Source organism: Epargyreus clarus, unplaced genomic scaffold (assembly GCF_041222505.1).
Source record: "Epargyreus clarus isolate Ecla_fem2 unplaced genomic scaffold, WU_Ecla_fem_2.2 ptg000024l, whole genome shotgun sequence".
Lineage (NCBI taxonomy): Eukaryota > Metazoa > Arthropoda > Insecta > Lepidoptera > Hesperiidae > Epargyreus > Epargyreus clarus.
The window spans coordinates 6,779,415-6,851,503 of record NW_027332231.1 but is presented as its reverse complement, the minus strand read 5'-3'; the positions used below and the strand labels follow the sequence as shown (position 1 = coordinate 6,851,503).

At 35.7% G+C, this 72,089-nt stretch overlaps 2 protein-coding genes across 5 annotated transcripts; both read left to right on the top strand.

The window, feature by feature from the left end:
- Positions 1–23,670: 23,670 nt before the first annotated feature.
- On the top strand, positions 23,671–31,377 carry LOC140752547 (diuretic hormone receptor-like). Its single transcript, XM_073086885.1, has 3 exons — positions 23,671–23,676; positions 24,217–24,430; positions 31,196–31,377. Exons 1-3 carry the CDS (start codon positions 23,671–23,673, stop codon positions 31,375–31,377), a joined length of 402 nt encoding a protein of 133 aa, XP_072942986.1.
- A 60-nt stretch (positions 31,378–31,437) lies between these two features.
- On the top strand, positions 31,438–71,147 carry Dh44-R2 (Diuretic hormone 44 receptor 2). Of its 4 annotated transcripts, none has more exons than XM_073086528.1 (10): positions 31,438–31,577; positions 40,594–40,687; positions 43,195–43,297; positions 45,479–45,559; positions 47,575–47,654; positions 53,472–53,597; positions 54,578–54,766; positions 64,246–64,412; positions 69,160–69,274; positions 70,969–71,147. In XM_073086528.1, the coding sequence occupies exons 2-10, from the start codon at positions 40,634–40,636 to the stop codon at positions 71,008–71,010; spliced, it is 957 nt and encodes a 318-aa protein (XP_072942629.1). In that variant the 5' UTR covers positions 31,438–31,577; positions 40,594–40,633; the 3' UTR covers positions 71,011–71,147. The 4 variants fall into 4 exon arrangements, with proteins under 4 accessions (XP_072942629.1, XP_072942627.1, XP_072942626.1 ...); XM_073086526.1 differs by lacking the exon at positions 31,438–31,577 and adding an exon at positions 31,616–31,781; XM_073086524.1 differs by lacking the exon at positions 31,438–31,577 and adding an exon at positions 36,545–36,580.
- The last annotated feature ends 942 nt before the right edge of the window (positions 71,148–72,089 follow it).

Genomic DNA, 72,089 nt, shown 5'->3' with positions numbered 1-72,089 from the left:
TTAAAGTTTTGTTTTTATAATAATATAGGAGTAGCAGACGAGCATGCAGTCCACCTGATGGTAAATAGCTACTGCTATTACATCTGTAATCAACCGCAGATAGGATTAGATATTCCTACCTAAAGTCTGCCACAGATGCGCCGCTACCCCTGAGGACTAAGCTGGAACGCCTCGGAAAAGTATATCTCTTTTACCACACCTTCAAAAGGGAACACAGCAGCGCCTAACCCTGCTGTTATTAGGCAGAAATAGTTAATACTTTAATCTTCTTTATTTGTTAAAAAGGAAGAAATCTCAAATCTTTTATCAATACTAAATTGTTAGGTCTGTTGTACACTAAAGTCAATATTTGAAATGTTAAACAGTAGAACGCAGACAAAAAACAGACCCTACCGTGGATAAAATTCAATATTCAGCCAGTAGTAGTAGTATTCAGTTAGTGGATGGATTGATTCTGTTAGCAATAGTGTTAAGTACAGTAACCATATAGAGAGCAATAAAGTCTATGATCTTGTCTTTTAACCAAACGAAGCAGGATTGCCAGAACGAATTTGCCATAATGTCAAATTCTGAAGATGGTAGAACCCTTTGTGGTTCGACTCCGGCGGCACCACCGCCACACCTGTTTCTGCCTAGTAACAGCAAGCATTTTTATTCGGCTTGAAAGGTGTGGTAAGGGAGAAATACATTCCTGAGGCGTTCCAGCATAGTCAGGGGTAGCGGCGCACCTGTGGCCGACCGCGGGTCGGAATATCTAGTCCTGTTTGATGTTTATTACAGATGTCCAGGAGCTGCAGTAGCCACTTACTATTTGGTAGACTGCATGCTCGTCTACTACTCTGCTATTAAAAAAAAGTATACTAAGCAGCAATATAAAAATCGAAATATTTTATTCAAAGTACATTCTTTACAAAACTCTTTTCAAATAACAATAACCTACCACCGTCAGGTGTCTTGCGTTATGGTGAAGAAGCAGCGAAAGAAACTCTATAACACACATTTGCTATTAGAAATTAATATACCATTATAATCTCATTCTAATTTTGCGAACTAGAGCAACGTCATCATTATCATCATCAACAACCCATTACTGTCCCTCTGCTGGGCAAGGGTCTCCTCTCATAATGAGAAGGATTAGGCCATAGTCCACCGCGCTAGCCAAGTGCGTAATAGTAGACTTCACATACCTTTGAGTTTTTTTTTTTATAAATCTCTCAGGTATGCAGGTTTCCTCACGATGTTTTCCTTCACCGTTTAGCGAGTGATAATTAATTACGCACATAACTTTAAAACCTCAGAAGTGCGTGCCTGGGATTTGAACCTCGGACCCCTCGATCGAGAGGCCGAGTTTCTTAACCACTAGGCTATCGCTGCTTCTTCATACAACACAAACGTGGGTTTTCTGATACACGTTTTTACACCACGCTAGTATAATGACCTAGTAATTTATACTGTCAACGTTGTATGAACCCTGACGAACAAAAAATCGTCAGAATAGATATTAACTTAATTTTTCGAATTGAATATCGTTCCTTAATAAAGTGTGGTTACTCTAGCCATTCTCGAAGTAAAGCTGGCGACGGCAACCTTTCTCTGAGCTATATAGCCTCAGGAGCCACACTAATGCTAAATTATCTTGTTTACTCCCGTTCTTTACAAATACAGCGTTCTTTTTACATTTTTGTACTTCCTACAGGTCATACATTTCTCGTGTTATTTCTCTTGCCTTTTGTCCCACTGTTTCAGCTTTTCAGTTAAAATAACACGACTTGTTTATTTTCCAGTAATTGTATTCTGGATTTCATGAAGCCTTAATACACTTGTAAGTGCTTTTGAAATACGCGAGTTTAAAATGTTTTTCATAGAGTTAATTGCAAATTGAGTTTGTATAGCCTTTTAAAATTTGATTTGTTGTTCACATATCGCGTTATGAATAAATTGCCAGTAAATTGTATTAAGTGAGTTTTTATGTATGAAAAAATGACACATATAGTTAGTCATCACTGCCGCCCATGGACATAGAGACTAATTCCATGTAGAGAAGAGAGAATACTACCTGAAGCTGATCATATGCGTACCAGTCCTAAGGACTAAGATAGTAGCTTCACAATATGTAAGTCAGCCAGCATCCACATCATTCCACCGAAACGTAGAACTGTTTCACACAAGCAATGAGTGTGACGTTGGTACCTGCCCTGTCGAACCATTCTGGCTCTACCAGAGCCATCTTGAGAAATGCCAAGGAACCTGGGCACATAAGAATTCGGAGGCCTTGGATAGAAATAATGTAAAGAAAAATTCAAACATGATCAATTTACTGTAAGCGTATATTAGCTTTTCGGGGCCCCTTCTTATATCGCCGGCCCTGAACACGGGCCCCCTGTACCCATAGGGAAAACACGGAATAAGGATCTACCTATCAACCTATTTAATATGAAACAAATGCAATGAGAAAATAATTCTACAGATCTTCCTTCGACTTCCGTCGACTAAGATCGTAATTAACTTTTAGATAACATTTGAACGCAACGAAATATAAAATTGGAATTACTTCTGTGCCAGTAAATTGCTTCGACGTTGCACGCTTCGGTGGTCAATTTAAAGAGCGATACAGTCGAAGACAGTCATTCTCAACCTTTAATCTATCCGGATATTGCGCGATCGCCTTCTATTAAAATTTTAATATCAATACTGAATGGGATTATTAACGATCTTATTAGTATTGTGTATTTGTATTAGTCTTTATTTTGTACTACAGCTTATGAAATAAGGTAATAGAATTTTATAAATACAGCGATATTATATTTAAGTTTTATTTTATTAAGTACAGCATAATACAACTATGTACCTAATGGCAGGCATAATCAGTTATTAATTGGCGAAAGAAATCATCATTGGGATACAAACATACTACGTAAAAAATCTTCTTAATATTTTAAAAGTATGTAAAATCTACTAAGCTAGAACAGCATGGGGTTTGTAACCTCACTGCCTGTTTTATACACATATTTCGGTGATGGTTGTGATACCGAACATTTAAATACATATAAATATGAATTCTCCTCTTTGAAAATTAAACCCAAATCTCTAAATAATACTATATCGCAATACCTCTACAATTCGGGCGTATAATAGTCAGATGCATACAGGAAAGGTTGAGCGCCACTATTCTACTAGATAAGTTAAGATAAAACACTGACGTGGCCAGCGCTGTTCCATTCTGCTTGAGCGATACTTAAACACGAATGAAAAATGGAAAAGTGCAAAATAAGGGGTTATTCAGCTTCTACAGAAGTTTGTTACGAGTTATATTATTTATGTACCACAACAACACTTAAGGCATATACTGTACACTGTACACTGCGTTACATCGTGGCACGAAGCGGCGTCGCATTATATTGCGTTGTCGCGTCGTGGAAATCTACGATGTAAATTTTAGGCCAAATATATCATCAATATGCACATTTATAAAAATGGGTGTCATTTGTTGCTTCCACTGATGAACCCTGGATTTAAGCCAAACCTTATTTTCCCTTGTGCGATGTCAGACAGACTAGGTTTTCTTCATTTTTCAAATGTGAATTGAGAGGATTAGCAAAATTTTGATACTTCAGTATGTACTGTCATATACAAGATCGCAAGCAGGTCATAGACTTGTGAAGATTTGAGACATAGTATCGTATCAAGGTAGACTTCACATACCTTTGAAAACATTTGTTTTTACGATTTCTCAGGTATGCAGATTTCTTCACGATGTTTTCCTTCACCGTTTAAGCAAGTTATAATTAACTTGGACTATGGCTTTATCCTTCTTATTCTGAGAGAAGACCCGTGCCCAGCAGTGCGACAGTAATGGGTTGATAAAGATGACCATATCAAATCGCGCTTCTAAATAAGTTTAAAAAAACATACCTTGTACGGTAAACACTTTCCTGTACTTTCAGATAATCAAAATTTCAATACAGATTAAGATGAGATCCAAAAATAGCTTTTAATAAGAATAACAATGTCAATAAGAAGATTGAAACGCTATTAAAGTTAAATAGAGCGGAAAATCGGAGAAAATTTAGCAATATTGTTATTTGAAAAGCGATGGAACTCACCCACGGAGTTTTATTACGTCACATTTTTACCACTTTATACATAATATAGGACCTCTGTATATAATACTAGCAGATCCGGCTAACGTTGTGTTGCCATATAAATAAAAAAATGCTAAGGGTGAACAACCCTTATCTTTTAGGGGTATGCAAAATGGATAGTAGCCGATTCTCAGACCTACTGAATATGCATATAAAATTTGGTGCAAATCGGTAAAGCCGTTTCGGAGGAGTACAGTATCTAACATTGTGACACGAGAATTTTATGTATAAGATAGTATGGATAATTGTATAGTATAAGAAACGCTTCAATCAGTAGAAAGCTGCCTATTCTAGACTTTGATCGTTGCGTTATAGTCTTCGATCACTACTTATTAGTGATCGAAGGTTATAGTCTAACTAATGCTAAAGTGCAAAAACAATTTTTCATAGTAGTACCAGTAGTAAACGAGTTTGCAGATCATCTGATGGTAAGTGATCACTACCGCCCATAGATATCTGTGACAAACTCTATATAGAACAGGTTGTACCTTAAACCGATTACGGAAAAATAGTATTGCCAGAGTAGTTCACCCCAGGACGTACCACCGCCACCCCCATTTATAGGTGTGGATGCCGGCTGACTTACATATGGTATAGTCCGCGCCAAACTGCTAGTCCGCTCTGAATATAGAAACGAATCGCGTCGAATAGCATATTATAGACATTAGCGGGACGAAGGCAACGCGGGACCCATCCCGGCACCCGTCCGATGCCCACTCTCGCCCATGGGTACATAGCTGCGTTAGTATGCCCTTACGTTGCTACGGAATATATGCTTATAGTTGTGCACAACAACTTCAGAGCGGACTAGCAGTTTCGCGCGTACTATACCAGTTGTAGTTTTCCTAAAATCGTACCACTCACTGATATCTTGAGATTGTGGTCAGACATCGCTAAAAATACCACTAAAGTACTGTAGACTGTAGTATGTAGGCAAAAGCACCTTTATGTACAATTACACATCGCCGCCCTTATAGGGATACCCTTGCCAAGGCTTACGCATAGAATTGTGTACCGTAAAACAATTTGAAAAAAGTAATGCTATGCCATAAAATAACTTACTCAATTACTCCGACCATTAAATTCCACGGGATCCAATGATACCTAAATTTAATGGTTTGGAACACACATTTTTATTCCAATCGATCAGTGAGTACTGAGCTTTACAAATATGTACGTAAATAAAATCTTATGGACCCCGTAATGGAATTGGCTCTCTGAATTTGTATTTTAGTAAAGGTTGCCAACCAACCTTGATAAGAGCGTGGTAAATTCTAAGTTGCATGTTTATGAAAATTTTCGTCGAAACGCATTATTCTGACTGAATTATTTCATAGTAATGCATTTATTTTAATAGACCAGGTATATATTTAATCCAAAATACATTAAAAAAAACTAGTGGTGTCCGCGGCTTCGCCCGCATTTTAAAAAAATTGTACGTGCATTGGAATGACAGTGGTGCCATCTGTCGAAAATTGGTCTTAACAACTCCCAAACCCTCGTGGACTCTTGGACAACAACTTTGCTAAAGATCATCACTTGATCAAATGCATAGTGTCTGATTCTATAACTACTTACGAATTAAAAATTAATTAAAAAAAAACCTTTTCCTATGGACTAAATTGTGACTCTAAACCATTTTCAAGTCCCCTTGAACACACACAACAAATTTCATCAAAATCAGTCCAGTCGTTTAGGAGGAGTTCAGTGACATACACACGCACATAAGAAATATATATACAAAGATATGGTTTAAAAGCAATTATTTATTTAGCCTCAATTACCATCTTCTCCATAACGAAACACCTTGCGAAGTAGCCGTAGATATATTGATTTTGAGAGTTCTGTAAAGAATCTTGGAATAAAATATTTTCGACTTTGATTTTAACTACCAGCGATGCTCTAGTAGTACGAAACTTGGCATCTCAGATCTAGGTTCGGATTTAAATAAAACGCCTTCTAAAACGCATATTTTAAATCCGTTTATTTTTTCAAAACTCTCTGACGTCATAATAAACATACATATAAACAGTGATTTATTTTGTCAGATACCTAAGTTCTAAATGCAACCCACAAACTAAAATTGATTTAAATGAAAAGTAACATAGCTTTTTACTAAAACAGATTTTTTCAATAATATCCGTAATATACAAACATTATATAATCTCCGCGGAAAATTTAACATACTGAAGTGCTTTGTGAATTTTAAATCAAAGCTTCAAGTCGAAAGCTATTAAAATCCTTCATAAATAATTTTCCTAAATATTCCCTCCCCATTAAATATTAAAAGGGAACATTGAAAATATCGCGTACCTATATGAATTTTAAGTTTTAATTCATTTTGAGCATTTGATATACACATGTTTGTATATAAGGCTTATTATATATAGCCTCAAATTAGATTGCGCCGACAGGTTTTCCCGTCGGTCGACTTATAGATGTTCCTGTTCATACCAAGCGACAAAAGTTAATTATAAAATTAATAAGTTATATTTAAGTTTGGTTAGAAATGTTTCATCAAAAATCAAACCTAAACTAACCCAAACCTATTGACTTAGATCACTAATTTACGTGCCAAAATTAATAAATGATATTTTAGCTGTTTGTACTACAAATGAAATCAACTACAAACTCATCACAAATTGCAATCAATTTTATTTCTGTTGAAATTGGCACTACTGAGTCAAATTAATATAATATTTGAACCAAATTCAATTATCGTCTGTGATATGGCAACAAACTTTGTCAGTTTGATCAGCGGCAATAATTAAATTCCCCAATCAAGTGTCGACTCGCCATTACTTCGCGATTTCACGTTTTCAATTATAGATTGATATCGATAATTTTACGGCACATTTTGTAGTAAGCTGTAAGTTTTTAAAAGCTAAATATCCAAGCCACACGACGAAAGAAGTAACTGCAGCGTAAGTTCACATATACGAATTAGTTTCTTCACAGTGCTATTTATACAGTGTGGAGACGTTAAACGCTGGCCACTAAGACGTTAATGCAATGACGTAACATACCTACAGAATGATTTAATTGTTACCATACTCTAAATTTAGAGCGGCACAAAATACAAATGCGATATAAAGCTAGCCACTTCTCTATGTGAACTTTAAACTCTTTTTTGAAAAATTCAAACAGCTACTTAGAATTCAGTTCACCTGGTGGTAAATAGTTGCTGCCACCTGTGGACTTCTGTATTCAGCTTCAAATTATAGAAGCCCTGCGTAAGGTCTACCACAGATGCGGAGCTATCTCTGAAGTTGAAATACTACGTATCTCTTTAATTCTAACTCCATTCTTCAAAACCAGAACATACGAGTAGTAGTACTTGACACTCCTATTATACCAGGCACAAAAGATGTAGTAGTGACATAGCTCGACTCCTGCGGCACCATCACCACACCTATTTCAGCCTTGTAATAGCAGTTTTAAGCGCTGCTGTGTTCTAGTTTAAAGGGTGTGGTAAGGTCACATACTTTTCCGAGGCATTCCAGCTTAGTCCTCAGGGGTAACGTCGCATCTGTGGTTCTATCTAGGGTGGTATCTGGGGTTGATTACAGACGTCCATGGGCGGCCGTAGCCTCATACCATCAGGTGGACTGCATGTTCGTATGCTAATTCCATATTATAAAAAAAATAGCTACGACGATGGGACATTATACTAAGGTTCTATTAAAATATGTAACGATACTAAAGAAATACCTTATGTGGGTTGGAATCATGTTGGAATTCATAAAGATTCAATTTGCGAAGAGCTAAACCTATCTGAACCGTTTTTGGGCCTTTGCAAAATATTTACAGAATCCTACGTGATTTCTACTTTCGAAGATACTTTTTAAGATATAGGGCCCATATATTAGAAATTACTCAAAAAGCCTTTTGGATATTGGAAAATCCTAACCTTTCCCCCTCCTTACTTATTAAATTTAGTTAAAAATGTGTGATTTTTGATAACGAGCTATTAAATAATGTATACTTTTAAAAGTTTAGGTAAGCTTCATTAAGTATATAGAATACAACCTATAAAAAAGCATTAGCAGTAGTTAATAATGAACTGTATGAAAACTCTACTACAAACTTGATGTTTGGAAACATCCGACTGCTTCTAATATGTATCTTGCTGCACAAAACCGTATAGGAGCAGAGCAGCGGAGCCTACTCTAAAACCCCCGTGTAGGGTGAGCCTAATGCCCAGCAATGGGACATAACAAAGGTTACAGCAGCAAACATAGTGCATACAAACTTAATAAGGGGCCGCGCGCGTGGACTAAGTTACGAAACGTTGAGGAGATAAGGAGATGGATAGATTACTGATAATGACCAATTTTTTTTTATAATATAAGAGTAGCAGACGAGCATGCAGTCCACCTGATGGTAAGTGGCTACTTCCGCCCATGGACATCTGTAATCAACCCCAGATAGGATTAGATATTCCTACCTGAGGTCGGCCACAGATGAGCCGCTACCCCTGAGGACTAAGCTGGGACGCCTCGGAAAAGTCTGTCTCCCTTACCACACCCTTCAAACTGGAACACAGCAGTGCCTAACACTGCAGTTATTAGGTAGAAATAGGTGTGGCGGTGGTGCCACTGGAGTCGAACCACAAAGATTTCTACCACCTTCAAAATAATGGTGCAATCCTTAAAATTTGTTTTACTGATTGTAAGAACCCTCGCCCAACAGTAAGCAATAGAAATTATTGCTGCACTATTAGAGAAATACACAGGGCCTAAACCACCATCAGAAATTAATTGTTTCTTAATAAAATATGAAGTAAACCAAGATAGATTGTTGCGATGCATATTTAATGCTATTTACGAGATCGCTGGCTACGCTAATACATGTGACGGTGTTGTCGTAAACAATAAGATTAAATTTTACTTAGCGATTCATAGTTCATTGTATTCTCCTTGTTATTCTTTATTCATTTATGATGAAATAAAATAGAGAATTAGTTCCAAATTTTGGAAAGTAGATTTTGGACATATGAGTGTATATTGATTCTAATGAAAAAGTAAAAAGCAATGTAGTATGTTTCTATATTTTTCAAAATCTTATAGAGAATTAACATGATCCTACAATAGAAATAAAATAAAAATATTTTAATGATATATAACATACATAACATATAACATACATATATAACATTCCCTGAAGTACTAACACAAACAATAATTATAAGATTAATGAAAATTCATAAATAGATATACCCGAGGAATATCGTTATAACATATAGAAAACGAAGGTGAATTTTTAAAGCCGGTTAAATATTAAATAACTTTATACTTCCGTTTACACGTAAAATTGAGAGCGAACGGTTACTCAATAATGTATTGCTTCGTGTATCGAAGCTTGGTTTCCATTTTCACGTCATTCCTACGTGTAAATTACATTGTTCAAGTTCAGATTATTTCACACGTGGCGGATATTTTAGCCAAAGTGGCTTGTATGTTAAGAAATATCTGGAAATCAAAAAACAAGCACGTGTTTTCAATGGAATTTTTAACGAACTTGTAGTTAATTTCGATAATTTTTACACAAAATTCTAGTCACCAAATTCCTATTCTACCTTACTCGTATTGCCAGGATTAAAAGCGCTGTGTTTCGGTTTGTGCAAAGCAAGCTGGGAATAACTTAAGTTAAGCTGTACTCTCGGTTTGAAGAAAATTGTCTATCTCATAACAAATACACTTATAATGAGAACTTATCTAATATTAAATACTTTAGTTCTCTTATCCATCCATCCTATGACCTGTGTCCTCTGCTGGATATAGGCATCCTTTAATTAGTGCCACTCTTTAATTAGTCTAACGGTTTAGAAGATGGTAGAACTTTTTGTGGTTTGACTCCGGTGGCACCACCGCCACTCCTATTTCTGCCTAATAACAGCGGTGTAAGGCGCTGCTGTGTTCCGTTTTGAAGGTTTGGTAAGGGAGACAGACTTTTCCGAGGCGTTCCAGCTTAGTCCTAGGTGTTTTAGTTAGTGGGTGTGGTAAGTTGAAGGGCTGCAGTAGCCACTGACCATCAGGTGGACTGCATGCTCGTCTGCTACTCCTATATTATAATAAAGTTAACATTATATGTTTTTTTATTTAGTTATCTGAGTAATAATAAAATTATACCTCGTTTAACTTTAAACTTATATACTTTCTAAATTTAAACGCTTTATGTTACTAAGTAGTAACTATAATATAAATTCAAATTTCTATGCAAGTCTTATAAAGCTGCGGAAATAAAACTTTAGAAATTCTAACAAGTGCCTCATTATATTTAGTTTATGCATACCCAGTTTATTTTAAGTATGAAAATTTTATACCCATATATATTTTTATGGTAATAAATTAAACAAAAATAATTGAATAATAAATTAATTGAAGCATGTTACGAAACGTTACGTTACAAATACAGAAAGTACTTTTATATAAAGCCGTTCGATTTCCGGCTATGGAAATATTTTTTAAAGTAATAACGCAGTTTTAAATTTTAATTAAAATTAGCGTCGTTACTCCTGTCGGCATTTATTGCTAATCCCATAGATTAGTAAATATTACTCACTCCTAACAAGAAAATGTAACCAGTTTTGACAATTGAAATTGTCACTGTCATCTATTTTCGGGTTTGAAAAATATTTAAAAAATGTAGTTTTTAGAGCATTTACGAATAAAACGATATCTCCGCACTTTTTTATCAAATGTATTGATTACGTAAATTACGTAGTATTATATAAATACGTAAATTTTCGCAAAATATTCTTTTTTAACCGTAATTGTATAGCAATTATTTATATTTAAACATCAAAGATACAATAATAATAAAATATTATACTAATTAAATAAACGTAACGTAAAAGAATTCAAACAATGAATGATAAAATCATCCTTTTGTGGCTTCATTAAATTTCAAGGCGGTGAAGTATGTTTCTACTTTACTTATCAAAGCCCTGTGTATAGAAAATTAAAACTACATATTCTATTTACGCACGAATCTTATATTCAGGAAAATAGGAGCAAAAAATGGAATAAAAGGTTTATAATAAGTAACGTAGTTAGGTATATCGTCGGATCTCGGGTCGGCATGCCCGCGGTGGCACAATCTCTGTACTTCTGGTATGTTAACTGTTAGATTACATTTTCTCTTTAAACTATACTACCTGTATCACATGGTTCCGTCTTTGTTTAGGGCTAATTTATTTATGGTTTTACTGTAGTGCGGCATACAAAATATACATACCATGTAGGTATGAATTATAATAAAGAACTTAAAATAACCTCTACTACTGAGAAAGTACGACAACAAATGTTATATCATCTCCCCTAAATAATTCCAACGTTTATTTATCCTAAGCTAAAGACTAATAGACTAGATGTTAGAAGTTCTCAATGTGGAGGTCCGAGATTCGAATCCCAGACACGCACGTTTTTCGAAATTTTTCGAAAATATATACGACTATGCGTATTAAAAGATAATCACATTTAGACATAGGTAAAGAGGTACTTCTCTGCTCGATCTGTACCATTCAACCACCTTAAGTTTTCACATCTTTAAACCAATTTCATTAATTTAATATAGTAACATAGGTACGAAACAAAATAAGTACATTTTGACCTGATTAACGAAATATACAAGATTATACAAGAAAAACATTTTAGATTAATTAATTTTTGATGTTCTCATGAAGATACACCGCCTCCCCCTGTATCAGAACATCCAATTAATTACGAAATGTTTGCGGATATAAAATTGAGCAAACATTATATCTTCGTATTAATTTATGCTCTTAATAGATATTGGTTCTTATCAAACTTGAGTCTATTAAAGATGCTTTATACACTCACAGTCACACACTAGAATTCTCTGTGTCCAATACACAAACACCCAGACCCGGAATAGATATCCAATTCATCATTCAGATGTCTGTCTGGCCGGGGATCGAACCCGGAACCCTTTGCTCGTCAGACCACATCTATTTCTGCCTCATAACAGTAATGTTAAACGCTGCTGTGTTCTCGTTTGAAGGGTGTGGTAAGGGAGAAATACTTTTCTGAGGCGTTCCAGCTTAGTCCTCAGGGATAGCGGCACATCTGTGGCCGACCTCAGGTAGGAATATCTAATCCTATCTGGGATTGATTATAGATGTCGATGGGCGGCAGTAGCCACTTACCATCAGGTGGATTGCATGCTCGTCTGCTACTCCTATATTATAAAAAAAATACCGGTATGGTGACCGGTCCGCCACGCGGGTCGCCAGGGTCTATTACCGAATATTAAGAAACGTTGTGATGAACTGATGACAGTTTACATTTTGTGCACCGATAACCCCACACTATGATGCTTCATGTCCTAGCAGGCCACACACAACGGTAGTGATTCCACACTATCGATAGTAACCACAGATAATCTTAGCGTCCTGTTTGAGGCCAGTCACAGTCACAGATGCGTGGCTACTGCGGACACACTTTAGACGTGTCGGATAAGCATATCTCCTTTATCACACCCCTCAAACCGGAACATAGCAGAAAACGCTGATATAAGGCAAACATTTGGCACCCCTGGGGTCGAACCACTAATGATTTTACCACATTGTCAACTATCGATACAGTTACTACCGATATTATTATGTTCTGAAATCATAAACTATTAGTAAAATGGAACTTAAATGTATGGATTCATGCCCCATAGATAGAAAATCACACCATAAGACATTACGATATATGTCATGCAATCTTTAGGATGACAAATTATGTTGACTCTGTCTACAGAGTGATACAATGTATGGGCACTTTACGGTAATTTATATGCTCTATTACTGCAGTATATGAAGCGTAGCGCCTATCGAGACGTTTTTATAGGAAAATAAACACACTCAGCGTTCTTCTTTATTGTAACGACACGATCCCGGCACGACATACATTGGACGTTTATTTCTATGAAATTGTATTGAATGATGTCTCATTGGTTCAGTACCCTTAGTATGAGATTTTACGTTTTTACAAAAATGACTGTTTTTGTATTTGTTTACGTATTTGCCCATACATTTCCAATCAGTTCTGATACAGTCCGCTAGGGGCGCTGGTTGGAAATGTATGGGCAAATACGTAAACAAATACCAAAACAGTCAATTTTGTATAAACGTTAAAACTTATACTAAGGGTACTGTTTAACACGACAGCCAGTTGCGGCAAACAATATGTCGGCGAAGTCAACGGGTCTTCTTTACCTGAACTACACGACACCGGCACGGCAACAGATCCTACATCTTACAAATATAGCCTATGTCACTTCTTCGATTTAGACGAATCCAACGACTCATCTTATGTTAAAGTCCGACGAACCGTTTGGACTGTACGGCGAGTCAACGAATTAGACATAGATATTGTACTTAGAGATACACATACGTTCCAAAAACATTTCCCTCCGTATTCGTGTATTAAAAATCTTACAGATATTTCATCATCATCATCATCATCATCAACAACCCATTACTGTCCCACTGCTGGGCACGGGTCTCCTCTCAGAATGAGAAGGATTAGGCCATAGTCCACCGCGCTGGCCAAGTGCGTATTGGTAAATATCACATGCCTTTGAGGTTTCTAAATATATATATAACTCAACTGGTGACTCAACAGGTGACGGTGAATATTACTTCGTAACGCGTTTTTTTTATAAATCTTTCAGGTATGCAGGTTTCCTAACGATGTTTTCCTTAATTTCATTAATTTCTAATACGCACATAACTTTGAAAGAACCTTGGACCCCTCAATACTACAAATATTTAGTATAAATGAATTAATTCTATTTATTTGACTAATCTATTCAAGCTTGATAACATTTATAGCTTTATAACATCATACTAAGTCATTTTAGTTTCACCTAGGTAGCTCTATTGGTTTTCCCTAAGATAACAACTTTAGCAAGAAACGCTTAAGGAAAACTATTATTAGAAAAAATATTCATACGAGACGTTTTTATAGGAAAATAAACACACTCAGCGTTTTTCTTTATTGTAACGACACGATCCCGGCACGACACACGTTTGATTGTTTCTATCAAATTGTATTGAATGCTGTCTCATTGGTTCAGTACCCTTAGTATGAGATTTTACGTTTTTACAAAAATGACTGTTTTTGTATTTGTTTACGTATTTGCCCATACATTTCCAATCAGTTCTGATTAGATTAGAAAAAATATTCATACGAAAATATATAATATTCACAAGTTTTATACACAAAAGTAAGAACTTTAAAGGTAGAGCGACCATTTCTGGATAATAATTCGATATGAGACAAGGATATGGAAACCTTATGGGATAATAACCTTTCAAAGAACATAATAATAGCGGAAAAATTATAAAAACGGTCCATAAATACAACATACATAGCTTTCAGGGTTAGTAAAGCACCCGTTGACAACTTCACACACAGAACTGTATCCCTTTCTAAGATTGACTATACATTTTCAGCACGAAATTTGCCACTTACCCTTAAAAAGACTGCATGCTTGTTTCCTATATCTAAACATAATAACATAAATATAAACATCTATAGTAAATAAAGCCATTTTTTATATTTAATATAGAAGTAGCAGGCGCGCATGCAGTTAACCTCATGGGAAGTGCCACTGCTGTCTATAGACATTTGTAATCAACCCCAGATAAGAAGAGTTTCCTACCTGAGATTGGCTACAGATGTGCCGCTACCCCTGAGAGAAAAATATGTCTCCCTACCACACCCTACAAACTAGAACACAGCAGCTCTTAACACTGCTGTTATTAGGCAGAAATAGGTGTGGCGGTGGTGCCGTCGGAGTAGAACCGCAGAGCGTTCTACCACCTTCACAACGAAACCTTCATAAAGTTAAACATATTATAAATAAAGCCTATATTTAACGGGGCGGTAAAGCGATCCAAACCTGACTAATTGACAGTCTATTTAGAATATCTGGTAAACGAGTAACAAGATAGTAATTAATTGAAATCGTTCATCAATTTATTTAGTCCCCCGGGGCTCCCTTGAACACCCCTACCCTCTCCACAACTAATGAACCTCCAACTCCACATAAAAGTAACCAATATTACAAACTCGTGAAAGACAGTTTCGGTAACAGTTCCCTCAATTTTGGCTCAGTCGTTTTCTACACTGATACAGACTGATAGACAAAGTGTTTACGGATTTTATATTCTGACATTCAGAACTCATATACAATTCTTGGGAAATTTTTAAAAATATAGACTTGACAGTTATGCGTTACACAACACAACTCTGATAAAAAGTTCCGAGTTTAACCCCCGACCACCCAAAATCAAACTGATAATTTATACTTAAATATCTTCTTCTATATTTGTATACTCAAATTTATATATTCAATGTTCACTCCATCCAAAATCGGAATACAAAAATAACCACTAAGCGCATAAAAAGCTTAGGGCGCGTTTCCTGTCAAGCATGTACGTTTACACACATGTCACATGCATTTTATAGTGTCATACGCACGCATCGCGAAGTAACTGTACCCTTACCATGAGTTTTCAATCCATCCCACAATTTTACGTTATGTTTACTCAATCCATTATTCTGTTCCGTTTGCTTGTCTAATTAAAATGTTCGCAAAATAGAGAGACAAAACATAATGCGTCAATTTGTCAATTTAGACATTTAATGTTACGTTACTGACACTATAGTTCTGATACAATCCGCTAGGGGCGCTGATTGGAAATTGTATGGGCAAATACGTAAACAAATACCAAAACAGTCATAGTTGTCAAAACGTACAAACTCATGGTAAGGGTACTGAAGCTAATAGGTAAGTACTTTCACAGTGACACGCGCGTGCAGTATACACGCGCGACAAGAAAAACATTTTTACTATTCGCTATTTGCCCAGATATTTGCTAGAAAACAAAATACTATATTAATATTTCCATCGAATACGGATTAACTACATAACTACATATGCGTGTACATATTAATATGTACACACGAACAAGCGCATAAAGTATACCCTCCGGCGGCGAAATTCCATTTTTATTTTACCCTCCCTACCACTTTGTTCCGCGAATATTTCTATCAATTGATAAAATGTTATACCATTTCCATACTTACCGAATACTGCTCTATTTTTACGCACGGATTATAGAAAAAATAAATGGAGCGTTATTACTATGAACTTTTATAAGTATTACGTGTACATAAATATTGATCGTACCGTGTTATATATTGGCCTTAACCACCATAGTTAGGCATTCGCCTTAAACAAAATTATGAAGAAGTCATCCGATCCTGCACCGCCGCCGTGCCGTGGAAACGCTGATTCCGCACCACCGTTCCGTTTCCATCACATAGTCCCGAACGTGGGAATTCACTCCGGGTGCTAACATCGCCCCAGCAAGTCACCATTTTAGGTTAGGTAGTTATAATTTAGATTAGATTTAATTAAACCATGTAATATTCGGTTTAAATTAAATATTATATACTAAGTTATTTCGGTCTTTATGTCTGGCTGCTGCATCCCGACGCAAAACATAACTGCCGTACCAACACTGTGTATTTTAATGGTGAAGACTAAAGGAAAACATTGTAAGAAAACTTAGTATTCTACCTAAAGTGCCGAAGAGTTCAAAGTAAAGTTCTCAATAGGATTTTTTATAATATAAGTTATGACGAGCATGCAGTCCTCGTGATGGTAAATGGCTACTGCAGCCCATACATATAGTCAAGAGATAAGATTAGATTCCTACCTATAGTTGGCCACAGATGCTCCGCTACTCCTGAGGACTAAACTGGAATGCCTCGGAAAAATATGTCTCCATTACCACACTCTTTAACCAGAACATATAGCTCTTAACACTGATATTATTAGACAGAAATAGGTGTGGTGGTGATATCGTCAGAGTCGAACCACAGATGGTTCAACTTCAAAGTTTATTATAGACTACTAGCTGACCCGGCAAACGTTGTGTTGCCATGTAATTAAAAAAATGTTTAGGGTGAACAACCCGTAACACTTAGGGGTATGATAAATAGATAGTAACCGATTCTCAGACCTCCTGAATATGCATTATATAATTTGGTGAAAATCGGTAAAGCCGTTTCGGAGAAGTACGGTAACTAACATTGTGACACGAGAATTTTATATATAAGATAATAAACAGTAATCCATCCATGCTTTCAATGAAGTAGCCTTATCGTTTTAAAAATAAAAAAAAGCTGGTACAGTACGTTCTATCTTAACTCTTTATAATCTCAGATCAATCTCTATTTACATAGCAATGTATGTGTGCGTAATATCGAATACGATACTGATATTTATTAGGATAGGCCTTAGGGGATAAACGATAGAGTTGAGGGATATGGGCCTTCTCGCTGCAATTTATCGTGGGCCGATACATAATATCAATATCAAAAATTCTATTTACAAAAACCTTTCTTTTTATAGAACAGACATGCTCCTTTCGGTAATAAATCAGTGGCAACTTATTACCAATTAGTAATAAGTCGTGAATGACACTTATTTATATATACATAAGGGAGACTTTACTTTTCCGATACTTTTCCGAGGCGTTCCAGCTTAGTCCTCAGGGGTAGCGGCGCATCTGTGGCCGACCTCAAGTAGGAATGTCTAATCCTATCTGGGGTTGATTATAGATGTCCATGGGCGGCGGTAGCCACTTACCATCAGGTGGACTGCATGCTCATCTGCTACTCCTATAAATATATATATATATATATATATATATATATATATATATATATATATATATATATATATATATATATATATCTTTATATATATATATATAGATGTGCCAAACAAGCATGTAGTAAGAAAGCGTCTGATAAGTATGTCTTTCTTACCACAACTGTGAAACCGGAACACCTAATGTGTTCCGGTTTCCGGTTTCCGGGTTAACACTACTGTTATTGTGCAGAAAATGGTATCGCGGCTATTTATAAATACTAAATCTCTTAACGCTCTCTACACTCACAGCCACACTGGGGTTCCCTGTATCGTGGGTGCTGTGGACACACACACACACAAATACACAAACACCCAGACCCAGAAACAAACACCTAAACTCATCGTTTAGATATCTGTCTGGCCGGGGATCGAACCCGGGACCCTCTGCGCGTCAGACAGGTATGGTGACCGCTCGCCACGCGGGTCGTCAAAAAATATCAAATATGAAAATTTGTGACCTTTATGTTTGTTCTTGATATTCAATTACACGAATCTCCCAGCAATCTATAATTAAACACGATTACTATTTACTTACGCACAATTATCTGAGCTCCACTTACTCTTCACGGGAAATTCTAAAATAAGCCCTTTGCATAGCAACTAAAGGAAAACATTGCTATCATAATATATGTACGAGAGTAACAATATAACGTTTTCGTGGAAAAGTATGTTATGAGATATTACCAGTATGTTTACACATGTACATCTCTGATATAAAACTGAGTTTGCCATATAAATAAAGAAATGTTAAGGGTGAACAACCCTTAGTGGGATATGAAAAATACATCGTAGCCGATTCTCAGACCTACTGAATATGCATATAAAATTTGGTGAAAATCAGTAAAGCCGTTTCGGAGGAGTACGGTAACTAACATTGTGACACGAGATTTTTTTATAGAAGATTGAAGTAAATGCTACTCTTGAGAACTAAGTTGGGACTATCTTTCAAATCAGAACAGAGTAGCGTTTAACACTGCTGTTGTTAGGCAAAAATAGGTGTGGCGAAGGTTATACCGACACCTTATATAACCAATAAGTACAACAGTCAGGTATAATTTATTTTATACTTTATACGTTATAAAACAAGCTTCTTTCTGCAGCTCAGTCCGGCATGTTCGCGCGTTATTATATCTACAGACATTGAACGTCTCAGACACGGGCCGTGGCAGAGTTTTTTTATACAATATTTTGATAAGCATAATCTGTGTCTGCTGCTGTATTAAAGTCCATTGTAGAGGGAAATACTTATTTGTCTGACACGGCACGCGTCTGCCCCGCTTTGTGCATGTACATTCAAATGAAACCTTAATTATTCTCATTCACGCAAACATGAGGTTACTGTAACCTTTAAATGTCTTCACCTTGTATACCAAGCGCTCTAAGTCCCTATTTCCTCACCAAATGTTTACTGATCTGTAATCTTATTCAAATGAACCCACGGGAACTCGGCTGTGAGGATGAAATGTAACCTCCAAAACTTTTTGTGCTTAAACAACAAACGAAAGGAAATTCATAAAAATATCATCAGAGGATTCATGATTTATTCAATATTTATTCTTACGGTTGAACATGCCTTGAATGGTATAAGTTAGGTTTACCAGGAACTGTTTTCTTTACGAAAAACAAAACATTAATGTTAACATTAAGTCAATTTTCAATCCATTTCATTCGCTTTGCTAGGCACGCGTCTTTTTAGAGTGAGAAAGGATAAGAGAATGTTTACTTACTTACTTACTTACTGCGTTGGCGCAACGACCAAAAGTGAGTCTCAGCCTCAGACACTAAGAGACACCACTTTGGCCTGTACTGCACCATCTCCAGCCAGCGATATCTGGAACGGTCCACGGGGCGTCTACCCAAAGGAAAGGGGGAGAAGTCGGTAGTACAGCCTTGCTAGCTACTGGCTAAGTCCGACGGACTCGCTGACCAAAGTAGGAAGTACTCCAGCATTTCGGGGGTTGTGTGGTGGGTTAACACCCCTCATAAAAAACTTACTTTACGAAACCGATACTTAGAGAAAGTTAACTAAAGTTTACATTTAAAAGATTTTAAAACACGCACCATAGGTAGTACAAAGAAAGTACAACAAAGGCTTGGTATGGCTTCGACCCGCCCTTTGCAAATAGGTCAGCGAAAAAAGATCTCTACCATTGCCGCCCAGTCAAAACTACAATTTTGCCGATTCGCTGCGAAAAAATGTTTCCATACATAAAATTTTGCCGCCTTCTAAAACGTGCCACGTACCAAAGTGTTTTGAACAAATATGATGTAATATGTTTATTGTTAACTCTACATTTGTTACACACTCAGGCGAACCAGTCTCTACAATGTAGAGTCATCTGCACGCGATTGCTCGCGACATTTCAATGGAGATTCAGATTCAGCGCTATGAAATCTTTGTTGCAAAAACAATAGTTGTCAGAAGTATATTAAATTGTATACAAGTTTTATAAAGTTTGTTGCCTAAATGTCGGTTTTTCCATTTACTTCATTTGTTAGCGAGGAAAACGTAATCCACACTTTATTTATTATTCCATTTATATGTTTACGGCATTATACTCATAAATTAGAATATTCTAGAATAAGTACAATTTTAATTATCGTGTCATTTTTTTAATTACTACAATTTTCTTTCAATTATAATTTTTATATTTACTATTTTGAGAAATTTATCCTCTTAAAATGTTTGGTAAGTAGCAATTAATATAAAAACTAAAAAACCCAATAACAATATAATCTAAGTCACTCTTAACATTAGACGAATTACAACTTAAAGCTTAGACGAATCCAACGACACCTATATGTTAGGCCGTATAGGGTGCAAGGAACCAAAGCACCAGTGAACGAGACATACATACTCGAATGACATTACTCTCTTTTTTGTTTTTTTTTTTTTGTTATAATTTAGGAGTAGCAGACGATCATGCAGTCCACCTGATGGTAAGTGGCTACTGCCGTCCATGGACATCTGTAATCAACCCCAGATAGGATTAGATATTCCTACCTGAAAGTCGGCCACAGATGCGCCGCTACCCCTGAGGACTAAGCTGGAACGCCTCGGAAAAGTCTGTCTCCCTTAACACGCCCTTGAAAACCGGAACACAGCAGCGCCTAACACTGCTGTTATTAGGAAGAAATAGGTGTGGCGGTGGTGCCGCCGGAGTCGAACCACAAAGGGTTCAATTACCTTCAAAATGATTGATTATACGGTAATTTTTCTAAGTTCCCATCGCTAAACAAGGGTTAAATTGTTGAATGAATATTCCTGTTTTAATAACATACCGTTCTGTTATTGTTAAAAAATGGTGTAATAACACGAGTAAACCTTTCCTGCTAAAACATGTAATTATATTGGTTTTCCGTGTATGTTGGAAATGAAAAGATAATATCAAATTAGCAAGAATGTAAATTAGGCAGTATTCCCGATAAAATAAAGAAATTGAGGTTTTTGAACTATACAAAAATGTATTTGTAACGTTCAGTACCTTCTTAGTAAATTCCGAATGTTTTTGGGTTATTTTATATGAAATAGTCAAATGTGCGCGTTTTGTAACTTCCAAACCATCGTACAAAATACGTCCCTATAAGTATATAATGCGTTATGTAGTGCCTATTTAACAAAAAAGTGTTATCTTTTATTTTAAAGCAAGCCTACTGACATCAGTACCCTTAGTATGAGTTTTTACGTTCTTACAAAAATGACTCTTTTTATATTTGTTTACGTATTTGCCCATACATTTCCAATCAGTGCCCCTAGCGGACTGTATCAGGACTGACAACGCATTTAGCATGTTTAAACTATCTTACTTAAAATACATACAGACGAATATTAAACCTCCTTCTTTTAAAAGTCATTTCAGAATAGATGATGGTGGTACTTCCCCGCCGTACCATACTGGTTCTTATATTTTCTTATATTATTACCTTTATATTTTGCTCGTCACATATTCTATATATTCTGATATTAAATCTCATATAAGCATTTTCCAAGTGTTCAAAATAGAAAGTGCATGGAAAGTAGGAAAGCATTTTACGAATGAAAATACATACCAAGATTCTTTCTTCAAGAATTTGTACGTGCCAGGATTCTAGAGTAAAAATATATTAGCTACACTCTCTACGTATGAGAATCTAGGAATTCTTATAAAGATATATTCACGAATGTAGGAAATTCCGTTCGGTAGATTAGATAGACGTGCAGTGTTTATAAAGTGGTAGGTACCTACCGTTTGAAGTATACCACCGTAGCCTATTCCTGGATGATAGACCAACTTCATTATGATTTGAATGGTATAATCTTTATGTTTGTGATAAATTACTATCCTTACTAATATTATAAATCCGAAAGTAACTCTGTCTGTCTGTCTGTCTGTCTGGTTGTCTTTTCTTCACGCCTAAACCACTGAACCGATTTTAATGAAATTTTGTACAAAGATAGTCTAAAACCCGAGAAAGGACATAGGATAGTTTTTATCCCGGAAATCCCACGGGAACTAGGGATGGCGATCTAAGATCGATTAATCGGAGAATCGATCTTTTGGACCAAAAAGTCGATTATTTTAATCGATCTCCAGTAACGGATCGATTCAGTGAATCGATCTTTCAACCCAGAAGATCGAAATTCGATTTTATAATTTACCTACAGTTACTTTACTTATCCGTCTTAATCGATCATCTATCTATTTATATGAAAATGATCATTTGTCTATATACATTTTATAGAATCGGAAACTATGCATTTGATCAAGTCATGATCTTTTGCAAAGTTGTTGTCCAAGAGCCCACGAAGGTTTGGGAGTTGGTAAGACCAATTTTCGACAGATGGCACCACTGTCATTCCAATGAATGTACGAATTTTCCGTTTTATGTATGTCATATTATATCTTTAAAATGCGGGCGAAGCTGCGGGCACCACTAGTATACTATACTTCTATTTATGAATCCACTTTGGTCGACATCGGATTGGAATTTCTCAAAACTATTAATAAGGAACGTTATTTACGTTTACGAGGAAAACATCGCGAGGAAACCTGCATACCTGAGAGATTTATAAAAAAAAATATCTCAAAGGTATGTGAAGTCTACCAATACGCACTTGGCCAGCGCGGTGGACTATGGCCTAATCCTTCTCATCATGAGAGTAGACCCGTGTCCAACAGTGGGACAGTAATGGGTTGTTGAGGATTGACGTTTACAATCGGAGGATGTTTATATTACTTACTTCTTTAATAATATAGCAGACGAACATTCTGTTCACTTGATGATAAGTGACTACTGCCGCCTATGGATATCTGTAATCGACACCAGATAGGATAAGATTTCTACCTGTGGTCGGCCACAGATGCGCCGCTACCCCTGAGGACCTATCTGGAACGCCTCGGAAAAGTATGTCTCCCTTGCCACACCCTTCAAACCCGAACACAGCAGCGCATAACACTGCTATTATTAGGTAGAGATTGGTGGAAATACGTGGCTAGGTAGGAATAACTTAGGTATAAATTGATTGCACAAAATAAATTCGAAATTACACGATTTACATCAAAATAACTCGCAAATGTACCTACACTTTGCCAGTTGAGATAATTATCTACAGATTCCATAATACCTAGTAATTTATTTAACTATTTAGATTATTTTATCATTTGACCTTTCATAACACATTCATTCACTCAGAACTCGATTACAAATTCTATTTTAGTCAAGTACTCACGAGTATATTATCATTTCATAAGGTTATTGAAGTATTTCGTTTATATAATAAATTATCATAATAAATATTGGCCTAATGGTGGTACTAAATTACATCTATCATACGAATTTTAAATGTAAATGTTTGCTGTCATATATCATCAGGAAACTCCACACATTCACACGTTCACATATTACACGCACTGTTGAATAAGTGTGCGTGTAGAATAATATAAATGTCGAAAATATAAGTCATCTTTTTCTTTTCAGGGTACACGAAGGTGAAAGTTAGAAGGCAATTACAGAAAAAACTCGAGTTCCTTGCACGATACACAAATACTCTTATAGACCGCCGATGTTTGCTCTCGGAGCCTTATCACTTGATAAGTTAGAACACAAGCCACGAACAAACAACCTTATCATGAAAACGTTCTTACTGGGGACGCTTAGGTGCTCCGCAGAATCCACCGCAATCGGCCGTGGAACGAACACCTGAATTCCTCATCACCCACGATTCGATGAAGCACCAGACCGTGATGGAAGTCGTGGTGTTGTCTGTCAACACGAGATAACTCAGTGCAAAGTTTAAAGTGATAAGTGTACCAAAGAACAACCAAAGATTCGTTTTGGGAAGTCAAGCTAGTGCGTCAAGCTGGAGGACCTACAGACTTTGGAGAGCGCTGAACTCGCAGGGGAGAATGCGAGTGAGAAATGTCTGGAGAAGAACCTGAACCTCTCGGGGGACTACTGCCCGGCGTACTTCGATGGATTGCTGTGCTGGGACCCGACTCCGTGGAATACCCTCGCCGTGCAGAAGTGCTTTAGCGATTTCAATGGAGTTCACTACGACGACACACGTATGTACCTTGCATAATTATCATTATTATTTTAGCGATGATATCTACACATTTTTGTGTTAATGACGTACTAATCTTGTTATCAGTTAATACTGCAAAAACTATCAGTCAATGTTACATTTTAATTCTGTTGTAATCTATAAACAATTTAGATATACAAGTTATTTGCTCGTAATATGATTAAAGTGTGCCGATGTTTTAAAAGTAATAACTCACTTAATGTTAAATAGATAATTCCGCATAAAAAAGACTATGTGTTGCTACCCTCACGGATTCACTAGGGACGTCTCATGTCCTGCCTCTCCACACCCGTCAAACCAGACCACTATAGAATTTAAGAACTATTACTTAAAAGGTTTAAAATGGGTGTAGAGGTAGTTTCTTTGCATTACTATCATGAATTATTTGAGTAAAAATTTTACTTCCACATATTTGTGCCCGAAAATCTCAAAAATTATTTGATGGATTGAATTGCAATTTTGACACAAGATTACATTTGCATATAAGAGAGTTTTATATACTTTTATCCTGAATTTATTGTAGAACGCATAACTGAAAACAATTTAATAAGTATATTAATACTTCCACTATATTATGGTTTTCTCTGTGTACCTACCTATGATACGATTCCGGGTCAAACACACATAAAAATATAATACTCACACATAAAATTTAGCATTTTTGAAAATAATGAAATCCTAAAAACATCAACTTCTTTGTTGTTTACGAAGTTTGTTATTTATCAGCCTCGTCATTATGCAAAAACTTGCCGTAAAAATAGTTCCCAAACAAAATAATGAATATTTATGAATGTCCCGGTAATCGAGTTATTTTGTACTTTTGTACAAAACACAAAGCTTTTGTTTGAAGTTGCGAATTTGTGGAAGCCTCATTCACTCGTTGTTATGGTTCCAACTAGGGCATGCAATACCGGGATCCCGGGATTTCGAAATTCCGGGATCCCACATTTTATATGCCGGACTGATACCGTTCGTAAATTGAACAAGATCCCGCACGCGACTACTATAAGAATTAATGTATATGTATTAGATACTCAACGCGCAGCCTGAACTATTTGAGTCATTCCAAGGTATTCCGATCACCATGGATAAAAGCGGGGAATACTGGGAGTTTACGTCTTATATGACGTACAGTCCAAGATCATTCGGAAGAAAAATTTAAAATATGATTTGTTTCAGTTAGGTCCTTTTTCAACAAATCTTGAAGTTGTTCATGAAACATAAAAGTACCTACACGCGAGATACAGCAAATATCTGGATCCCGCGAATTGACGATGTTCTATCCCGCAAATACCGGGATTGAGAATTTCTTACGGGATTGCTGCCCTAGTTCTAGCGATTCATACAACGCTTGTTAACGAGTTTGATAGCAACTTTTGTAGAGTTATTCCCCCACATTTGCCTTTATATCCCAATCTACATTTCGGGTAAACAAAACGTAATTTACCCACAATATACAATTGACTGACAGACAGACAATGTCCGGTTTATAGAGGGTCGAATCAGGGTGTAGAGACATGACATTTTGCACAGGAGTTATATATAGGTATAGATATAGGTATAGTCCGCGTAAAACTGCTGAATAAAGAAATGAATCGCGCCGCCATAGCAAATTGTATGACTGCACCTGCTCGCAGCAACTTCAGAGCGGACTAGCAGTTTGGCGCGGACTATAACATAGATGACCATGGATTTAAGGATATTTGAACACAGTGGAAGTTTACGCAAATTTTGTTAGTAACTTGAGGAGAACATATCAGTTTCAACTCCGAATTCCTTTTTGATTTTCCTGAAAGGAACATATTCTTTATTTGTACTTTTACTTATTTAATCCCGTAACATAACCCCATAAAGATTTTCATTCGCGGCTTATTTACGGCATTTATTTATTCATTGATTTGCAACGGAATTAGGCAATATTATTATGAGTGGGTAAATTATATTGACATAAAAAAAATGCTTTTTAAAGAACCTATATTAAATTTTAAAATGATTTAATTTGATTTGATATATAGTTTGTTAACATTTTAGTGCGTACGTCTGAAAAGTTTTTCACCGAACCTAGAAATGTTGCGGAATTATAAAACGAACTTTTCATTCACGCTAATATTTTGATTGAATAGTATTAAAATACCAAAAGACTGACAAAGCCTCAAGCAATGGTATTTGTTCCATAAAAACGACCAAACAACTCTGTCAAGTTTGGAAGATAAAGTTTTATTTACATTGTTGTGGAGTTGAAACAACTCTTTGAATTACCTTCCGAAATTGTTGTTGTTTTCAAAGCGCGGGATAGTTAGAAAAAACACAAATTGCCCGTGAAATTATAAGCAGGCTGAATAAATTAATGGTAGAGAACCGCCATAACAAAATTACTGTTTTTTACTACCCATTAACACACCATCAACCCATTACTGTCTCAATGCTGGACACGAGTCTCCTCTCAGAATGAGAAGGATTAGGCCATAGTCCACCGCGCTGGACAAGTGCGTATTGGTCGGCCTATACCTCCGAGGATTTTTTTTAAGATATCTCTGGTATGCTGGTTTTCTCGTCATGTTTCCTTCGCCGTTTAAGCAAGTAATAATTAATTTTAATAACTTTGAAAATCAGAAATGTTTGTTTAATATTCGAACCTCGGACCCCTCGATCGAGGATAGTCCAGTGGTTGAAACTATGCATTAGTTTCAACCACTGCGGCGCTGCGTAAAGGACTCCGAGATCTCCAAAGGAAAGCAACCGGAGTCCTATTAGCGCATCGCCCCGTTGGGCTCCGCCCAGGTGGCCTCGCCTCTCCGACTGGTGTGCACGACGGTATGCGACCACACATAACGCCGTCCTCGAGATCGCTGGCCGGGCGGTTCGAGCTCCCACTCTTGCCAAGGGGTAGGGGGGTATCTACCTGTCTCCTTTCTATGACCTTGTCAACATAAGTACGTAGGGAAATAAAGCCCGCGTGCTTTTGATAGATGTCTGAAGCGTTTCATTACACGAATACAATTTAGAGATGACAGATGCCTGTGACACTCGTCGACAATCTAGGTTGGGCCTATTTGTCTGTTACGGACACTCTAGGTTCGATCTCCGATTAGACAGGTATATTTAATGACTTATTACACTACATTATTAATGAGACAGTCAATGAACATAAATTTCCTTTCTTTTCACATAACGATAAATTAAGCAAGCCATCTTCACTGCTCTCTGATCAAACCATACTAACTCTACTTGTTAATACTGCAGACATATGTATATGTCTACTATATATATACTAATTTAATATATTTAAAATAATGCAAGAAAGCAGTGATAGGGCTTCGCTCCGGACACATTCCATCAAACAAGTTTAAATGGCTGATGGGTTTGACTGAGACTCCTAATTGTTCAGAGTGTAATACAGTAGACGACAACTTCATGTGTTGATGGAATGTGTTCGCAACGAGGCACTGAGGCAGGAGCTGGGATTTTTTTACCGAGACTATAACATTGGCGGGTGTAATAGCATTCTGTGTTCCCCAGAATCTGAGGAAGCCAGAATGCTTATCAAATTATATTTGGGAGCGATAGCATTGTAATGTAATATGTGACGGGCTTTATGGGGGTGACATGGTCACTATGTGACAAAACCCCTTTTTTAATAAAGAATAAAAAAAAAGCAGTGATAGCCTAGTGGTTAAGAAACTCTGTCTCTTGATCGAGGGGACCGAGATTCAAATCCCAGACTCCCACCTCTAATTTTTCAAAGTTACGTGCGTACTAGCAATTAATTATCACTTGCTTTAATGGTGAAGACCTCGTGAAGAAACCTGCATACCTCAGAAGTCTTAATGTATGTAAAGTCTACCAATACCCACTTGGCCAGCGCGGTGGACGTGGTGGCTTCCTTCTCATTTTGACAGGAGACCCGTGCCCAGCAGTGGGACAGTCATGAGTTGATGATAAATATAATTTAGGTACCTCAGGAACCCATCTATTTATAAATCATGTTCCACAAATCAAAGCAAAGATCGACTATATTTTATAACAACAAAACAAACCCCGATTTATTTACGAACGTATAAGAATCGGAAGGAAACTTTATAGGTTTCCTTATTCCAGATTTACGAGTATATTTTTCCGTATTTCCATATTTTGTTGGCCTGTTTTCGAGTGCCTGTTTGTTAAAAAGTGGTAGCGAAATAATGTTATAAAGTAACAATTACATTTTAAATTATATTAAGCTTTTAATTAATTTTACTGGAATTTACAAATGTTAAAATATGTAGAGCTGGAAATTTCAGAACCACAAACGTTTATTTCAGTTGTATCTCTGAACATACCAGAAATATTTTACGATAATTGTAATATCTGTAGGTATGTATCAATTAATTACTTGAAAAGCGGAAAGACCCGTTTACATTAGGTTGGCCTAACAATTTTACCGTTTTCAACTGACATACTTTGTTGTTGAGAATATGAAGGAGCGAATTTTGTTTATTTTATATATTTAGATTTATTGAGACAATAATAAAATTATAATGTAAAACCGTCAGGTCAACCTAATGTGAACGGGCCCTTATGTAGAACCGTTGGATTACGTAGGAAGTGCTATAGATTTTGACAGATGTCCGATACAAACATTCTCTTTGGAATGTGTGGGTACGTAAGCCTACAGGTTACGTAGCACACATACCAAAGGGAATGTTTAAGTAGCTAGCATATATACGGTAAACGGTGTACAGATTAAGGGCTAATGTTCATTTACGGACACAGATCGTGTCGGACACGTAACATAGCAGACAAAAAAGTATTCTTATAGAAAAACTAGCTGACCCGGCAAACGTTGTGCCATATAAATAAAAAAATGTTAAGGGTGAACAACCCTTATCACTTACGGGTTTGAAAAATAGATCCAATGTGTACGAATCCAATGTGAAACATTCCAAAATCAACAACTACTTACGAATTAAAAAATAATTAAAAAAACCTTTTCCCACGGACTAAATTGTGAATCTAAACCATTCTCAAGTCCCCTTGAACACACACAACAAATTTTATTAAAATCAGTCCAGTCGTTTAGGAGGAGTTCAGTGACATACACACGCACATAAGAAATATATATATAAAGATATATTTTTGCCCGTATATGACACGTCAAATGACTTACATCTTATGTATAAAATTCTCGTGTCACAATGTTTTTTCAACGTTTAACAAACATGTAATAAAATTCAAGCTTAAGGTTAATTACACGACTCTACAAAAAAAATTTCGTTCTTTGTCCTAAAGTTTATACTATTATTTTCCAGTTAGTTATGCACAAAAACGAAAAGAAAATACCTTTTTTCGGTATAAAGTTTGCTTTTGTGACATCATGAATTTTGAACAACGCTATCAAGGCCAATACAATGAAAACATGATGGGCGACTATATTTGGGGTTTATTGAGAGAAAGTAGCTATGAACATAAAAGAAAAAGTAAAAGTGTGCACTTTTAAGTTATTTTCCACTTTTCTGTAAGCTATTTTGATAGTAAAACTTAATAAAAATAATAAACATTTTTATTTCAATAGTTTTATTTTCAATCAAAAATTAAAATCCGAGATTTTTAAAAATTTCGTTCAATCAGTCTTCTAAGCACAAAAGCAAAGTTTTTCATGCCATATATTTTTTTCCGTCTTATTGCGACCTAAACTACCGAAATTTAATGCTTTGCAATGAAAGTCAAATTTCATGTTGACCCGTGTTACCACTATCGTTCAACCTCAGATAGAATTTTTGTTCTACTACATCGGCCACGGATATTACGTTCCAACGAACAATTATGATGACATGATATGTAGAATATTCTACCAGCAGAAATAGCCTAGTGCAGGGGTTCCCAATCTTTTGTAACCCGCGGCGCAGTTACAAGTTTAAACTATTTGAAGCTAGCTAACTATTTGAAGAAGACAGTCGAAAGAAATAGGTACCTACAATTAATTAAAATTAAAACACCACAATATTAATTTTTACAATTTGTTATTATAAAAGATTTTAAACGGAAAACAACAAGAAAGACTTGAGAAAAAACAAAAATTAAATACGATATTTATTCAGTCAAATCAATGTCAAGGGTGAGCTTGGTGATCTCCGCGCAGTTTTTCAAAGCGGGGAATATGACTCGACACTGCTACTCTAATTTCTTGCTTCACATTGATTATTAGCGATATTTGTTCTTTATCACAGCTACACCTGAAAACCCAGCTCACATAGACATGATGTTGCAAACGGAATGAAATTTTTTTAATGCTTTGGATGTTAAATTTAGATATTCATTATGAATCGATAACCAAAACGCCAATATTTGTGGTGTCCAATAATTAGAGGATCACACGCGGCTCACACTTTGGGAACCCCTGGCCTAGTTGTTGAATCTCGTCCTCTGGATCGAGGGGTCCGAGATTCAAATCCCAGGCAACCTCTAATTTTCCAAAGTGATGTGCGTATTAGAAATCATTCAACATAATTTCAAATAATTGGTTATTTAGGTCTTTGTATGAAATTGTATTATCGTCACACTCATCAGTCGTCGTCATTATCGTCAGTCTCCAAAGGCACAATTTAAATCTACATATGCAGTTTGTTTTTATCAAAATCGGCCTCGTAACCATTGAACATTTTTCGCTTTTCCTTATATTTTCCTTTTATCACCGACACTTGAAAAAATTCACCCTGTATATAGATTATCCAATATAATAAATTTAATAAACATGCATTTCCAACAGAGAACGCGTCGCGCCTCTGCCTGGAGGGGGAGTGGCACAACTATTCGAACTACGCGAATTGCACGGAGCGAATCGCGAATGTGTCGCCGACGGACGTCGCCAGCCTCATATACCTCGCGGGCTACTCGCTCAGCCTCGCCGTGCTCTCCCTAGCTGTATTCGTATTCTTGTATTTTAAGTGAGTATTTATATAATTTATTTTATAACTCACGCCGCGCTTCTGCCTGGAGGAGAAGTGGCACAACTATTCGAACTACGTGAATTGCACGGAGCGTATCGCGAATGTGTCGCCGACGGACGTCGCCAGCCTCATATACCTCGCGGGCTACTCGCTCAGCCTCGCCGTGCTCTCCCTAGCTGTATTCGTATTCTTGTATTTTAAGTGAGTATTTATATACTTTATTTTATAACTCACGTCGCGCTTCTGCCTGGAGGGGAAGTGGCACAACTATTCGAACTACGCGAATTGCACGGAGCGAATTGCGAATGTGTCGCCGACAGACGTCGCCAGCCTCATATACCTCGCGGGCTACTCGCTCAGCCTCGCCTTGCTCTCCCTAGCTGTATTCGTATTCTTGTATTTTAAGTGAGTATTTCTTTCTTTGTCTTTTTATTAGACGTATTATTTATTACATGTATTGGTATTCTTACAAATGGGTATTATTTGTACCTTTTATTTTAAAAGGGTTGATTAAGCTCATAATTCCATTTTCGCCCGCTGATAATAACTGTTCGAAATTTGTTCGAAATTTAGGTCGGCAAATTTGTCAAATTTAGAACATTGGTGGGGAAAACAGTAGGCCGTATTAATAAAATTTTATTAATACAGGCGTAGGACTCTATGTACAATTGTATATATATGGGATGTTCTATGTGATCACTCATTACGTGTACCTATTTACTTTTATGATATAGAAAAATAAAAGTTGGAGAAAATTGTTGGAGAGTTTAAAGGTAATAGAGTCGAATTTTAAGGTAATAGAGTCGTTCACAGTTAAAATGCGATATTACTGCCCATTACAACTGCAGCGGTGCTACGCACTGCTGAAAGATCTAATAAGGTACGTACACGAGATGTTATTCTTAGTATTGTTGACTTCGGGTACGACCTATTTCCGATTAATTACAGTTATTTAGAGGCGGCACCGCTCCTTTAACTTCAAAAGGACTGGATATTCGGTTCCGTCTTCAATTTCATACAAAGGTAAAGTCGGTTTTGAACTCTATTTCTAGCCACTTCAAAATTACTGCATGACGTTTTAAGAATATAACATAAAATTACCATGAGATGTTAAATAACATAAGAAATTGTATATGATAACAGAACTTACAATAATTTTACACATATTACGAATGCGACTGTTAAGTAATTAAATTAAGAGACAACAAACGAGTAAATTTCAATATGATAAATTATTTATGTCTACGAAATAGTCAAATTTAATTCTCGTTAGCAATTAAACATAAAGTAACTTTAGCGTTGAATTTGGTAATGAAAATAAATATACTTTGACACGAATCTAGAATTCGGGCAATTTGTAACGACAAAGTAATCTGTGTGAAATTATTTTGCTTGTTACTACGTTCGTAACTTGTTGCTACGTTCCGATAAATAATTAATTAACATGAATCCAACGGTTCCAATGTTTATACAAGTTCTCAGAAGTGAAACTTTTCAATAACAATTTAGACTTTAGAAACTGAAGCATAACAATTATCTACCACGTATAGAACTTCTATACACCTAAACAAGGCCATTCTGCCGCGATCTCTCCGAAGTTGGACCCCTTGTGGGTCCCCCTCTTTTGTCCCTGTAGTTCCGAGACCAGAATAGGGCTACGGTATCCCCTGCCTGTCGTAAGAGGCGACTAAAAGGGGGTTTCGGGATTGCGGGTGGCAAGAGTGGATGGGCGGTATGTGTGGTCGCATTCCGTCGTATACACCAGACGATGTGGTGATACAAACTCACCTGGGCGGATCCCGACGGGGCAGTGAGAGGCGCTGAATGGACTCCGGTCGCGTTCCTTTGGAGATCCCGGAGTCCTCTACGCAGCGCCGAGGACGGCCACCGGGCGTATTTTAGTGCAGTAAAAGTCACACATATCCCCGTGTCGCTCCCACGGCACCGGGTACCTTTTGAAGGTTTCCTCCTCGAAAAAAAAAGAATGCCTCCAAAACAGTATGTCTCCCTTACTATACTATACCCTTCAAACTAGAACATAACAGCATTTTATACTGCTGTTATGAGGCATAAATGGGTATGGCGGTGGTGCCGCCGGAGTTAAACCACAGAGGGTTCTATCCTTTGCTGTGCTTCGAAAGATCAACTATTATCTCCTTCTCTAGCTTCACATCTTTCTTCTACAACATCACTAATTGTTCGCAGAAGAAAATCTCCACTAAACTTGATTCCTCGCTTGTCTTCCGTGGCCATATGGATATGTAAAAGTCCTATACCAGTTTTCCGTAAAGTGTGTCCCGCTGGTGTACCGTGATCATTAGTTGGTGTGCCGCGGAAAAGTAAGGTTATCTTATAAAATTATTTAAGTAATTAAGTAAGGGTAAGTAAAATACCTACACAAATCACGCGAGCGAGGCGTTTAGTTATCTGATTATTTAGTTTCGATAAATGTTGATTAATATTACTTTAAAACTAATTTTTAATTTGTGGTGTACCTCCAAAAATTTTAGTTTTCCTAGATGTACCTTGAAAAACAAACTTTGCGGAACACTGTCCTATACCACCACAGGTCTGTTTCAAATAAACGTGGGAGCTGTTACCACTGAACATCAAAGCTATATTCGAAGGCGACTCGAGCTTTCAACTTCCCGACGACGTAAAGCTAATTTCCGGTCCCCACATGTCGCTTGATATGCATCTTTATGTAGGTTAATTGCTTTTAACATCGAATCATGACATACTTCACTTTTTTCCTAATTAGTAGTAGGTCTATCTACTGGGTACAAAATTATTATGTAACGTTCCATAATAACCACTAAGCTATAAGAATTAAGAAACTCGGCCTTTTGATTGAGGGGTCCGAGGTTCAAATCTCAAGCACGCACCTTTGAGTCTTGGAAATTTCGTGTGTATTAGAAATGAATTATCACTTGCTTAAACTGTGAAGGAAATCATCGCGAGGAAACTTGCATACCTGAGAAATCTTAAAAAAAACAACATTTCGTAGGCCTGTGAAGACTACCAATTTGCACTTGTCCAACGCGGTGGACTATGGCGTAATCATTCAGAAAGAAGATCTCGTTTTGCTTTGAGAACTCTATGCACCTATTTTAAACAGCTCCAGGCTGAATAAAGTAAATAATGTAAGATTAAAATCTTGGCTATAGAATAAACTATATTATATTTATTCCCGATTAAATTTCAAGGCAAATAATTCCAATGTTTTCGTGTTTTGTACTTATCTTATATATAAAATTCTCGTGTCACAATGTTAGTTACCGTACTCCTCCGAAACGGCTTTACCGATTTTCACCAAATTTTATATGCATATTCAGGAGGTCTGAGAATCGGCTACTATTTATTTTTCATACCCCTAAGTGATAAGGGCTGTTCACCCTTAACATTTTTTTATTTATTTGGCAACACAACGTTTACCGGGTCAGCTAGTTACAAAATAAATATCCACAGACATGAACTTCCAATTTCACAATGCATAAAATTGCAGCGCGCATACCTCTCTTGTCTACATTCTTGAAAATTTTCTGTAATATTCCAAAGGGATCATCATACTACCAATCCACACTAAAGTGCTTTGGCAAAGGGAGATCTCCCGCCGGGCTAGGTGATCATGCCCGGGGAGCGGCCGTGCTCCGTCTCAGTTCGGAACTTGTATATATGCCAGATATTTAGAAAACTTCGATAGCGTGATTCAGAATACTCGTGGCGCCATCTCTTGTCGAGTAGCGGGAGGTCGCCACAGTGCTAAGCTTAAACCTAAGCGAAACCTAAAGGCTAAAGTCTAAACCCTATTTTGTGTGAAGGGCTAATTCTAGTGTCTGTATCTGGTGTCTACACTCCTGTTTGAAGCGGTCTACTAGTGTCCAAATACTCGTAACAGACTAGTATTACAAAGGTGTCGTCTGTGGCTGGGTGAGGCTAGATTGCCTGGTCAAACAAATAACGTAGGCATGTGATAAGCACTTGACATTGTGTTGGGTTACAATCTCTTCAAATTAATTTAAATGTATATCGATGTGGATTCTTTTTATAAGAGCTCCGTAACCGATATAAAGACTTGATAGATTAAATTAATCTTAAAATATTTAAAGGTGGTAAGAACCCTTTGTGGTTTGACTAGAGGTAGGCCACTACGCTCGTTTTACTTTATAATAGTAAATTCATACACTACTGTGTTCTGTTTGAAAGAAGGAAGTAACAGTATCTATGGCCGTCAGATTAAAAGTCAGTAGTGACCATGTACTATCAGGTGGATTGCATTTTTTTTTTTTTTTATAATATAAGAATAGCAGACGAGCATGCAGTCCACCTGATGTGGCTACTGCCGCCCATGGACATCTGTAATCAACCCCAGATAGGATTAGATATTCCTACCTGAGGTCGGCCACAGATGCGCCGCTACCCCTGAGGACTAAGCTGGAACGCCTCGGAAAAGTCTGTCTCCCTTACCACACCCTTCAAACCGGAACACAGCAGCGCCTAACACTGCTGTTATTAGGTAGAAATAGGTGTGGCCGTGGTGCCGCCGGAGTCGAACCACAAAGGGTTCTACCACCTTTATACTTGCTCATTTGATACTTCAATTTTATGAAAAAAATATTTATAAGGTATTACTTACTTTTCACGTCATCAGCATAGTCCTATACTTCCCGGAAACGCTTTGCAGATACCAAGATATAGCATACAATATGTCCATTTAAGCAACGTGTGAGATCGTTTCATAGATGAATAACTCTTAGAGGCAATAGCTTCACATTTTGGTTTAGTCAATGCATAATTTGCTTTTGTAAATTAACATGCCTCGGAAGATATGGTAACTATCGGTCCCATTTCATAGTTTAAAATGGAACGTGTGTACGCTAGCCTAGACACGAGGTCCCTGTAGTGCCGGTATCAGAATAAGGCTACGGTATTCCCTGCCTGTCGTAAGAGGCGACTAAAAGGGGCCTCCGGGGTTGCGGGCGGCAAGAGTGGAAGCTCAAACCGCCCGGCCAGCAACCCCAGGATGGACGGCGGTATGTGTGGTGGCATCCCGTCGTGTACAACAGACGGTGTGGCGAGCGGCATGCTCACCTGGACGGAGTCCGACGGGGCAACGCGCTAAGAGGACTCCGGTTGCGTTCCTCGGGAGATCTCGGAGTCCTTTACGCAGCGCCGAGGACGGCCACCGGGGGTGTTTTAGTGCGGTAAGAATCCCACATAATTCTGTGTCGCTCCCACGGCACCGGGTACCTTTCGAAGGTTTCCCCCTCGAAAACAAAAAAAAAAGAAAAAAAAGAAGAAAAGCCTAGACACGAGAGATATAGGGCCGTAAATATGCTGGTGTTGATATATAAAATAAAATAAAAATTATATAAAACGAAATCTCAGTTCGTTAACGTGGAATTTTGGAGCTTACCTTGAGAGTCAAGACCAAAATTTGAAAATAATGTAAATATAAGTGTGACAATATCTCCTCTTCGTAGGTCGTCGGATACAAAAGACAATTCCTCTTCAAATGGGTTCAACCGACTAAAACCGAAGTGCTTACTTACAAAGTAAAATAATATCCGCGCATTTTTTACAACAATAGGAAAAGCGTATAAAAATATTTGTAAGATTTCCACAGCCTCTTTACTTCATCAATTATCGGATTATCACAAAGGAGCAGAGCTTTCTTTCTATCAACTTGTTTGTTTGCGATAAAAATTAGGGATGGCGATTTATTCCGAAAAACTCGATTCTTGAATCGATTCGAATCGAAGTGCAATAAATCGATTCACACAAAAATTGAAGCCCAAAAAGTCTGTTCTCCAAAAATCAATCTTCGATCTCTTCAGCTAAAAGGGCTAAGAAAGCGAGAAAAAAAGGTCATCAGGATCAAACTAGCACTGCAATACGTATCCGTTAGCAAAAAATGTCTATAACACATTCAACCAATTTCGAAAAGACCAACTTTCGATTTTCTAGGATGAAAGATCAATTCACTGAATAGATGCATTACTGGAGATCGATTAAAATAATCGATTTTCTTTGCTCAAAAGATCGATTCCTCGATTTATCGATCTCAGATCGTCATCCCTAATAAAAATAATTTAAAGTCGGTTTGCGGAGTAAACAGGAAAATTATGCAAGACAAGTTTTAACATCTTTGAACAAAGGAAAGAGGATATTTCTCTAACAAAGATAGTTCTTAATTAGCTTGAAGTGCCTTTTAGCGGTTTTTGTCATGAAGCAAACTAGTATAACATATTTATGTAGTTCCCTTTGGCTCTAGTCTCACCGGTCATTAGCTACTGTCGTTGGCAATCTTTAGCTATTATGAATTATCAAGCCATTCAATATTTGACAATTTCTTTATATTAGTCAAATTTTGATCTTTGGTAGACAAAAAAATATAGATTCTTTAATAATAATGAGCGTAAGTAGTGATAACGTGACTGGCAAAAGTTGCTCCGCGATTGTTTAGTAGCTTAGGCATCGTTACAGACGCGCAGACAATCGATTTTTAACGGAATTCCCGAAAAAAACAAACATGTACCTTTTTTTTGGGTCAAACAACAAATTGGGCGTCAATGGACGAAAATGAACCGATTAAGCGGCTGCTCTTAAGATTAAGCGTCAAAATGGTAGCCAACGCAAATATCGCCCGAGCAATAGTCCATTGCGGTCAGCCTTAATGATACGGTCAGCCGCTCATGGACGCAGCCTCAAACAGAATTAAATTACTCTTCAGCACTTAGAACTCTTGAGCTTTCCCGCACTTTAAACTAGAAGAAAACACTGTATAACACAGTTTGCAAAATAATTTATAATAGAAACAGCTGACAATAAAGTTTGAAATAATAATGAGAAAATATTAATTAACAAAATAAATGAAACAATCAAATGCTACAATTTTATAACTAATTAATTTGAAGACAAAATCATACGAATATATTTTTAATTGAGGTAGTAAAGAATAGTAAAGAATGAATCTACCTAATAGCGAATCATCACTGTCACGGATGGACATGAATAACCATCTACATCAGTCGTCCTGCCTGATGTGTTGGCACTCGTGAAAACTAAGATGGTCTGATGGATGAAAGGTTGACTACTACTACATAGTATAGAATACTACTAGCATTAAGTCCGCCTTTTACACCGAATTTTATGGTATAGTAAAGTTCTAAATAAATAAATAAATAAATGGTCTCTCCATAAGTCAGCCGGTATCCACGGTCTTCCATTGAAACGCAGAACTGCTTCAGGCTAAAAATAGGTGTTGTGGTAGTACCTCCCTTGTCGAAACATGGTGCTTCTACCTTCCTACCAGAAAAAAAAATTGTAATCAATTTACTTCCTAATGTATATTTTCATCAAGCCATCTTCAAATTGACTATGCCTGCTAATAAATCATCTCTTCAATTAAAGTCAGAATTCAGAAATCTCCAACGGAGTATTCAATTAGACATTATCACATCGAACATCCGTTGTCTCCCCTAATCTCAAACTTACGTCGAGACAAAGTTTGTTCAGTAACTTGCCAAATTTGGACAGAACCATTGTCTTGTGAAGATAATGATAACATTGCTCTTTTATATACATATAATATTTAAGAGGTGTTTACTTTCATTTGAGAGTTGATATGGTCATATCCACTGCTGCTCTGAATATACTGCTAAAGGTGGTAGAACTTATTGTGGATCAAATTCGAAGTCACCGCTACACCGGCTGGGGACAGGATGGGAAAGAAAGATCCTCGTGACGATCGCGTTTAGGCAAAATAAGAACAGTTCGGCCCATCAAGTGTACCGACGACCTGAAGACGGCAAAACGGTGAAACTGCTGGATTTAGAAGGCAAGGGACCGGTTGCAATAGCGCCAATTAGGAGAGGCATATGTCTAGCGTTAGACCTTAATAGGTTGGTGAATGGGATATATGGATGGGATTGGAGACAGACTTATTGATTCGAAGAGCTTCAACTTTGACCTTTGTTACTATAATTTCTCAAATTGACCCCAATTTACAAAATGCGGCAAAGTGATGCCCGCACTCTGCACCGTTAGACATTTTTGGATTTGGTGGAAGTAGCAATTAAAAGTGATTGCTCTTATCATATTAGCACACACTACACGTGAATAGTGTAAATAACACGTCCGCATCTATTTACACGTATTACTACAGTGTGTTACGTAATACATGTACATAATTATGTTTGTAGAAGTTTTAGACGCATGTGTGAAGTTTTAAAAATCCCATATAACATGAATTATGAACATAAATGCGTTCGTCGTCAACCCATTACTGTCCCACTGCTGAGTTCGGTTCTCTCAGGATGAAAGGGGTTTTAGGCCTTAGGGTCAACTGCGCTGAATAAGTGCAAATTGGTAAACTTGTCATTGTAGAAAGTCAAGCTGCAGGTTTCCTCATGATTTACGTAAATCAAAAGACGGCCCTATCGCTATTACTGAATCACGCTATCGAAATCTCCTCAATAACTTGGAGACTGTCGGAACTCAGAAGTCAACTAGCTTAGCGGGAGACCTCACTTTGCGAAAAAAATATAATTTTCACCTTGCCTATACGTCAGTACGTCATCCTGATGAGCTTAACAACGATATTATTAAATTATTGTATTGTTATCGACCTCTGACTGAGAGCAAAGCCGCAGGTAAAAATTAGTTGTCCCTCTAGTCCCGGGTAGTACTAAAATAGGGTTACGATATCCGCTGCCGGTCGTAAGAGACGACTAAAAGGGGGCCCCCAGATTTGCGGGCGGCAAGAATTTGCGGCGGGCGGGGAGCTTGAACCGCAACCGACTCCGGGAAGGACGGCGGTAAGTGTGGTTACGTACCATTGTTAATATCAGAAGGTGGGGGAGAAGCGGAAACTGCTCCACCAGGGCGGAGCCCGATCGGTGCATCGCGCTTCGAGGCCTCCGGTGGTGTTCGGAGACCCGGAATTCTCCAACAAGCGCTGGGGACGGCCACCGAGGGGTTTTAGTGCGGTAAAAAACCCACATAACCCGGCGTCGCTCCCACTTCGTCGGGTACCTTTTGATGGTTTCCCCTCATAAATAAAAAAGGTAGAAGTTAGTAGTTTATAAGTAAGACGTACGTAACACGACATGACCGAGTGTGCGCTACGCAATCTTGTACCATATAACAATTTCGCAGTACCGTGTATTCGCCTTTGATATTATCATATTACTTTAGCATTTCTTTATTGTTTCAGGGATCTCAGATGTCTTAGGAATACGATACATACAAATCTTATGTCAACCTACATACTGTCTGCCTGCAGTTGGATGTTAAATTTAGCTTTACAAGTGAGTATAAAGATTTTTACTTTAAGTTTTTTACGTATTGGCTGATTCATACCTCATGTTTATCAGTTATGTTGAAGGTGATAGAACTCTTTGTGGTTCGACTCCGGCGGCACCACCGCCACATCTATTTCTACCTAATGACAGCAGTGTTAGGCGCTACTGTCAAAATGGGTAGGACATTGGATAGACAGCTTGACTTAGATAGATTGCTTTTATTATTAAAAGCGGGCGTAATTCAATTCAAATCGATTCGCTATTTAATCAGAATACTTATACCTATCTATAGAAATATTTGATATCAAAATGTCTGTCTATAATTTAAAATTTCAACAAATTAAGCCTCATGTACACAAACCCGCACAATGCTCAAAAAATCTATAACACAAAACAATCAATAAATCAAGATATTATGTAGGAATTAGGTTTATATTCACACATTGAACGTATCAAACACAGGCAAAATCATATTTTGTATACAATATTTTAACAGGTACCGCCTATATGTCTATGTACGTAACGGTAGATATAAATTCACTGTCACAAATTGTATGGGAGAATACATTTTTTTCTACCACGGTACGCGCTATATTTGGGGAGCCCAAGAGGGGATTTCGGAAGTATCTCGAGCGCGTCAGACTAAGATATGGGAGATTACACCCTGAAGAGTATCCTAAACCATAAATGAGCTTTCTATGTCGGGGAGTTTGCAAAATCAAAAAAATCAATTACTGGACACGCTCGAGCGTGGTCAATTTTCTCTTTAATATAATGGAAATAATGCTAGAAAACGAGAAGCTCATAATCTGCCAATTACCACACGACGCAGTAGTGAAAAAAAGTCATTTTGAAAAAAAGATATCCTGTATTATTATGCTATCTGATAAAGTCACTTATTAGCATGAATCCCTGGGAAGTAATAATGCATCACAAACTAAAGGGAAAGGCGCATTTTTAGGAGAATACATTATTCTTCATACATTCTCATACAATTTTTTTTTCAAATCGGCAGAATGAGAAAACCCCCCGCTGAATCGAAAAATATCATATAACCTTTTCTTCATTCTAATGTCTAATTTACACAATCGTATAGGTCCCAATGACGCTCGAGTTTCTACACATTTAGCATCCTGGGCTCCCCTACTACTATGTCTGTCAATATAAATAAACCCTTATGCACGGACATGAATGCAAACGGACATGCTTGGTAAAGCTGAAATCCTGTTTAGTAATGGACGCATCTGTTGAATAATTGAGACTGTCGTATGCCAATTTAAGCCATAGTCGATGAGGGCAAGCTTTTTATACTGGCAATTTGCACAGTGAACGGTGGCAATTTGTCTAGAATATCTATGTTTTACTCGTACGATAGCTTATGTATAGCCAATTAATTTGACTTTAATTTTAACAGCTAACGACGACGCCACCAAGATTAAGTTTTTCAATTTTGTGTTTTCAAATGTAACACATACCTAACTTTTGACATTTATCAATATATCCCACAGTTATGTTCGCTAACATTTTTATTGCTAACATTTTTTTTATATGTGGAAAAGTTCTGTACCATTATACACGTACGTACTTACTTCTTTTAATGGTTCCAGTTAAACTTAACTAAACAAAGCCAGAACAATGGGATAAAGTAGGTCGCTCGTTTGCTTTACCACCGGTTTTTTAGGTTAAACCGGCAGCCCATATAATTCAACATTTACTCATTTCATTCTTTACAACCCTCAATTATTAAATCCTAAGCTCATTCCCAATTTACCTTTTAACCCTGGAAAATGGATAGGTAGTTCATTTATTATTAAACCGCAATATTTTTAGTAATTATTACCGTGAGGTTGCCTGGAATAAATCGCTGTTTAGCGATTGGCTGTTTAGGCCACCTTTTGTATTGTTTCATATTTATATGTTACTAGCTGACCCGGCAAACGTTGTGTTGCCATATAAATAAAAAAATGTAAAGAGTGATCAACCCTTATTACTTAGGGATATGAAAAATAGATATTAGCTGATTCTCAGACCTACTGAATATGCATATAAAATTTGATGAAAATCGGTAAAGCGGTTTCGGAGGAGTACGGTAACTAACATTGTGATATGAGAATTTTATATATAAGATGTATTTGTTACTAAATCAGTCTATACAATGTTTGCCCACCAAAGTTTATTTATTAATAACAGACGTAATATTAATCGTTTATAGTAGTAAAACCCTTTCAAGGTTCGATTCCAGAACCATCACATACACAAATGTTTCTGCTTATAACAGTAAGTCAAGCGATTCTGCTTAGTGTATAAATATCAGCCCCTTACCACACTCTCAAAAGCAGAGCTTAACGCTGTTGTTATACATAATTTTATGTGACGATGGTGCCTCCAGAGTCGAACGAAGGCTTTTACTTCAATTACCACTAAGTGGATTATTCTTTAACTATTTATATTCTCTAAAATCAAGATGTAAAGATTATCTTCTTAAATATATTTTGTCATATATTTTTTTCCAGAACTGGTCTGACGAGGCGCAACAAGATCAGACATCGTGTATGATTCTAGTGATATGTATGCATTACTTCTACCTCACAAATTTCTTCTGGATGCTAGTTGAAGGTAAAATTTTCTTTAATTAAAATAAAATATGTACTGGCTAAACATATAAGGCGACTTAGTCCTCAAGAGTGGTAACCCAGCTGAGTTCAGCTTTTGACCCTGAGACCCTGTTATACATGGAGTTGGTTGCAGATGATCGTTACTTAAAACTCATAAAGAAAATATACCTACCTATAGTAACTTTAATAATACCTCAGCGATAATAATTAGTGTTAATTGTTTGTAATGTAACTATTTTTATATTCGTAAATTCGAAAATTTAAGGCTCAATTTTTCAACACCATTTTACCCACAGAAAATTATTTTCAAAAATTTGCTTATGTCCTTCCTAAAGATGTAAAGTATGTCGATAACAATTTTTTTTGTTAACCGTGATAGAATTACAGACCGGCCTCCATTCACATTTATATTAGTTCGAATATAAACATCAATTATTGTTTTCCAAGTAAAATTTGTACATTTACGATTGCCTTCAACTAACTAATATCTTATATTTAAATTATCTTAGTAACTTTAGCATTTGTTTCATAATTCGCGAACTAATTTACTATTGTAGTTACACAAGTTATGGAACTACCTAATTTATTAAAACAAAACATAATTTGTTACTTTAAAAGTAATCTTCAACAAACATTTTCTTTACAGTCAAATCTAATAATGATATTTATACTCCGCCCGATCCCAAACCCAATTGAATCGTAATTCGTTTGATCGTAATATATCTTATGAATCCATACAAAGTCTAAATTGAGAAAAATTGGACTTCGCAGAATCTTTTACATTTTATGAAGTTTTATCTTGAAGGTCTTATCCAATTTGTTTTGCTTTATTTTAAGATGGAATGATATTATAATTTGTTTTATCCCTAATAGTAACTGTAATAGCAATAGCAGTGATAGCCTAGTGGTTAAGAAACTCGGCCTCTCGATCGAGGAGTCCGAGGTTGAAATCCCAGGCACGCACCTCTGATTTTTCAAAGTTATGTGCGTATTAGAAATTAATTATCACTTGCTAAACGGTGAAGGAAAACATCGTGAGGAAACCTGCATACCTAAGAGATTTATAAAAATAAAAAAAATCTCATAAGTATGTGAAGTCTACCAATACGCACTTGGCCAGCGCGATGGACTAAGGCCTAATCCTTTTCATTCTGAGAGGAGACCCGTGCCCAGCAGTGGGACAATAATGGGTTGATGATGAAGTAACTGTAATTGTATTATCTTGAACAATCTTATTTTCATTCTATGATATATTTTTAGTATAACTATAACATTGAGGCCCTTGTTTGTCTGTCATTTAAAATTTAATGTTATTTTTTTTGTTCCTGTTTAGATAATATATGATGTAAATATAACGTTTTTCACTTTTTGTCTATCTTTTCTACTTTCTAAGCTTAGAAACAGACTTCAAATATAGATCTTTTCGTCAAACCGCCCTTAAAAGACCACTTCTGAACTTAGATTTCTCCCAAAAAAATGGGATTTTACGAATATAATAATAATTGGCCTTATGTGTGGGTCACGTCCATCGCAATCAACGAGTCATTCTGTTTCTCTGCATACCGATGGTTGTTTACAGAATTATCTGTATGAAAAATCACCAATTGTGGCCGATCGTCCATTGGCCAATAGATAGTTGCATAGACTCCCAGAGTCGCTTAAGTTACTCAGAAGCTACTTAATCCGCTCACACTCTGGCGATCAATTTGTTGTTCAAGTTCTCGACGAGCGGCACATGTTGTAATAACAGTAGTGTTAGGCGCTACTGTGTTCTGTTTTGAAGGGTGTGGTAAGGGAGATATACTTTTCTGAGGCGTTCTAGCTTAGTCCTCAGGGGTAGCGGCGCATCTGTGGCCGACCTCAGATAGAAATATCTAATCTTATCTGGGGTTGATTACAGATGTCCATGGGCGGCAGTAGCCTTACCATCTTAACTTCAACTTACCATCAGGTGGACTGCATGCTCGTCTGCTACTCCTATATTATAAAAATAACTACTAAATAGGCGCCGAGCACAGTCATGCTTATATACACATCTGTGTCACATTAACCACTACTTAATCGCTAAATCTACCATCTGGTCAAGATAGTAGCCAAAGTGGCGGTGAGCCAAAGTGTCTATTTAGTAAGTAGTCTTCAATACTATTAAAAACATCAATGTTGATATATAAATATTTTTCAGGTCTATACCTCTATATGTTAGTTGTGGAAACGTTCACCGCTGAGAATATTAAGCTGAAGGTGTACACAACAATTGGCTGGGGTGAGTTTAACATTTTTTTTATTATATATGGCGAGTTGATTTTTTTTTTTTTATATATAAAATGTATCTTAAGTCTACATGAAATACTGTTAATGGTACTCACTCACTTAAAGTATTGTCCTTTAACATTGTAATATTCTGTGTGAAAGAAATAAAAATATGTATGACAATGAACCGTCACACCGTCACTATTTATAGTGGAACTAGTTAGAATTAAATATTAAATAAAAAGTAGTAAAGAGAGAATGATACAGAAGTAATTACAAGAGACCACTCAGAAAAATAAGAATGGATCAATTTTCTTAATTCTTGTTTATAATTATTACTTACTATTTCTTACATTTTAAGTGTTTCGTAGACGTTGTTTCAATTATAATTTAAGTTAGTTAACATTAAGTGAATTGTAACAATTATAAACTTGTAGAAATCTTGTTTAACTGTGAACAAATAATATCTACAAGTAACAACAAAAGAGTAAAGAGAACATACTTAAAACAATTCAATACAACTTTAACCTTTTATGCTTTTGACAGCGCATAACAAGTTTGAAAATTTAGTATTTCATTTTCAACTATTATTAAAATTGCTTCTATATTTAAATGGGGTATTTATTTTATAAGTAGGTAAAACAATTATAGAGAAACTTTTATCGTTTGTTTTATATATATTAATTTAATAGTATGTATTATATGTTTAAATGTGGTAGGCTTCCTAATTGGATCAGAATGACCGCACCACCGCCACACGTTTTTGCCTTATAATAGCAGTATTATTGTGGTAGCGGTTCCTCTGGAGTTAAAACCAGAAGAGTTCAAACAAATGCACACAAGTTTGGGTCTTCCAGTACATTTAATGATACGTGGCCACCCATTCATAAATATATCATATGACATTCATAAATATATCCAATAGACAAAACAAGAGAAGTAAACTAAAAACGTCTCATTAATGTAAACTACTCAGAATTAGGTTAGGTTAGGTTAGGTTAGCCCCTCGTTATTTTACCCTTCAATAAAACCTTACGACGCTATTATTAGACAGATTTATTTCAACTAAGTAACATCATAATATGTGTATGTTGGTAAAATTTTATACACTGTGGTAAGGGAGACATACTTTTCCGAGACGTTCCAGCTTAGTCCTCAGGGGTAGCGGCGCATCTGTGGCCAACCATAGGTAGGAATATCTAATCCTATCTGGGGTTGATTACAGATGTCGATGGGCGGCAGTAGCCACTTACCATCAGTTGGACTGCATGCTCGTCTTCTACTCCTATATTATAAAAAAAACAAAATACACCAAAATTTTACATCACCCATAATAAACATGTTAAATTATGTTAATAAACAACTTTCGTTGAATTTCTACTCAAAAGAGAAATGAATGTTTCGTAGCCAAGGGCTTAATTTTGAATACTAACGCGAGCTTACAAGCTCTTACCACACGGAATACATAATTAAGCTGCTAAAGCTTTAGAAAACTGTATTTGAGCGGCCTCCGAAAGATCCTACAGTTTTATATGTTTTTGAAAGCTTCTTAGAATAATAATTTAGTTCGCTCGCTAACGTTATACAATTATTAATTATAACATATTCGATATTTCTTCGAAGCCAAGACTTAAAGGAATTAATAAGTAAATAAATAATCCTGTATACACTTTCAATATAGTCAATAAAACTTTCCCATATGGATGCTGAAGACTCACATACAAATGACAAAGAATACAGAAACGTATCTAACATATAGATCCTTGCTTGAACGACGATCGAACCTGGAACCCGCTGTGCACGAAACAAACAAATATCTAGCATGCAGATGCTTGGTTGACCTGAGGTAGAACCTGGATACGATGAAGCATGAAGCGATATGCGTGATTTTTTTTATTTATTCGCCACATTAAATAAATCAGAAATGTGGTTATATTTTATCCCATATGTCCATATATATGGATATGTTTATCTTTACTGTTCATTCATTATCGTTTACGTTTTATTAATTTGTATTTTTCTTTACAGGCGCTCCAGCTATATTTATAATAATTTGGGTAATATCAAGATGCCTGGTATCAGTTGTACCATCTACGGGTCCCGATGGTGTAAGTATATGAAAAAATTTCATTACTATCATCTCATTCAACATCATTGCCCAATGTTAGGATTGCTTATGGCTTAAGTACCATACGCATTAAACAAAACCTCGTGGTGATCTTATCACTAACATCTAGACCCAGAACAGAAAACCAAAACTATGCGTCAGACCCGTGAGGTATGCCTACGACAAGCGGGTCTACAGGTAAATAATAAAATTGAGAGCGTAATCCACTACAATAATCACGAATTAGTTCACTACGTTCTACATTTTCATCAACAATAAATATTGCTCTTACAAATTAAAAAAAGTTATTTTATTTATTTTTTGACTTAATTATGTTTTTGTATATTTTTACAACAAAAATGTCTGCAACGATTATAAATGTAAACTTAAACCATATTATTATGAAAGACAAAATATTTAAACTAATCCAACTGAACTTTATACGGTTTACACGTCATCATACCTGAAACGTAGACCTCGTTACTACGTGCTATGAATAATGAACGCTCAGTGTATTACAATAATGAAACATATTAAAATGGAAATTAAATATTAAGTTTCCGCACCCAGTGATACCGATACTAAGTTTTGTTAGTTTTTTTTAATTATACAAAAAATCGTTTATAATCATCAATAATACTATCTCACTGCTGGGCACACATCTCCTTTTAGATTGAGGAATGTAGGCCATAGTCCATCGCGCTTGCACACAAACTAGAAAGAAATTATACGTATATTTTTGGAGCTCTCAGTCGTGCTGGTTTCTTCACGATGTTTTAATTCACACTTACAACAACTGATAATAAATTTCTAAGACGTACTTTAGTTTGGAAAATCAGACGTGCCTGGGATTAAAACCTCAAACTCCTAATGAGAGGCCAAGTTTCTTAACCACAGCTATCACATCTTCTACCTTGTTCCTCTCCCCTCTTTTTGATCATATTAACAATTCTATTATTTTCTATAACTCATCCAATTAATTGGGATACTCGTATAACGACACCTTACATATTAAACTCATATATTCTAGCTTCATTATCTTAGGTTTTGCGATGATTAGTCAATCGGTGAGTGAGTGAGTGAGTGAGTGAGTGAGTATTTACGCTTTTATATACCACTCCCATTTAATTCGAATACAACGACATCTCACATATAAAACGGTAAACTAATCCAGCTAAACTTTATACAGTTTTCACGTCATCATACTTAGACCTCGTTATTACGTGCTATGAATAATGGAAGCTCAGTATATTCGGCCACATATCCTCATTTAAACTATATCCGCCTGCATTATGAGATTTTGTTCGTACTTCGTAGAATTAAGGACAATCCGAGTACGAAAGGTATTATAAAATTAAGTGCATCTCAACCAAAATAATATATAATTAAACATATAATAAAAAAAACCCACAGCTTAAAAGTATTTATGTGAAAAAAGATAAACAAGTACTTATTACAATAGTGCAATAAGGCTCTGTACGCTCTCCCCTCGCTTTTTAGGGTTCCGTACCCAAAGGGTAAAAACGGAACCCTATTACTAAGACTTCGCTGTCTGTCCGTCTGTCCGTCTGTCACAGGGCTCTACCGCTTAAACCGTAATAGATAGACACATGAAATTTTGACAGAGGAGGCATAACGGTGGCAGCTATAACAACAAATACTAAAAATAAAATAAAGTTGAATATTAAAGGGGGTATCCATATAACAAACCGGATTTTTTCGGCATTTTTCGATCTAACTGTTAAACTGTACGAGGAAGACGGTTGAAATTTTTATAATACGTTTACTACTATAACTGGTATTATAATAAATACAAATAAGAACCATAGAACATATTTTAATATACTTATTTTAATTTTATTATACTTTGATTACGTCCCATTGTCACCCCAACGCCATCTATTTGTGTGTTATACAACTAAGTATTGTTGAAAATTTACGTATCATTCATCATCACCCCAACGCCATCTATTGTTGTTTCATATGACTAGGTATTGTTGAAAATCATTAAATGAATTAAAATAATGAACATTTGGTAGTACGGAAGCCTTCATGTGCGAGTTCGACTCGTACTTGGCGAATTTTTTTTTATTTGCAGGCGCCTTATTAAAACTTATATAGCTAATATCACTTCCATAATTGAGTCGATACAATACCTCATACGTTAAAACCCTTAATGCATTTCAGATGCCGAATGTACCAAATTATAGGTAAGGTACATTATTAGTACGATATGTTTATCGTACTAGTAATGTACCTGTACCGTAGAAGGTACAACATTTACCCGAAAAATTACTCTCTCTGAGATCTCTAGTAAAACTAAATTAGGCATACCATTTCGTTTTACTACACTGTTATCTAATTAGTCTATACGATTAGTTACTATGGAACTACGCAAATAAAAAGCAAAAAAATATACGCAACATTTTTTGACCATTTGAAATAAAGACCAATTTCTTTTGGGCAATCAGTGATAGATATTTGAACACTTACAAATAAATCTACCTTTTTTTAGTGATATTTGTCCAAATTTACTTCATTCACTTTATCCTTTCTTTTGTACTTGGAGATCCCATGTAAATAAGGGACCTAAATCTTTGGATCCGAATCCTGAGACATTACTTTGAAGAAAACCTTTGTAGATCTTTTTATACTACTTAATTTCTATTTTTTTTATAATAGGAATAGCAGACGAGCAAACAGTCCACTTGATGGAAAGTGGTTACTGCCGCCCATGGACATCTGTAGTTAGCCCCGATAAGATACGATCCCTACCTGAGGTCGGCCACAGATGTTCGGGTATCCGTGAGGGCTAAGCTAGAATACCTACAAAAAAGTATGTCTCCACTATACCACACCCTTCAAACCAGAACACAACAGTTATTAGTCAGAAATTGATGTGGCGGTGGTGCCGCCGGATTCGAACCAAAGAGTTCTACCACTTTAAAATTCCGGTCATTAATCGTTATTCTATCGCCAATTTCATTTTGATCGAGGTTTCTTTCCTTATTTTTATCCCGTAAATGGGTTTTAAAGAGGAAATTCCATCGTCTTCTAAAACATTACCCTCGACGCGTGTTCCGAATAACAACTCGTCTGTACGTATCCGGTCGCACCGGATGTCCTCATTTAAACCACATCCGTTGAAAGGCTTTGTCGCTCTGTAATAATTGAACTCTTCTCTCTTCCTCTTAATCCTGCACTCTCATCTCAGAATGACAAGGATTAATATGAATTACTAGGAATCACATAGTGGTTGAAATTCACCTTTCTTTTGATACCAATATCGCATCATTGGCAGCCAAAAACACGAAAATAGGTTGACAAACATAGGAGAAAATAGTATTGAGTAACTTTATCTGTGTCTCATTAAATATTAATAATTTAATCGTTTACATCTGAAAATTTCTGTGTGTTATTTTTTATAAGTTAGAAGTTTGTACATAGATACACATGTAACACATAATTACACATTCTGATCAAAAAGGTGTTGTGATTCACTTTTACGCTTCGCAAATTTTGACAATGTTATGGAGCATATAGGCATGTAGGGTTACTCGCATTTATTAATTTCCAATACTCACTCGCCTTTAATTTAATTAAATGAAAAATGCGTGGATTAGCGTCCTGTCTGCTAAAAGCTGAACATTCATACACTTCGGCCAATAACTGCTTCGGCTCCCATTAATTACTAAAATACTACAGATAAACTTTACCTACGAGAATATATCTAGAGCCTGTAAAATTTGCTTAGATTTATCACAGTACTGAGAAAAACTTGGAAATAAAAGACAATATATTCAGCTGTCGTTGTCAAAAACCCCTTAAAGTTCTTTTAAAACAAAGCAGGATTGTAAATCTCGGTTTGATACTTCACAAACTTGAAAGCGACGACTCCTTAGTGGAAGTTTCTCGAGTTTTTCACTTTTGGGCCTTTGGGCTTTGTAATAATTGCTGCGGCAAGCGAGATACTTTTAACGAGTCCGGAGCTATCGTTCGATTGTATTTTAATTCTAATACCTTTTGTGACACATTTTGCTTTGTGTATTGGTACCCTTATACATTTATTTGTAAGTGTTTGTAAATGGAATGAGTTTAATACATGTGGGCGCGCCGGTAGGTAGATCTACAATGGTATTTCGATTCAACTAATTTAACCAATATTTATAAAAATATAGCTAAAATAATTAAATGAATAAGCGTTAATGCCACCATAGTAACAATAACACCCAAGCAAAACACCAAACAGTTCAGAGCACCACCGTGCCGTGCCCACTATTGGACAACTTCTGATCTGTTGACAGTTGCGCGCCCCTTTTTTATACCATGATACAGGTAGCCAATTTTTAATACGGAGCGGTAGTTCGAAATTAATATCATGTGATTTTAAAAACGGAATATTTATATATGAAATGAAGCATTCTCCCACATACATAGATGTATTACCTATGGTAATAAAATATAATTGGTTTAATATAAAACATTTTAAGAATACAGAACAAGGGACTACTTATTTCAAAATGAAATCTCTTCCAGCAGCCCTGCAGTACTTCATCATAATTAATATGTTTTTATTCTGATATACTATCATTACAATACCACATTATTTAAGCCAATGATTAAACTACCAGTGAGTATTGTGTAAAAATTAAATATTGATTGAAATAACATTAGGTACAGTTTCTAAAAAAACAGACTTCTTATTTTACCAATTAAAGATATGTTAGGATATTTATGCTGATATTTTTATATTCAAAAAGCAGCTATTATTCAAGATAGAAACGTTTTCAAAATATTACTTCTATTCTTTATAATACGACTACTTACTACTAGAACTAGCTATAAAAGTACTAGTATTAAAGTTGTTTATAAAATATTTGGACGTTACAAAAGCGTAAACAAAACAAATACCCTTAAACAGAACCTAAGCCTCTAAGCTCCTTGTAAATGTGTTCGGCATTATAGACATTGGTTTCGGTGCCTTACAAATCCAGTGACTTAAATTAATTCAGCGCCCTGACGGCCTGACGGGGTAAAAATAGAACAACAAACTGAACGACGACTTGTAGGCCAAATATAGAACAAGATAGAATAGTGTTATTAAAAAATACTGATACATTGAATACACAAATACCTTATGTTTATAGAAATGTTTTCTCAACTACATAAACCTAATATTGAAATTATCCGAACTAAAAAAATTAATATTCGTTATTGAGTAAAAGATAATTTAAACAACTCTTTTGTAACATTTATATCACTACGTCGGAGTAGTTCCGTGCCTTCCCAATCGTATCAGAACCACTGTTAGGTTCCATTGCAATTATTTATTTCTTTTGCGTTTCTTTACTTTAAGCAGCGAAACTCGACTTCTCAGTCCAAGTGTCTGAGATTCGAATCTTAGGCAAGCTGCTCTGATTTAACATTCTCTAATATAACGATAACAGAAAACATCCTGAGGAAGCGTACTCGCCTGAGAGCTCTCAAAAAAGGTTCTTAAAGGTGTGTGAAGCCTACCAATTCACACTTGGCTAGCGCGTTGAACTATGGCCTGCACCCTCTCACTCTGGAAGGAGCCCTGTGCCTAGCAGAGGGATAATAATAGGTTGACAACGACTTTACGTTAGAAAAAACTTAGTAAAACGCTTGTCTGAGGACTCTGTACACTTATACATCTTCTTCTCCTTAGTAACACGTGACCTTAATATTTTTTTACTAGAAACAATCTTATTCTACTTTTATATATTTGGATACTTTTTAAAAACCATCGTCAACATTTTTTTTATTTTATTTTTTGAAATAGTTATTGTTTGTCCAGTTAGCCATATCCGGCGAAACAAAGATGTGTCTATGGATACACGAGCATCAAGTCGACTGGATCCACAAGGCGCCCGCGTTGGTGGGACTCGCTCTTAACTTATTCTTTCTCATCAGGATTATGTGGGTACGTAACGCTAAGGCTTCTCCCACAGAGATATTTACGAGCTACGCGACTAAGACGCGCACCAAAGGGCGCCTGCTGGTGCTACTCGAATTCCATATATTCATTCATTCTTTGCTTTTCATTCTTCATTTATTTTCATTCTCATCATTCTTTCGTTTGTTTAAGCCGTCTCAGTCTTCATTTTGCATATATCTCCGTGGGAGAAGGGCCTAAATAAAATTTAAATACCAACCTCTTTTAAAATTTGCTCCACGTAGTGGGGCCGTTACGATGCTCTCAGATGGTGACATAGTATTCTGATAAAAAATAACTAAAAGTTTCAGAACATTAAATGTATGGAAAATTATAAATTAAGGGCAGAAGTAATAAAACAGTAATCTGAAATAACTTACTTTATTTTTGAGATGGCCAATAAGGCAACATTTATGGCAAAAGACGTGTCTTTTTGGCAAATTCATTAGAATAGCATCTTATAGTAAAATATTAAGTATTTGTCAACATATGGATATGTCACCATATACGGAATCATGTCCAGGAATTGTAATCATTGTGGTGTAAACGTGACAATGAATGCCTATTAGATATTCATGATATAGCCACTTGGTGGGACGCATTTAGTACCTCTTAATCTTATCTGAACGTTTCAAATATTTAAGACAAAACATAGAAGATCCTAATGAACTATTGTGCTTTGTAACTCATCCCCTTAACCTTTCAAATATTTTAGAAATACAATAGAAGATTCTAATTACCTGTGCCCTTACCAAGAGTTTTTACGTTTTGACAAATATGACTGTTTTGGTATTTGTTTACGTATTGGCCCTTACAATTTCCAAGTTCTGACACAATCCGCTAGGGGCTCTGATTGGAAATTGTATGGGCAAATACGTAAACAAATACCAAAACAGTCATGTTTGTCAAAACGGAAAATCTCTTGGTAAGGGTATGTTGTGTTTTGAAACTCACCTATCATTCAACAGGTCCTCATAACAAAACTCCGTTCAGCGAACACCCTGGAAACGGAGCAATACCGCAAGGCCACTAAGGCACTGCTGGTCCTGATACCACTGCTGGGCATCACGAACCTGCTAGTCCTGTGCGGGCCTAACGATGATTCGTGGTTCTCGCATGCCTTCGACTACACACGGGCGCTGATGCTGTCCACACAAGTAAGTGAATTTTATAAATAGTTAACAGAAGCATCAATCTTCCTTTACGTTTAAAACTTATAACGCCATAGGCGATTAGTTTTAACTTACAAAAGGCTTACGTTTATCTGCAACCTTACCTAATGTTAAGTAATTTTGAACGCGTCATTGAGTCCCTAGCAAAAACAGCAGCGAAAAATCTTTGCATTCTGAACAAGGTGAGGCAGTACTTCACGCCTGAGCAATTGCTCACTCTCAATCAGGCACAAGTGTGATCGTGCATGGAGTACCAAATTATAGCTCTTCTGTGATAACATTCTGACACACACAAATAAACATATTCCATTGATTACTATTATTCGTACCGTAAAACTACCGAAGTGGATTTAAAAACCTTAATGAGTTTTATAACCCTTCAAGTGCAATAGCAAGCTACTATAATTAGTTAAAAGTTATCTAATTCCTGACAATCTACAAACATAGCGAGAGTCAGATGCATGCCGATAGCATAGCAGATAAAAATAGATATCCTTTACAGTGCTGACTTTTTTATATGTACCAAAATAGAAAAATATGATTATATGTCACACAGTCTGACGATATAATGTCTCAAGTCTAACGATATAATCTGAATGTCTGTTAATATAAACGGGACCTTAATTTCCTCACTAATTACGGAGTAATTACTGACACGTACAATATTAACTCACGCTTTCTAAGCAACAAAATTTATTTTTTCGAATTTAGCAAGATCCTCGTACTTATTAGAACCAGTAAATTGAAAATTAACACTCAGATTACATTTTATTTCGTTTTATTTCATCCTCTTTATTAATTCCTAATTAACGAGGACCGCTATAACGAACAACACTCAATATTTTTACCCCAGATAAGCGGTGTACGACCTTTGCGGCCTTGTTTCTCGTTTCATTAATTAAAATGAACCCTTTACATAGAAGAAGCCTCGATAGTACAGACAATAAATCTCCCGATCCGACACATTAATTTTATTTGAACGGTTGCAGAAGACACCGACTGATCTAAATTAATCCATCAATCGGCTGTTTCCCGTATCGGTTTTGATACAGTTTTACGTATGATTTAATTTATAAAATTAATATATTTTAAACATCAAACAAAATTAAATATATCCGCCCTCTTCTAAGATAGTGCTTTTCTTACTTAGCATGAAACCAAAACATATTCCTAGTATTTTTATCTTTGTCGACCTAATTTTTTTTTGTGAAAACTATAAATCCCTAACTGGTATTTTTTTCAAAATAAGATAATGCCGTAATATAAGTTTTCCAAATTTATAAAACTTAATGTGAAATACAATCAGTTTTATAAAATTGGAAAACTTAATACTTATATTATTCAGACATGAATTAATTATAGATACTCCCTTCAACATAATCAAGAATTCTCATAAAGTCTTAGATTAAATCCATAACAATGACTTAATAGAATTTGACAATAATAATTTCCTGTTGATAAAGGATATTTCGATCAATTTTGACCTACCACGTCGGGAACAATTTTCATCTTCAGGTTCACTTTGATCCCGAGTCACATTGAATTACAAGACTAGAATATAAGGTAAAATATAATAATAAATCAACAGTGAAGACAAAAAGGGTTCTAGGTAATTCAATTCGTGTAATACAAATTTCATCTGCCATAATCAATAATGAATCATAATATATTAAAATCACCGCTTACACGAGATTAAACTTATGCGGAATATTCAATCGAAGAATATCTATCTAATCTAGTTCAGAAACTAATGCAAACTTACTGAAAACTTTGATATCAGCTTAGAATATTGAGTTGTAAAACAATTATAAACGAGTTGAAAACTTTTAATGAGGTTGGAAGGAAGTTTTTATCGTCATAGATTGTTAATCCATCGTTCTCATAGGTTCTCATATATGACGTACGCTTATTATCGACTGAGAAACTAATCGTATAGTGCACGCATGTGGTATTGCCTTTACTTAAACTTCGAGAGACCCAATCTAATATTAAGTTAAGATTAAAACTACTTCGCAACAATCCGCCACAATATATGTATGATGGTATATATTTTAAACCATGCAGTATGTAACACCCACCCTCCCACAAAGGATGCATGCAGATGCAAAAAAACTAAAAATATACACCATCAACACGTGTTTCGCTCCAAAACGGAGCATCATCAGGGTAAGTTGACTCTACGACGGTTAATCGTTAAGTGATTTACGCAAAGTAACACCTGATACAATTAACTATCCAATCTAATATATACGTGCAATATGCGAGATGTCATAAGAAAATAGTTTCAATATTTGTGCAATACTGAACCGCATTCGATAACATCGCCAAGTCATGATATGTAATTTAAAGTGAAATCAATATTGCGTCCGGAATTTTTCCTAGCAATTTCAATTAGATGAGTTATCGACTTAGATTAGATTGAAAAATATACTATTCTTTTATTACGCAGAGAGAAAATACTTTCACATTTAGAGTTCTTTATATCAACTAGCTTTATATCAACCAAAGAGCCTAGTGGTGAAGAAACTCGGCCTCTCGATCGAGGAGTTCGAGGTTCAAATCCCAGGCATGCACCTCTGATTTTTCAAAAAATATGTGCTTATTAGAAATTAATTATCACTTGCTTAAACGGTGAAGGAAACATCGTGAGGAAACCTGCATACCTGAGAGATTTATAAAAAAAAATCTCAAAGGTATGTGAAATCTACTAATACGCACTTGGCCAGCGCGGTGGACTACAGCTTAATCCTTCTCATTCTGAGAGGAGACCCGAACTCAGCAGTGGGACAGTAATGGGTTGATAATGATGATGATATCAACTCTGCAGTAATCAAAAGAAGAAGCTTTCATTTAGTTGATCGTAATTCGGAGGGTATGGTAAGTCCTCGGCCCAGGATTTTCTCACTGTATAGCTCATTAAACGTTATTCGATGCCGATGGGCTATTTGGAAACATCCGACAGGTGGTGATCACCAATTTACATTATTGCTACGTAGTTGCCGACGCACCACTCGTCCGAAGTGCTCGTCGAGATGGGACTCGATGAAAATCAGTGGCCGTGGTTTGCCGCGGTAAGGTTGTGTTAAACCCTTTTGTTAAATTTTCCTGTAGCAATGTGCTGATTTTAAAGCCATGTTTACTATTTATGCCATTATACTGCAGTATTCTATTATATATATAGTATATTATTATTCTTAACAAAATAAATATTTCTTTCTCTCTTTGTTTCTTCCTCAATGTAGAGGAATCTTCCATCAGATGAGGAACGAGACCAGTAATTAGCAGTCAAACACAAATCAAACTTACGTTTACCAATATTACCAATAAATCAATATTAACCAAATAATCCAGTATCAAAGGCCAAATCACAATGACAGTCAAATCTGTTAAGTATTGTTAAGTCCTTATAAGTCTCCGACCACAGAATTAAGCCTTAGGTATTCTGTTAAGCCTTATATTGTTAGTACGCTCAGAGGAGGAATTTATGTTTGGATTCGTTTGATAGCCTTTTGGTTATTAATTCTACCGTTGATGATGCCACCACAACAGCGTATCAAGCTCACAATCATTTTCATCTTACAGTCCGCGTAAAACTGATAGTCCGCTCTGAATATAGAAATGAATCGCGTCGCCATAGTAAATTGTATGACTACACCTGCTCGCAACAACTTCGGAACGGACTAGCTTTTAGCGCGGACTGTACTAAGTAACATGTGTACGCTACATTGGATTGCACAAAAAATGTTTACTGCAGCGCCCCTGTAGCATTACCATGAGTTGGCATAGAAACGCCACTATAGAAATGGTAAATAGAAAACTATTGTCATTTTGCTAGTGAATAACATAACTACTATCGTTACGGTATTTCTTGACAACGTCTGTCAAATTAATGACTCATGGGACCGAATTTGTATGGCAATAGATCATAATGACATTCGCTAGCGGTTTGATTTCGATAGGTTTTTTACGTATCGAGTTACGTCACTACGGATTTTAGTTCTACGAGTAACCACCAGAGGCGCTGTACAATTTTTCATACATTTATTTTACGCAGTCGCTAGCGAGTAATACCTACTTTTGTAAACTCATGGTAGTCCTACTGGTGAATTGTTACCGTAACACCTACCTATATGCACAAATCAAATCAAAACCTATCATTGACAACCGCATAAAAGTCGTTGGTACCCGTGGTTTTGGAGATATGTGGTAACATAGGTTTGTACAACCATCTTGTCACCCCAAACGCATACCGTCTCCGGTCAGTCACGGATAAAAATAGCGCGTTATAATATTTATTTTATAGTACGGCATTAGTGTGCTATATTATAAAATAACACTATTAACGTAAAATAACATTTATTTTATAGTATTGTATACACACTAATGTTATACATTTACTTTATAGCATAGCATTAATGTGCTACTACAAATAAATGTTAAAAATGCTTTACAGGTATTTTATTCGCTCTACATTCTCAGCTTGTCTTATCTCGACTCCTTGCAAGTACGTGCCTGCATGCATACAAAATGCAGGTATTGTTAAATTCGTTAAATCGCAAGTCGCAACCACAAATCCCTCTTACTGCATTTATCCCCTCTTAGTATTCCAACGCTGTAAAGAAATTATCGGGTGTACCACGTCGCTCTTGCTTTTGTTATAAAAACATCTTTACTACTTACGTACTTAAATAAGTTCGTTCGCTATGCCTTAAACAACGTCTTTTGAGCGACTTATACAAGATTATTGTTGAAACGAAACGTTTAGTAGATACTCTGTCAAGTGCCGACGTGCGTCAGAAAATTGAGTTGTATTTGAAGCAATTTTGTTGTTATTTTTGGGAATTGTGTCTATTATGTGAGTTATAAATGCTGAAATAAATGTGACATTATTTGTTTGATTTTTTAATCACACTTTGTTTTACGATTAATAAAAATCAAGTTTCATTTTTGTTAAATACATTATGTTAAATTTACCTACATTCACTTTATTGTTATGGATTATTGTTGTTATTATTACCATTTTGCTACTACCACTACTTTTAGCCTAATATAAATATCATAAATATCTATATATATAAAAGAAAGTCGTGTTAGTTACTCCACTTATAACTCAAGAACGGCTGAACCGATTTGGCTGAAAATTGGTGGAGAGGTAGCTTAGAACCAGGAGACGGACATAGGATACTTTTTATCCCGTTCGACCGCGTTTCCTTGAAGTCATTTTATAACTCAAGAACGGTTGAACCGATTTAGCTGAAAATTGGTAAAGAGGTAGATTAGAACCAGGAAACGGACATAGGATACTTTTTATCCCGTTCAACTGCGTTTCCGTGAAGTCATTTTATAACTCAAGAACGGCTGAACCAATTTGACTGAAAATTAATCGAGAGGTAGCTTAGAAGCAGGAAAAGGACATAGGATACTTTTTATCCCGTTCGACCGCGTTTTCGTGAAGCATTTTATAACTCAACAACGGCTGAACCAATTTGACTGAAAATCGGTGGAGAGGTAGCTTAGAACCAGGAGACGGACATAGGATACTTTTTATCTCGTTCGACCGCGTTTTCGTGAAGCATTTTATAACTCAACAACGGCTGAACCAATTTGACTGAAATTCGGTGGAGAGGTAGCTTAGAACCAGGAGACGGACATAGGATACTTTTTATTCTGTTCGACCGCGTTTCCGTGAATAAATAAGAGTTGAAAGTTTGTATTAAAGTCCCCCAGTTTTGATGCAAATCTATATGAAAATTGGTATTTGATAGGATTTCGATAGAAAGTAATTAAATATCTATTTTACGATATTTGCAAAATCAACCCTTAAGTTGGTTAAGTAGGGGTTGGAATTTTATATTAAAATCCGTTAATTTGGAAGCAAAAACTGTAAAAATTTGCATTTGGCTTTAGAAGACACTTCGTTTAGAAATCGGCAGATTTTGAAGCAAAGTCTATGAAAATTGGAATTTAGCTTTTTGATTCAAAATAATAGAACACATTTTTCACCGTTTTTGGAAAATCAACCTTTAGGGTCGTTTAATCGGGTATGGAACTTTAATTTAATATCCGTTAATTTGGAGCACTAAGAAAATTATCATAAGACATAATGAAGCATCTGAGTCACTGTTTGTTTTTTTAGATCAACCCTTAAGACTGTTATAAATCGCCTTTCTATTTACACACCTGTTTCAGCATTTTTAGCTATTCAACAACCCGATTAGAGTACTATAAGTAAATAAACTTTCTTTAAAAAAAAACCGTTATTGAAGTTATAGGTACTTCTTTTCGCGTGTTTGTAAAAAAAATAACAAAAAATACAACCGACTTCTATGTCACTACAAAGTAAAAAATAATTCGAACGAAATATATTGAGCGCCGACTTCAGAAATATGTACTAAACCAACATTTATTTGAATTATTTTTTACTATGTAGTGACATAGAAGTCGGTTGTATTTTGTGTTAAAAAATTTTTTACTCTTTTTAGTGATGACATAATAACATTTATATTAATACAATATAAAATTGTATAAACGTGATCATGAATTAAGGTACGGTCTGAATTTACATTGATTGGAACCGCCCGCTCGCAGGGCGCTGCCGCGCCCTGCCCGCTTAGTTTTATATTGTCTTATGTGTTCCAACCTAACCTAACTAAATAGTCAATGATTTGCAATTTCATTAGAACCTCCTACACCAAATATCTTCAAACACGACTCAATTATTCCCATCGGTTGAGGAGTTACATATTTTGTCTCCGAGCCACATTATCAGACCCTTAAATAGTCAATGATGAACTGACTTTGCAATTTCGTTAGAACTTACACCAAATATCTTCAAACACAACTCAAATATCCCCATCGGTTGAGGAGTTACATATTTTGTCTCCGAGCCACATTATCAGACCCTTAAATAGTCAATGATGAACTGACTTTGTAATTTCATTAGAACCTACAATAAAAAATAACACAATAAAAAAATAATTATTAAAATCGGTTCACTAACGGCGGAGTAATTCGTGTACATACATAAAAAAAAGATACCGGCCGAATTGATAACCACCTCCTTTTTGAAGTCGGTAAAAAAATAACAGAGTGCAGAGAGGTAGAGTGAATTTTATTTAATTGTATTTTTTATTTTCCTGTTCTCCTGTGGCCATTTCCTAATATTTACCAGTAGTTTATGGACATAATACATAAATTACACGAGTGAAACCACGAGGTACAGATAGTCACTCATAATTAGGTGGTACGAAGTTCACCGGGTCATCTAGTTTTAAATAGTGATTAAAATGTAGTTACAACTCACAGTTAAGAGATAGGTATATTATATTTATGTTTAACAAAAGCTCTAATAGTTAATTTCGACTACCTTCAATATTACCCAACTATCCTAATGGATTTGGGTTATATTAAAGGATCTCTCGGACAATTCTCATTCAACAATGAAATATTGTTCATATCAGACTAAATATTTCATGATTGACCATTACCCCATTTCTCATGAGCAATTCTTAAGGGTGCCTTTCCACTATAGATGAGTGAGGTAGCTAGGATAGGGTTGATTTTCATTGAAAAAATTCATTTAATGACAATCAAGCAATCGTATTAATGGATTTGACTTATATCCGTATTAATTACGATATTGACGGGCATTATAATTAAAAAAATACATCAAATGAAGTGAAGTAGAGTCAAAACGATAAACTTGATGCGGGTATTTAAAAGATTTGTCAAAAGAATTGTCTAATAAGTCCACAGCGTTCTCGAGAACGTCCCTTTAAAATCCAGCAATTGAAAAAATTAAAAAGGGTGTATAAGCTTTGTTTATGTAAAATAAGCCTCAAGTCTTACATAATATATTGTGGTAATTATATAAAAAGTATTAAACTAAGACAAAATCCATCAACATTATATAACATATAACATTATAATCAGATAAGCTCCATCCATATGTTTTAAGATCATATACAACAAACAAAATCTACCCGCAAAATTCCCGTTTCTATTTATTTGCGAAGCACGTTGAGGTTTTCATTCCTTTCAGCGAGTAGAGCTGATTAAAAAGAAAACTCATTGATACACGTCAAATCCATTACGTCGAGCGCTACATCCATCATACTTCCGAAGAATGATGGTGACTACTCACTAATGGGTTTTTAAAGACAAATTGAATTCTCGTCTACTTTTTTTAAACGTTTATCTATTAGTGTTTCAGCCTGTTTGGAGTTTTTAGTTCGTTTTTTTGATGTTGTGTATATTTTCGTGGTATGGTGGTGGTGATGGTAGCAGTGATAGCTTAGTGGTTAAAAAACTCGGCTTCTTGATCGAGGGGACCGAGATTCAAATCCCAGGCCCTTTTTCCAATCCTGGCAGAGTCAGGCCACCTTTGGTTTTTTCAAAATTATCATTTGCTTAAACGGGAAAACATCATGAGAATGGAGCACACCTGAGAAATCTTAAAAAAAAGTTTTCTAAGGTATGTGAAGTCCAACCAATTCGCACTTTGCTAGCGCGGTAGACAAGACCTAATCCTCATTCTGAAAGGAGAACGCAGAGGAGGAAAAGGACTCGCGTAACACACCAATTACCCAAGCAAGAGGTTTCAGATTCGATCTCTGGGCATGTATTCCTATTCAAATTGGTTCAGCAAATTAATTGGGTTTAGAAATTAAACCCACAAGTCGAATAACGTAGTGTATATCTATCACTAGTTAGATACGCAGATTATAAATAAATTTAAATTCGCACTACTTTTGAATCGTTGTGTTCTCGTCTGTGTGTCCATGAGACTCTTGATACAGGCAATCTTAATATGGGAACATGATAACTAAAACAAAAAAAATAGTATACTTTTCACAAAATACCTACACGTTTCTAGCATATTTTTCCAAAAGCTCATACTACGAATACGATGTAATCCGCGGTATAACATAAATTACTTTTACGAAAGTTGCAAATCGTTTATCTTTCAAGATCTTCAGATCTGATTTATTTTATCACAGTCTGTTAGTTGCTGACCAAATCTTCATAAATCACAGTCGAAAACATTTCTGGGAATTATAATTTATTTTCTGAGAAAGAAAACGTAAGCGTCGGTGTTTATTGTCCCGATAGATATGATGAAACAAAAGTCACTTTATTATTTGATGGTGATAGAACTCTCTGTGGTTCGACTCCAGCGGCACCGCCGCTACAGCAATTTCTGCCTAATAACAACAGTGGTTAGTGCTGCTGTGGTCTGATTTGAAGGGTGTGGTAAGAGAGAGATACTCTTCCGAGGCATTCCAGCTTAGTCCTCAGGGGTAGCTGCGCAACTGTGGGCAACTTTTAGTAGGAAACTAATCTTACTTGGGGTTGATTACAGATATCGGCAGTAGCCAATTACCATCAGGTGGACTGCATGCTCGTCTGCTACTCCTGTCATATATTATAAAAAAAATATAAAATATATTTTTTCCTCTTAACAGGGTTTCACAGTAGCACTATTCTACTGCTTCATGAACACCGAAGTTCGGCACGCGATCAGGAACCACGTGGAGCGGTGGAAGACCGGCAGGACTATCGGCGGGGGGAGGCGGCGAGGCGCCTCCTACTCCAAGGACTGGTCTCCCAGATCCAGGACAGAGAGCATACGGTGAGACTGTAGAATCTATAGATATGCATGGTTATTGTAGAAAGGTGTACTGTAAACATACCTATTTGTAATTTTAATATGATTTAAAACGAAAACCATCGCTGTTAGGTTGGCATAGATTTTAATATTTATTTCAAAATTGTAGAACCTTTATAATTAGACTGTGGAGGCACCACCGCCACACCCATTTCTGCCTCATAACAGCAGTGTGTGTGCTGTAGGTATTGCGATATGCGGTGTGTGCTAAGCATCTGTGGCCGACTTTAGATAGGACTGTAATCTTATCTGAGGTTTGTTTAGAGATGTCCATGGGCAGCAGATGCCACTTATCATCAGGTGGACTGCACGCTAGTATTTGCTACTTCCGTATTATAAAAAAGGGCTGATAGTCCTAATAAGTCCTAAAAGTGTTCAGGTTTATCCATAGACATCCGTATTAAATTCTAAATAAGTTTGCAGTCTTACACAAGGTCGATGGACAGGACCGGTGCTATCTTGCTACCCCTGAGGGCTAAGTTAGTCAGAGGGCTTTAACATACTCTTCAAACCAAATAAAGTAGCGTTTAACTGTTCTTAGATATATATTAAGTAATACGCGCGTACCTGGGGGGTTACTACCATCTCTTATAACATTATTGTTTTAATCATACATTGGTACCACGGTTTCGTACCACGACATCGTTAAAGTAATATTGGTTTTATAATATTACAATAAGCAGTTTTGTGTGATGTCGGTCGAAATTATTCATTCTTTTTTATAAGAAATTTAACTTTTTAATCATATTTTTAATTTTTTTTCAGTTGGTTTTATACAATGGTTAAGCGAAAAATGAATAAGGGTTTAAGTTTGTTCAACTGTGTATGACGGAACACAATCAAGAACGTGGTACGAAAGAGATGATACTAGTTGCGATGTCTCGTTTCCTCTTGGATAAGAAATAGACAAATTATTCATTCTTTTGCATCTCTCGGCAGGAATAAAACAAAATTGTTTTAAGGAGGTCGTGGTACGAAAAAAAATAATGTTGATGCAGTATTGAAATAAAAAATTACTGAACTAAGATGGTTTTAAAAGATGGTGGTAGGCCCCCTGTTCATAACGTACCTAGATATATTAAATGATTTGCATGAAGATGATCATTGAATACGTACTAAAATTATACACTTTATTCATAAAAGCTTAGTATTAGAAAGAGATAGAACTTTACGTTACTGTTACAGAGCGCTTATCAATAACATTAATATCGTTTTTGTTGCATGATTAATGTGAGTTTGTGAATTCAATAATGCATGACTTGTTTAAAACGTCGTTGCAAAATATAGAAGTATTTTTGTCTGCTTGTTTATGATAAAAGATATTTAGCCTTTTCATCAAAAATCTAATAACAACTAAGACATCATAAATAAAACCACTAAAGACTGTAGCCTTCGTGCAGAATTTTACACAATAAAAATACACATTTTACAACAAGAATATACCTATTTGAATATTACAAATGTATTATCATATATATACAGAAATACTAGCTGCCAATAACAATTCTAACGAAGATCGATGGGTAGAGGTCAAAAGACATGCGACAAAGTTCAAACTCGAAACTTTGCCAAAGTTCGAAGGGAAGTTATGTTAAAGCCGAGAATAATTCGAATACTTCGCTCTGTTTTGTTTTAACATTCGAAAATAATATTTTACGTGATTTGTTTTTGCTTTTCAACGAAAACAATACGAAATTATGTTGTCAAAGTTATTTATATTTTTAATTTAAACTTGAAATGTAGTTTTTTTTTTGGAATAATATTCCAAAAAATCTAATGATACATGCCATTGATGCCACTGTCTCTTTGGACATTATCCCCAGACAAGTTTGTAGGTCTGCTTGGGGGCTCTACTGGGGGGTCTAATTCTATTCTAAATCGTTCTTTTCCATATCTTTCTAAATATTTCTATTCCTTTTTCCTAAATCTTTCTTATTTCTAATTAAGAAACTCAACTCAACGCTTGCTTTGCTTATCAGCCCTGTTTGGCGTAATATTCCTTATATTTTGGCTTAATTCCTGGGAATTATTTTGTTTTGTAAACATATTATGACAAAATCTTTCTTTTTGATTTCTGTTTTCGAAATAAAACAGAACAATCAATGTAAAGCGAAGTCTGTATCTTGCGACAAAAAGACTGGAATACTACTTAGCACTTTACCGCTACGATCTTCCTCAAAGAGATTAAATATTTTAAATGCAACTATATTTTTTAATCTGTATATCTTTGATGTTCTTCGTAACACAAAGGCACCCAGCCCCACGCCTTTACTAAGCGTTCAAGAGAGTTTTAGGTCAATTTTAATACACCCCATTTGACGTGGCGCTTATGATCCTACATTTTGCTTATACCCGAGCCAAAGCTGTTACTTATATGGCATGCCTAAACTGTATCTAAGAATCAACTGCTTGGATATTGCACGCTACAAGAAAACGTTTTAAGAAAAGAGCCCACTTAGCTTACACTTAACCTCGTTTATTTAGAATATAGGAAGAAAATTGTCGTATAAAATCATACTTAGATTTAGATAGTGGGTAACTGCTTCATTCCTACGTTAACGTCTTAAGCCACATTTTTGGGGGCACCTAAGTATGTTCTTTTTATTTGGGGCCCCATGCACTTTTATTCATTCAATTATTTAAAAATACACATTTTATAACAAAGTCAGTTTGATTGGATTAAATAATTCTAGGGGCCCTCTTACTGGGGCCCTTACCGGGGGCCCCGCAAGCAAATATTTTAGAAACCGTTAGTAGCACCGCTTATAACAGATAGTTTATAAAATAAAGTAATACCTTTCCAAATCCATATTTTATTATACGTTTTCTTTATTCATAGGCTCACAGTATGAAGACGCATGGAAGCATACTGGATGATAGTGCTTAAGGACGCTTATTGCATTTATGAAGAATTTACGGGCAATTTTATAGACAAGAAAATAATGGATTTGGATGATTTTACTACATCCTTTGATACTTTGTAATAAATTGATGTTTTTGCTGCTTTATCTGAGTGGTTTTTATTCCTTCTGGCTTTATTTAACATTCCGAGATGTAATTGCATGCTGCGATTTATCATTTCAGGTAAGAATTAATCATTTTACATAATCACACCTTTGGAATTGCAATTACGTAAGTGCACATGAGGAAAATACATTTGGATCAGTGCCTTCAATTCCTTGACAATCCCGCATTGACACTACTTCTACTTATTGGAAAGTTAATCATGAATGTTAATGTGGTATTGGACCATTTGGCATCGGTTAAAGTGTTTTCATACGTAAGTTAGTTTGCAATTTTTGCACTTACATCTATGTAACTTCAAAAGTGTGAATATTAAACACTAAAAAAGTCACATTGAAACGCAATAACTTCCATACGAACTATAACTTCATAACAAAAATAAAATATCTTCAGTTATCACCAGGCTTATTAAATGAAAGTGCGTTCCAAGACAGTAATACTCAGTCTAGTCGTAAACTCTCTTACCAAAGAAAATAAAATTTGTAGATATGGGTATTATGAAATTGTAATAAAATACACTGTCTACATGAAGAATTATCTCTATAGAAAAATATAACAATTACATTACATTACGATTATAATATTTAAACAAAATAAAATGCAGATTTATAAAGTAGTTCGATTGCAGATTGCAAATCTTTGTTGCGAATTACCATTATCATATACAGTGTCCCCTTATAACAATACTTCCATCTAATTACAAGTACAACAATACATTCAGCTGACATTATAGTCAACGTAATCCAAATGCTTATAGTCTGATTCATAATTAGGTGCCCAAAATGTAAACAAAGAAATGTCATTGTCAAAATACGATTACAGGTATTGTAAACACTAACAAAATAACAAGAAACAAAAACTGTAAAAAAACTCAACAAAAAACATAAACGAAACCTAAAAATGGCGGCACAAAAAATGTTTTTGATCCCGATTGTGTTACCATTATCGCATTTTAATTTTCTACCATAAACCTTGTTTTTTATTATTATTACTGTATGGAACGAAATTGAGGTAATATAAATATTGTAAAATGTGAATTGATCTTAATTTATTTACATTATTATTTTATTACTTTAATAACTTCAAAAATAAGAAACTACCATTTCAAACGTATTTTCTTGATAGGTCAACAACGTTGTTTACATTTTGGACACCTAATTATGAATCGGACTTTAGTTCCTTAGCCGTAGATGTAGTCGTAACGCCATTTAAACTTGTTTAAATTACGCTTTATTTTATAATTATTACTTTTAGTAAAATATAAACCCATAATTTGATTATCGATCAAATTACATTAATTATATCATTCTAGCTACATTAATATGCTATTATGCATTACAGTAATAAAATATTTTAAGAATAAATTGTATTTTTTCCTTTGTTTTATCTTATGCTTGTTGTAAAACACCTTTACATTTATATTCAGGCTGATTTGGAACTCTATAATATTTTTTGTAAACTTATAAACTAAGCATATTATCAGGATATCTGATATTGATATCATCTGCTTCCTATTTAAAACTTCGTAAAATACATTATTACCTACACATTAGTTATTTAATAAAGTGTCAAAGATATCCAAAAAAATATCCTAAAATTTAAATGCAGAACACTCATACTTGACACTAACGTTAGCGTAATATGGATATTACATTTTTGTTTTGTTAACAAGAGAGATATGGAACAGGTTATACAGCCACCCTTCGAAGCGGGAGTCTGCGGCATCGGAGACTACCACCACCACCCTATTGGTGCCCAGGGCATCCCTCGCCCCACATCATGATGGGCGACACCTGCATGCTGTAAGTATTGTGAAATTACCGTTTAATGCTTAAAGATTCAGTCACCATACCAGTATCACAGTGAAACAGATCTAGAAATATATTTAAACTAACATTAAGTTCATACACGTAAATTAAAAATGAAATAATAATACAAACTTTCACTAATTCCCATTTTAGCCCGTTAGTTTTTCAAACAAACTTTCAACCGCCATTTTGGCCCCTTAGGGGTGGAATTTCCAATAATCCTTTTAATCACTTTAATCACTTGCACTATATAAATAATGTAGGTGTGTGCGAATGTTTCAGGATACTAGGTCCAGCGGTTTTAGTTTTTTTGGTCTCTGGCAGAACCAGTACCTTTATGATTTTATATAAGTATATAGATTATTAATAATTCTAGAAAGATATTTAAATTTTGAATTTAGAAGTTAGTGAGACCTAGGATTGGGTCATTAGCGTACAAAGCAGACTGAGTTTTGAAAATTAAAGTAATACAATTGAAGTCTCTCGCTAATAGGTAGATGGTTGGTAATCGTGAAAGTTATGATTGGTTTTAATTGTTCTCGCAAATTTAGCTAGGAACAAATTTAATGAGGTAGTGTTGACAAAGTATATTTTAATTTAACAATAAAATTTATCGACAGATATTTCATTTGTAACAGTAACAATGTAAGGTACGAGACTATGTACACATTTTTAAAATGAATAAACAGCATGCTCTTGAAGGAAAGATGTATTTAATAATAATATGACGTGTAGTAATAGTCTGCCGGGATATTCAAAAAGTACGACAGTCCAAAAATGTTTCTCCCATCTCTTTTTCCTTGCTTCATCTCAGCAGACACCAACGTGTACTAAAAACTAACCTACACATAAAATAGAAGCACTCATAATGTACGGAAGAAATTGCCAGCCGCCGTCCTCATTTGAATAATCTACACGGTAGATTCTACAGCAATGCATGCAATGCGATGTTTTGAATTGAGATGTATTAGATATTCAGCGGACGTCCGAGAAATGTAATCAGATGCAGCTGGCTCCGAGCCTTGTGTGCAAACGGATTTCTCGTAGATATGAAGAGACTAACCGTAGTAATTAGAATTGCTACCGTTCAATAACCTTTTGAATTACTGGAAGCTTTGAGATTTTATCTATCTTACTTATAATTAAAACAAGATAGACCAATGTAAAACAGGATTTAGGTACTAATAGAAACTAACTAAAATTTAGGTTTAAAATAAAAATGTATACTAAAGGTAAAGAGTTTTAGATCTTGATTTAAGGCTAGTTTAATCCAAAATAAAGTGCATTCAGGAGCTAGCACAATAAATTGAACAGCTAGTCAAAGTATCGCTTCAGAAAATTAAAGATGGCTCATAGCTTGTAGTTGTAACTCGGAATAATTTTCCTTTGCGATTTCGCTTAGAAATTGAAACTCAATCTCTGATTTGCACACATCAAGTACAGACAAATAGGAGCAAATACATTCGAGTAAATGACAGAAAACGATTCTGCACAATATCGGTTTATAGCACAAATCAGATTTTAATGATTATGCGTCTGTAATCGTGTGTTAATACACGCGTCAACGTTTAGCAATTTCTGAAATGTGTATGAGGCTGCGACTAAAATCTGTTCTCTACTTGAAGTAAATATCTTAAGAAATGTGACAGCTGATCACCCTAGCTCTAGTAAAACTTCTATCTGCGCAGGAGTACATCGGGAGCGCGAGCGGGGACCAGTCTCCTGTGTGAGGCGGGGGGCGGGGAAGGCTCTCACGCCTGCGCACGCTGCCCGAGGAGGACGCCCCTCCCGAGCCCCCCGCCTTCCCCGCCTTCTCTATCACCAACCACTCTTGCCAGGCTACCCGCGAAATCACCATCAATGTTAACCAAACCTTATTCGACGCGGCTGTTACCACACCCGTCTCTACCTCAAACAGTGATCTCACTCCTAATGACCATAAGCACACTGATTTGAACGGACTTTTTCTGTCCCCTGTTGAAAAGATTTAATTCCGCTACTATAAATTATTTGTATGTAAGTTTACGTAAGTTATTTTTCTCTAAGATTTGTGTACAAATTTAAACATTTAAATCAAACAATGTCGTAAAATTATGTAATCTTTTTATATTGTCAATTTCATCTGTATAATATGGCATTAAATAAATGAGTGTACATTATATTTAGGTCAGTCGTATTTGTAAATCAAGATCGATCTACCCATAACTTCGTGTTCTATTCGTATTTCGTATCACGTCCAATATAATTCACTTACATAATAATGTTATCCCTACTATCAATACCAAAGTGGAATGTCCATATATTTATATCGTTGTTATAAATTACATAAATGTGTAGTGATTTGCATTGTTATAATTTTTACTGCCTGTTACTGTTTTTATGTGTAAAATTATTAAATGTTAGTATTTCAAAGTGATAAATGAAATTATATTTAAGTATTCGCTTAATGAAATGTAGTTACCGAACAAATTACTCAAACTTTAATATAATATAATCCGTAATATTTTAAAATTTGTAAATGTAATTCCAGATTTTAGCTAAAAAATGGATGTAAAATATTATAAATTAATGTTTTAATTTTTAAATTATCATCGAAATTGCTAAATATTTTAATGAGTGCTTTGTTGGGATATTTTTAAATTGATGTACATAGATGTCTGACGTAAGTAAAAATAAGTATTCTGTTTAGGTGATTAAATGTAAAAAAGTATCAACTTATTAATTAAATACACCCAGCATAAATGTTTATGATATTTGAAGAATTAAAAAACTATGTGAGATTTATTCACGTGAGTTGAAGTAAAACTTC

Excerpts from the sequence above, each read along its gene's own strand:
- LOC140752547 (XM_073086885.1), top strand. Across the intron at positions 24,431-31,195 it reads AGTTCACTACGACGACACAC|AGAACGCGTCGCGCCTCTGC; the intron begins GTATGTACCTTG and ends CATTTCCAACAG.
- Dh44-R2 (XM_073086528.1), top strand. The coding sequence starts at position 40,634 with ATGTCAACCTACATACTGTCTGCCTGCAGTTGGATGTTAAATTTAGCT. Across the intron at positions 54,767-64,245 it reads CGCTGATGCTGTCCACACAA|GGTTTCACAGTAGCACTATT; the intron begins GTAAGTGAATTT and ends TCCTCTTAACAG. Across the intron at positions 69,275-70,968 it reads ATGGGCGACACCTGCATGCT|GAGTACATCGGGAGCGCGAG; the intron begins GTAAGTATTGTG and ends CTATCTGCGCAG.